Consider the following 72,089-nt stretch of genomic DNA (forward strand, 5'->3'; position numbering starts at 1 on the left):
CATTTATGAAAAATCATTCAACCACCAACACACTCCTCTTTATCATAAAGCATACTCAAGGGTTCTCATAATACTTCAAACGGCGCGTAGAAACGACCTACGGTTCAAAAGATACAACAAAACGAAGTTTGGAAAACAAAATTTCGCAAAGACCGCTTGAGCTCCGCTCAGCGGACCCAGACAGGGAATTATCAGACAAAAATACAGAACCTCCTCTCAGCGGACCTTCACAGAGATTTTTCTGCAAAAGGACCTCCGCTCAGCGGACCCCCTCCGCTCAGCGGACCTGCGTAAACCTAGAAAAATCAGTTATGCTACAGACCTGCAAAACCCCATCCAATCCTCTCAAAACCTCAAATAAGTTTCCCTACACATCCTACACAACCCATACATGCCATATATTCACTCTATCAATCAATGATCCATGGCTCACTCACTAAATGTCAATAACCTAACAATTTCTTCATGAGCAAGAAAACATCGAGAAATGAAAACAAACATGATCCATGGGAGTATCTATCATCATAGTACACATACACACCACAAAATCAAGTTTATAACTTTAAAGCTCACAAAACACCCAATTTACCATTGTTGATCAAGCTTAGAAAAGAGCAAGAACAAGAACAAAACACACAAAACTATAAGAACCATACAATCAAGATAAACTAGATTCATCCCCCTTACCTTGGTTAGATTCTTGGCTCTAGCTTGGTTTGGATTCCTACACTTCTCTTCTTCTCTTTGTTTTTTCTCTTCTTTCTCTTCTCTTCACAAGTTCTCTTTCTTTCTTTCCCAAAATATCTCAAAATATCTCTTTTTCTCTCTATATCTCTTTCTATTTCTCTACTTCTCATTATTCCCCACTCAACTTTCATAAATTCTAATTTTGGCCCAAATGTTACTAAACATTAATTCTAACCAATTAACACCCAAAACATAATAATTACACACATGGAAAGTAATAAGTAAAATATTAACATAATTAATATTTACCGACTGACTCGACTCAAAAACGGTAAAATTAGGGAAATGTAGCAAACATCACAATTAATCAGAAAAACACATTGATGGGCGTTACAACCCTCCCCCACTTAAAAGATTTTCGTCCTCGAAAATAAAGATTACCTGCTACAAACAACTCAGGATAGGAGTCTCGCATCTTGCTCTCCAACTCCCAGGTCAAACTCTCACCTGTCGCACTTAACCATACGACTTACACCAAGATGATCTCCTTGCCTCGCAGAGTCTTAGTCTCACGATCCTCAATACGCAACGGCATCGTCTCAACCGTTAGGTTCTCACGCACTTGCACATCATCCATCTGAATCACATGGGACGGATCCGCAATGTATCTCCTCAACTTAGACACATGGAATACATCGTGCAGATTAGCAAGACTTGGCGGTAACGCCACCCGATACGCAACTTTTCCAACTCGCTCCGATATCTGATAAGGACCAATAAAACGCGGAGTAAGCTTCCTCGATTTCAAAGCTCGTCCAACACCATTCATAGGTGTAACTCTTAAGAATACATGATCACCGGCTTGGAATTCCAAATCTTTCCTTCGCTTGTCATGATAACTCTTTTGCCTACTCTGTGAACTTCTCATTTTCTCACGAATAAATTTCACCTTCTCTGTAGTCTCTCTTACTATTTCAGGTCCGAGTACCACACTCTCGCCCGATTCAAACCAACACAATGGAGTTCTACACTTACGACCATATAGCGCTTCAAAAGGTGCCATTCCGATACTAGAATGAAAACTGTTGTTGTAAGTGAATTCTATCAACGGAAGATAAGTATCCCACGAACCTCCCTTCTCTAGAACACATGCCCTCAACAAGTCTTCTAATGATTGAATAGTCCTTTCGCTCTGACCGTCTGTCTGAGGATGATAAGCCGAACTCAACCTCAACTTAGAACCTAGAGCCTCTTGCAAACCTTTCCAAAAATCTGATGTGAACCTTGGATCTCTATCCGACACAATACTCAACGGTATACCATGTAGTTTCACAATCACCTTGATATAAATCTCAGCCAACTTCGCAACTGGAAAAGTGATGTTAATAGGAATAAAGTGAGCAGACTTTGTCAACCTATCAACAATCACCCAAACCGCATCGAAACCTCTCACAGTATTTGGTAAACTCGTCACAAAGTCCATATAAATACTATCCCATTTCCACTCTGGAATATCCAACGGTTGCAACAACCCTGCAGGACGCTGATGCTCCACTTTCGACTTCTGACATACCAAACACGCATACACAAACTGAGCCACATCCCTTTTCAAACCAGACCACCAAAAGATCTTCTTCAAATCTTGATACATCTTATTGGCTCCCGGATGAATACTCAAACTGCTTCTGTGACCTTCCTCTAAAATCATCTTTTTCAGCTCGGAATCATCAGGTACACAAATTCGACCACGGAATCTCAAAACACCCTGACCATCCACTCTGAAGTCGCCATCATCACTTTGATTTGCCACCATAAACAAATCAACAAGTTTCACATCCATTTTCTGTCTCTCGCTAACGGTCGACAGAAAATCATTCGTCACTTTCAACATACCCATCTTCACATTACCTGGCGTCAATTCACATACTAAACTAAGATCACGGAACTGCTCCAAAAGTTCCCACTCCTCCGCCATCATAGCGGTCATATGCAAAGATTTTCGACTCAAAGCATCGGCAACCACATTAGCTTTACCAGGATGGTAATTCAAGCTAAAGTCATAGTCCTTCAAGAATTCCAACCACCTACGTTGTCTCATGTTCAACTCTTTCTGATCAAATAAGTATTTCAAACTCTTATGATCACTAAAGACCTCGAACCTTGCACCGTAGAGATAATGCCTCCAAATCTTTAATGCAAAAACCACCGCAGCTAACTCTAAATCATGAGTGGGATAATTCTTCTCATGAATCCTTAACTGCCTCGAAGCGTAAGCCACCACCTTACCTTCCTGCATCAAAACACCACCTAACCCCATATGCGATGCATCACAATACACCACAAACGGTTCCTCAGGATCAGGTAAAACCAAAACCGGAGCTGAAGTCAACCTTCTCTTCAACTCTTCAAAATTCCTTTCACAAACTATGTCCCAAATAAACGCCTTACCCTTGCAAGTAAGCTGAGTTAACGAAAGTGCCAACTTCGAAAAGCCTTCTATGAATCTTCGGTAATAACCCGCCAAACCTAAGAAGCTTCTGATCTCAGTAACCGATCTCGGAACCTCCCATTGTAGCACTGCATCTACCTTGGATGGATCCACTGCAATCCCGTTACCTGAAATCACATGACCAAGAAAACTCACCTCTGATAACCAGAATTCGCACTTGGATAACTTAGCATACAACTGCTTCTCCCTCAAAACCTGTAGCACAACACGCAAATGCTCCTCATGCTCTTCCGGAGACTTAGAATAAATCAAGATGTCATCTATGAAGACCACAACAAACTTATCCAACTGATCATGGAATATGCGATTCATATACTCCATAAACACACCAGGTGCATTAGAAACTCCGAACGGCATCACCAAAAACTCATAATGCCCGTACCGAGTCCTAAACGCAGTCTTCTGAATATCTTCCTCCTTCACCCGAATCTGATGGTAACCAGATCTTGAATCAATCTTTCTAAACACACTGGCTCCCACCAACTGATCCATCAAGTCGTCAATCCTAGGAAGCGGATACTTATTCTTAATTGTCACCTTGTTCAACTGGCGATAATCAATACACAACCTCATGCTTCCATCCTTCTTCTTTACCAACAAAACTGGAGCTCCCCATGGTGAAACACTAGGCCTCACAAAATGTTTTGCTAGCAACTCTTCCAATTGTTTCTTTAATTCCACTAACTCTGATGCCGACATTCTATATGGAGCCATAGAAACAGGCCTCGTACCAGGAACTAGATCTATGGAAAACTCCACCTCTCTCTTTGGCGGCACATCAGAAAAGTCTTCAGGAAACACTTCGGGAAATTCTCGCACTACTGGAAAATCCCCAACTGCAGCTCGACTCTCCACAGTCAACGATGCAAACACACCAAACAATTGTGCCCCATCTTCTAACAGTCGATTCAACTCCTTGGTAGATAAGACATCAAATTCCACATCCTTCTCAAGAAATGGAAACCTCACCAACTTATGATAACAATCGATATTGACACGATTATTCATCAACCAATCCATTCCCAGAACCACGTCTAACTCGTTCATCGACAAACAAATCAAATCAACAGTAAAGTCCTTACCGAAGATTGATACCGGACAATTCTTACAAACTAAAGAAGTAGTCACCGACCCCATTGCTGGTAAATCGATAACCATCTCATCACCCAGGTCAGATAAAACAAGACCTAATCTTTTAACACAACCATCGGCTATAAAACAATGCGAAGCACCCGTATCAATAATAGCAATTAAAGAAATACCATTAATAAAACAAGTACCTCTGATCAGTCGATCACCCTTGTCCGTCTGAGTTCCAGTCAAAGCAAACACCTTCCCACCAGCTTGAACTTTCTTCTTCGGACATTGACCGCTCATATGTCCCTCTTCACCACAACTAAAACACACTATTCCCTTGAACATACAGTCGGATGACAAATGTCCTGCCCTCCCACACTTGAAACATTTCCTCATGTCACCATTGCAGACATTACTTTTGTGGCCAGGTTTACCACACTTAAAACATACAATCTTAGCAGGAGCATCTCTCCCACTAAACCTTGGTCCATAACTCATCTTTTGCTTACCCTTCCCTCCATCATACGGCGTCCCACGATTCTGCGGACCTTTGTTCCTCTTTTCATTAATCACCTTATGATGAGCATTATTATCCTCATCATAAATCCTACAGCTGTCCACCAAATCTGGAAACACCCGAATCTTCTGATACCCTACCGCCTTCTTGATATCAGAACGTAACCCATTCTGGAACTTAATGCACTTAGAAAATTCTGCTCCCTCACCAACAAAGTGCGGGTAGAATTTCACAAGTTCATTAAACTTTGCCGCATATTCAGACACAGACATGCTGCCTTGAACCAAAGCCAGAAACTCAGTCTCTTTCTTTCCACGGACATCCTCCGGATAATACTTCCTCAAAAACTCCCTCTTGAACACCGTCCAGGAAATCTCTTCACTGGTTGCTTCTAACCTTGCCAAAGTCTCCAGCCACCAATCATCAGCCTCCACAGCTAACTGATGAGTGCCATACCTGACTTTCTGCTCTTGCGTGCAATCCATCACACGAAAGATCCTCTCCATCTCCTTCATCCAAGTCAAGGCTCCCTCGGGGTCATGCGTTCCCTTAAACACAGGAGGATTCTCCCTCTGGAAAGTCGCTAAACTCCGAGACCTTGCATTCTCATCCGTATGCATAGCTTCAGCCATAGCTTGCAATGCAGCAGCAATAGCAGCGTCATTACGTCCAGCCATCTCTAAACTTCACAATAACACCAAGAGAAGTAAGCCCAAAAAAAAAATAACACAAGAATTGTTAGACCAAACGACACGACACTTGGTCGGACAAGACCGACCGCTCTGATACCACTAATGTAACACCCCAATTCTACCCAGGCATATAGGTACAAATATCAGAGTATAAAAATTAAATTCATAAAAACAATTAGGGCGTTACACTTAAGTAACCACATAACCAAACATAACATACTCGCAAAAGATGCGTAACACAAATAATCAAAGAGGACGGATACACATAAACACCTGAATGATTTCATACTTATATATATGCATCGGTAAACAAAATATCCACAACATTCCTCCAAAATACACCGTATGAGAAGGTATCCAAAATACATAATATGAATGCATCTAAAGGATCAAATATACATCAAAAGGATCCTATAAGCATTATCTACAAAATAAGTGTTCAATCCCCCTAGGTGTTACGTATCACGAGCGGACGACACCAAAACGGACGACTACAAAGAGAGCACCTACACTTGCGGATCACCTGCACATTACCCACGAGTAGGTAACATTAAGGCAGAAGGGTGAGAATATAATTCATAATGAAAGCATGATCAATATAGTAATGCCCACAAATATCATTAAGAATCATATAACAAGATAATCCAATAAGTCAACCACAGTCAATATATAAGTAATGCGGTACATGAATGATAACATAAATTATAAAGACTGACGATGATGAATGAGACTCGACTATGCGTATGCATGTGGTACCAAATCCGGAGTAAAACTCCTCCTTGTCATTATGACAAATACACCTGCCAAGCATTATGCTGGGACTTTATTCCACTCAGGAAGCCCGCAGGCTGTCGTCATCGAGCATTTAGCTCTCACTGATTACCTCTTGCCACTCAGGCTAATATACCGTTACCGAGCATTAAGCCCCTACTGGTAACCAATGCCCGCAGGCCATCTGTTAACAGCATTCCGCCATTAACGTATTGAAATGTTATGATGTGCATACAAACGACTCGATTACATAACAACAACAACAATAATATAACTCGGTCACATATCCACATCACACCGGTTATATTAATCGACACGGATACATCATCAAAATTGCCACCCAGGCGTTCATATTCACACAGCACACATATATCGTCAAAACATACTTGATTAGCAAATATCATTTCACAAAATACATTTATGAAAAATATTCAACCACCAACACACTCCTCTTTATCATAAAGCATACTCAAGGGTTCTCATAATACTTCAAACGGCGCGTAGAAACGACCTACGGTTCAAAAGATACAACAAAACGAAGTTTGGAAAACAAAATTTCGCACAGTCCGCTTGAGCTCCGCTCAGCAGACCCAGACAGGGAATTATCAGACAAAAATACAGAACCTCCGCTCAGCGGACCTTCACAGAGATTTTTCTGCAAAAGGACCTCCGCTCAGCGGACCTGCGTAAACCTAGAAAAATCAGTTCTGCTACAGACCTGCAAAACCCCATCCAATCCTCTCAAAACCTCAAATAAGCTTCCCTACACATCCTACACAACCCATACATGCCATATATTCACTCTATCAATCAATGATCCATGGCTCACTCACTAAATGTCAATAACCTAACAATTTCTTCATGAGCAAGAAAACATGGAGAAATGAAAACAAACATGATCCATGGGAATATCTATCATCATAGTACACATACACACCACAAAATCAAGTTTATAACTTCAAAGCTCACAAAACACCCAACTTACCATTGTTGATCAAGCTTAGAAAAGAGCAATAACAAGAACAAAACACACAAAACTATAAGAACCATACAATCAAGATAAACTAGATTCATCCCCCTTACCTTGGTTAGATTCTTGGCTCTAGCTTGGTTTGGATTCCTACACTTCTCTTCTTCTCTTTGTTTTTTCTCTTCTTTCTCTTCTCTTCACAAGTTCTCTTTCTTTCTTTCCCAAAATATCTCAAAATATCTCTTTTTCTCTCTATATCTCTTTCTATTTCTCTACTTCTCATTATCCCCCACTCAACTTTCATAAATTCTAATTTTGGCCCAAATGTTACTAAACATTAATTCTAACCAATTAACACCCAAAACATAATAATTACACACATGGAAAGTAATAAGTAAAATATTAACATAATTAATATTTACCGACTGACTCGACTCAAAAACGGTAAAATTAGGAAAATGTAGCAAACATCACAATTAATCAGAAAAACACATTTATGGGCGTTACAGAGATCGTTAGTGAAAATATGTACCAACTGTGTGGATGAATTTACAGTGTAGAATCTGATTTTAACAAATTAAAAATAGAAGAGGAGCCTCATATGGTTGATCATGAGCCAAACATTTGAAAAACATTTGAAAAAGGGTGGCCTCAGGTGTCATCATTGGCCAAAATTGTTATGAAGAAAAAGTGTAGAGATTTAGAAAAAGGTTTGGAAAAGTGTATGGGAGATTATGAAATTATGGGGGAAGAATGAAAATTGTTGTTTAGGGTTGGAAAATTGTTAGATAACTGTTGATGAAAAAAGAGAGTGGTAAGCCTCTTATTTATAGACTAGAATTAGGTTAGAACCACTCCTAAAAAGGAAATGATCCAACCCCAAAGGCCCATGGACCTTCCTTGATGACCAAGACTAAGAACCTGGACGTACTTGTGTCCAGGTTCGTCCAGGTGCAAAAAAGATTAAAAAATAGTTAAAAAACTGATAAAATGCACCCACCAGGATTCGTACCCGTGACCTTCTATATGCAAGCATTTCCTTCTTACCAATTGTGCTATGTTAATTATTTGAAATAAAAAACCAATTGAAAGTGTATGAAGCATCAGCCAACATTTTTCTATTTACTAAAATATAAGCAATTTAGGAGTAAACTACTATATTTTAAAATAGACTTTAAATCGAATATTTATAAAATTCAGGATGTTAGTGTAAATGAACCCAAGATTTTTATAAAACCCAATTTTTAAAATAGTTTTGATTTTTTGAAAAGTGTGGGCAAATTTTGGGGTATGACAGCTGCCCCTGTTCAATCTTCTTAAACCCGAGGATGTAGATTGGCTTGTTTGCCTATCATAATCTGAAGGTGGAAGAGGATTGAACACTAGAATACCCAAAAATTTGCCCTTCTGATGCAGGGACTAGTGCTATTGATGGTTTGAATGGGCTTAGAGATGCCATTAGTTGGATTGACAGGATGCTGTCGAAGGTGGGCTTAAAGATGCCACTGGTGTTTTGATGGTATGAAAGTTAGAGTGTAGTCATACTTTATACTGCATCTGAAGATGATGACAATATCATAATGAACCGTTCGTTGGGCTCTATCTGAATTATTTCTGAATTGAATCGTTGTCAGGGATGGGCTTAAAGATGCCATCCTGGGTAGATACTTAGGATGATTCGTACGTCATACCGGATCCAGTGTATTGGTGAGTGTCAGAATACATCTTCGTGTCGATTGTATTTGCCTTGTTTTTTGACTAAATCTGCACCGTCTGAGGTGGCAGAATTATATCTGAAAGTCGACCGTATCCGCACCGTCCGAGGTGGCTGGATTATGTCTAGAAGTTGATCGTCTTCACACCGTCCGAGGTGGCTAGATTAGATCTGAGAATCAACCGTATCCGCACCGTCCGAGGTGGCTGGATTACGCCTGGAGGTTGATCGTCTTCGCACCGTCTAAGGTGGTTGAATTAGATCTGAATGTTGACCGTATCCGCACCGTCCGAGGTGGCTGGATTATGTCTGGAAGTTGATCGTCTTCGCACCATCCGAGGTGGCTGAATTAGATCTGAGAGTCGACTGTATCCGCACCGTCCGAGGTGGCTGGATTACGTCTAGAGGTTGATGGTCTTTGCATCGTCTGAGGTTGCTGAATTAGATCTGAGAGTCGACCGTATCTGCACCGTCCGAGGTGGCTGGATTACGTCTGGAGGTTGATCGTCTACGCACCGTCCGAGGTGGCTGAATTAGATCTGAATGTTGACTGTGTCCGCACTGTCCGAGGTGGCTGGATTACGTCTAGAGTTTGATCGTCTTCACACCGTCCAAGGTGGCTGAATTAGATCTGAATGTTGATCGTGTCCGCACCGTCCGAGGTGGCAGAATTAGATCTGAATGTCGATCATGTCCGCACCGTTCGAGGTGGCTGGATTACGTTTGGAGGTTGATCGTCTTCGCACCGTCCGAGGTGGCTGAATTAGATCTGAATGTTGACCATGTCCGCACCGTCCGAGGTAGCAGAATTAGATCTGAATGTTGACCGTGTCTGCACCGTCCGAGGTGGCAGATTTAGTTCTAACTCAATTGTCGTGACTCTATTGTCGATGTATGAATGGGCTTAAAGATGCCATTCAGGTGTTTGACAAGATGTTTGTCTAAAGCCGATGCTTTTCAGAATGAATCATGTGCATTGATTATATCTGAAGGAGAGATTCATCAAAATGAGGTAATGTCTTACATGAGACTAACTGGAGAGGTTCCTGCAAAGGGTAGAAAACTGGTTTAAAGAAGGTTGTGATAAGAGAGGTCTTAAAGAAAACTACCTGAATAGGTTCAAATAAAGGAGAGAAGACTGATGTAAAGAAGATTAGGCTTTAAACAAAGCTCGGGAAGAATTTTCTTAGAGAAGATTAACTGAGAAGCTCCCTTGAAAGGGTAAGAGATGTCCTTGAAAGGATTGGATAAATATTTAAAGAAAATTACCTAAAGAGGCTGAGGTATGTCTTAAACAAGAACACCTAGAAAGACTCCTAGAAAGGATATGATACGTCTTAAACAAGACAAACCTAGCAAGGCTCCTAGAAAGGATATGAAACGTCTTAGAGAAGACTACCTGGAAAGGCTCCTATAAAGGACATGAAACGTCTTAGAGAAGACTACCTAAAAAGGATATAAAATGTCTTAAACAAGACTGACCTAGAAAGGCTCCTAAAAAGGATATGATGTGTCTTAAACAAGACAAACCTAGAAAGTTTCCTAGAAAGGGTGTGATACATCTTAAACAAGGCTGACCTAAAAAGGCTCCTAGAAAGGATAAGAAACGTCTCAGAAAAGACTACCTAGAAAGGTTCCTAGAAAGGATGGGAAGTTCTTTGGTTGTTTATGAACTAATCTCTGAAGAATAACTCGGAGTTAAGCATCAAGATTGTATATGTGTCTGGAATGAGTGTCAAAATTAAATCATTGATAAGATCATCTTTGCACCATATTAGGATGATAATGTTCTTTTGATTTGGAAATGACCTAAAAAGGCAAAAATTAGTTTTATGCACTGTCATGATGCATGTATTGTGTAATGAGGTTCTCGAAATAAACGAGAATGTTGTATGTTATGTATGTAATGTGAATAAGGTTCTCGAAATAAACGAGAATGTTGTATGTTATGTATGTATTGTGAATGATGCATGGATGGACTATATAGTCGAAGCATATTGGTAACTTTGTATAGCAATTCCTGGTTGAGAAAATAAATCTCTGTATGCTGCTGGAGATGATGACATGGGGTTGAGAATTCCTGTCTTTCGTTCGAGGATATCCATCTGGGGATTTTGATCTTCACTTGGGGATGAGAGTAACTTGAGTGATCTGATCCTGATGTATCCTGGGGACAAGAGAGAAGAATAATCTTCTGATGTACTATCTGATTGAGTTCAGGTGTGAGTGTCAACTTTTAAGGATAGTAAGTTTGGTCATACCCCGTTGGAGAAGAAAAATTGTGTTGGAGAACCGGCAGTGTCAGAGATGTAAACTTCGTTGGGAAACCAAGCCTCTGTTGGAAAGAGATTATTTGAAGATGACTTCTAAAGGATTGCTATGTGGGGATATATTGTGAAAACTGCTTTGTAGGGAAGATTCCTTGAGGTTCCAAATTTTTTTTCAATGCCCCAATGTCCTTAAGTACTTGTTGTTGGAAAACATGTTTTTAACCATACGTGGTCCTTCGCCTGTGGGAGTTTACCTGCCCCTGGAGTCAGTGACCTGGTATACTTTATGCTATAATTAGAGCTTCGAAGGGGAGACTAGTAGCTAAACAGCTCTTGCTGAGATTGGTGACTGATGCAACATGCCCCCAGTGGTGGCCTGCCTCTCTGACTGTTTAGTGCCTTTGAGAGATTCTCTGAATCTTGACTTGATTGCACCAGATGAATGATATAATAACATGTCATACCCCTTGTATATACGAGCTTTTGACTGACTGAGTCGGGCGTACGAGACGTCTCTACAGCTTTATCTGTTGGGGGACTTTCTGAGATTCGTGCTATCATAAGCAACATGCCCCTGTATCATGAACTTAGGAATCATGCCCCTGATTGATCAGGGTTGGAGGTAATTTCAACTATGCTTGAATGAATGTTCTTGGTTGCTCAGCAGTTTTGAGAGATCCTTTGAATCTTGACCTGATTGCCCCAGATATCTGAGCGCTCACTCCATGGAGTATTTTGACTGCTTTTGTGCCCCTGAGGGTGATTAGAATTTGAGATACTCTTGCTCGAACTCAACAGAGTTCTGAAGACAACTTGCCCCTTGAGAGGATTAATTGTTCATCTATAGTTCATGATGGAGGCTTTCCTGGTGTCAAGTACTTGTTCATATGCAAGAATGTTTATTATGAGAAATATAATTGTAATGCAAAGTTCATGTTTGTCTTGAAGTTTGAAGAAGAAAATTTTGAAAGGATGTCGAAACATCGGTGTTTGTGAAAGGTGGTGTGATACCAACTCAAGCTTTTAGCAAAACTCCTAGGAGTCAGTTTACCGTATTCTCGTTATAGTATGCTTTCAAACTAACCCTGCTTCAATTAGGACTTTTGAGGGTTGTAACGTGGCTGGGTTCATGGTTTTTAGAAAAAATGGATTTTTTGGCTCAAAATTTTATTGGTGCCCACCCCCTTCGTGATGTTCTCCATCCTAAGTTTAGTTAACTCGAGGCGACCATTCATCCTTCAAGAGGAGTTTGAGATGATTGAGGAATCAATAAGGTGTTTGGACATGACAATCACTTACCCTTCATTCGTGGTGTCAGATCACACGATCTTGAATTTATAGTTATGCGACTTTGCCCTTTTGTTGAGGATCTTATTTGTTTCCCTAACTTTTGCTTGGACATATTCTTTTGAATTCCGAGTTTGAAGTCTAGCGGGATGCCCTAATTTTTGTCTAACTCACTTGTTTTCAAGTTTGTTGACTTAGCGGGCTTTATTTTCTCTTCTTTTTTTTTCGATTCATTTTTTTTTCTTTTTTTTGTACAAGTCGTATGATCTCGAGATGTCTTCGATTCGTTGGAGAGATAGTGATTGCCTCATTTCTTGGTTGATGAGGTATAACTATTGTGGTATTGAATTTCCTCAACCTTTTTAAGGATAACCATTTTTGTATCCTTAGATGTGTGCTCCTGATGAATTCCGAATGCTCAACCAGGTTAACTAAACACTACCCTGCCCCGGGGTTAAATATGAGGGTTTTTCATAAAAGAAAACTCCTACTTCAAGGCCAAAGGGGTTGACAAGGGATTAACTTCCTTATATCTCCAGTGTTTGGGGATTTGAAATGATGCCTGTACATAATCACCAGGGTTTTACTCGAAAGCACACAATTTGAGATTATGAGTATTATGTGTTCGTCATTCTCCCTTCGGAGTTATCATGCTTTATCTCCGAGAGTTTGGTATCACAAGCAAAGAAAACATGTTAGAGCGAGAGCGAATGAATTTTTTAAAGACAAACATATCCAATGCATCATTATTATAGTTCAAAAATAAACAAGTATGACATATAAGCATTATTGAATCAAAACAAGAAAGACTACGCATGAACATGCATGATGATATAGAGATTGTCAAAGTTGAGGAGATTTTCTCCATATGGACTTATTGATTCAGAAGATCCGTTGAGTCGAAGGAGAACTTCAAATCTTGCTTGCAGATGTGAATATGATAACCTTTGCATCTATTAAGTCTTGAATCTTGTCTCTGAATGGCTGACAATCATCAATTGAATGGCCAAGTGCCCCAGGGTGGAAAGAAAACCGAGCGTTAGTGTCTGAACTTGCATGACACTTTAGATTACTTCTAGGAGAAAGATTCTAACGAAGTCACACAAGAGTTGTAAGTATCCAGCTTTAGGGATTTGAGGAAGAAGATGAGAAAATCGTTGTCTAGTTTGCAACATTAGAAATGGATTTGGTTTCAGCTTTTACTGAAGACCTTTGACTTTCATCTTCGAACTTCCTTCTATAAGAATCAAGCTCACCGTGTGTAGTGGGTCATAGCCTCTGATTCAGGATACGGTACTTTTGAGTTTGAAGGCATATGGCTAAAGGAAAATAAATCCTCTTGCCCCTTGATAGGAACTGTACCTTTGAGTTTGAAGGCATCTGGCTAGAGGAAAATAAATCCTCTTGCCCCTTGACAGAAGTTTATTATACTTTCGAGTTTGAAAAGCATCTGGCTAGAGGAAAATAAATCCCCTTGCCCCTTGATAGAAATTTAGGCTCTTGAAAGTCCTTACATAACAGCACTTGGGAATTATGCGCCATAAATCCCTAAGATCCTTGAAAAAGGTTAGTCAACATGTTATGTAAAATCATAAGGTAGTATGGACAAGCAACTTCTACAAAAAAAAACTGCAAGGAAATCAAGTGGTTAGATAACAATCAAGTCACACAAGTGTCCTTAAGTTTAGAGGTTTGTATGAAGTTTGACCAGGTAACTACCTTTCCCCAATAGGTACTTCTAAAGATAAGGATGAAATTAGTAACCAGGTTCTAAAAAGTTACTCAGATTGGTCAGTCCTTCTAAAGCACCCTCGAACATGATACATGCATACCATGCAATGATACTTTGAGAAAGAACCTATCTGAGTTGTAGTATCGGGTAGCGACTATGCCCTCAACATACATCAAGAGTAGTCCTCCCACTACGTTCCTAAAGGTCAAGATGGGTTAATGGGTAACTAAAGGTCCTTAAGCTCCGACTCACCCAAGGGTATCTGCACAAACCTCCCTCATACAAGAGAAGCATGCAAACAACCATGGAGGCCTAACTTATGCGTGAACTTCATATTGACCAATCCCAAGCATGCACAAGGGAGGTCGCCATGACTATGCCACTTCCTATCTTATGGTGCACTCAAATCCCGGTATAGGATTCATCTTTCGTTAAAAACCCAAGCAACCTTGAAAATTAAAGCAAACAAAACAAGCATTGGTGATCTAAGCCCTAAGGTAAACCCCTCTTTAAAGACTCCCCATCAGAGTCGCTAGTTCTGTAACTCGGTGGGAGAACTGACTTTTTTATTTCGCAAGCAATGTTGCGGTGAGCAAGAGTCGCCACCTACTTTTATTTTATCCAATATCTTGGAAGGGCAAAAAGAACAGAAAAGATACCTTTTAAGAAAAACGGGCTCGGGGGTAGATTATGAAAAGGGAATGTGTAAGCACCCTTTTCATCCGTAGTTGTCTACGGGCTCTTAATTTGCTTAGCTCATGTTTGTTTGTTTGTTTTGAAAAGAAGTGTAAGGACTTTAGCTTAAAAGAGTAGCCTTAGTATTTGAAAAGAGAGGTGTGAAAAGCTTTTTAATTGAGCAAAGCATATTAAGAACACTACCATAAGTTAGTCTTTTTCTATGCCTTTTACTCTTTCAAGAGAGATAGGGCTATACTTACCATTTGGGGTAGGTAGTCCTATTGATTGGATGTGCGGGACAATCGAAGGGTCATCGGAGGCCGTTGAAGGCAACTAGTAGAGGTACCTTTAGCAAATTTGAAGGGACAATCATCATTTTGTAGGCAACCATTCGAGGGACTATATCATATATTTGTAGGCAACATCGAGGGTCATCGAGGGACTTATGATCTTTGCGATGATTTTTAATCGTTGGGACTTTTTCTAATAGGTACCTCTATATTCGAGGGACACGACCTAATATTCGAAGGCAACCAAGAGGGGTGTACCCTAGAGGTGAGTGTGTGCAACAAACACGTGTGTTGTTTCAGAATATTTTATCTTTTAGTTAGTGATCTACGATTGAGATTTATGTCTTTTCACACCCTAATTTACTATCACACACAAATAAGTATTGCAGGAAAATAAAAGAGCAGAAAAGTAAAGGGTCCTAGCTATTACAGGGCTTCGGGGAGGGGGATTACAATAAAATCGGGGATGTGCGAAAAGAATAAATCCTAAGTTTAAAGCTATTACAACAAAATCTTGCAACCTATACATTGATTACTAAAAATCTTAAATGTAAAGCGGTAAAATAGCATACATGCGACAATCACAGATAATTAGAGAGGGAGAAGAAGAATCGAGAGTAGTTTGAGGTAAATAAAAAATATGTTAGTGATTAACTACAACCTGATTACTACGTTAGTTATTAAATTAACCTAATTATAATTATGTACAAATTAAATCATCTTAAATCTAATTAAATTTTTTAAGTGTCCAATTGATTTTAATTAAAAAATAAAATCTAATTAAATCCTACTTAAGTTAAATAAAAAAATGGTTAAAATAAAAACAGGATGTGTCAATAAGGAGTTTGTTGGGCCGTTAATTTGGCCCAAAGATCCATTTGGAGTTCAGGAGGAGGTGTACAAGCCAGAGATAGGGTGCATAGTGTAAAACGGATTGGGCCAAACACTCAAGCCCTAAATCAAAAGTCAGAAAACCCTAAAGAGAGGGGTCCACGAGAATTGCTCAGGTTCTCCAAATCACATCCTTCGTTTCTCCTCCATTTTCTCTGCAGCCTCTTCATCTTTGTCCTCTAAACAACACAAAAAATTAATCAGAAACAAAAGCAACAAGATAGGGAGGAGCATACCGGAACGGGATCCGTGGTGGCTCCGGTGTGCAGTGGCTTCTGATGTACGACGGATTTGAGGCAGCGGCGGTCCGTGAACTGAAGGTGGTATGAGGCTGTGTCTCTGCCGTGTCGAATCGAAGCGGTGGCTTGCGGATCCGTCATCGATTTGCGGTGGAGATTCCTTTCACTTCTTGTTTCTTTGATAACTTGTAGGAAAAATGATTTTGTGAGTTAAGTTTTGAATTGTTTCTGTTGTGAATTAAAATACTATGTTAGAGGTGCATAAATATGGTGATGAATTTTATTGTGATGTTTGATATTTGGTGGAGCTGTGGGAGTTGCATGATGATGTTGTTATGTGGTGGATCGTCACTGATGCAAGACTTTGCGGTAACTCTGTTATTGACTTTGCGGTAACTCTGCTGTTGTCAGTTTGGGATGTATCACGATTCAGCCGGAATACGTCTGATACGACTGCACAAGAGAGTTCGGTCCGCCGGCCTTGAGTGCTGCGTCGAACGGTGTGGATCGCCGGCTTCGGTGATGAAATGAAATTGCAAACGAATTGGTCCAGTGATGTGTGATGATGCGCTATTGGCTTGTTGAATCAGTTCGGTGTTTGCGGCTGTTGTCGAAGATGGTAGCTCTCGTCCGCGGATCCCGATATGCTTCACTGTTGTTTGTTGTATTCTCGCTTTTCTTTCTCTGCAAAATATAAACAAACAATTTTGTACAGGATTGTGATTAAATCGTTTTGAATTTATGGTTGAATTTGTATAGTGGTGACAACCTAAAAATTGTGTGTTTACAAGGACGTGAAGAGGTTTTGGTTTTTGATAATAGTGAAATTATATGTTTTTTTATAGGCTTGTCTTTAAAACAGAAGTGAAATATGGTTGTTACTGTAACATAATATTGACAAAAGTCAAAAGTAATCAGCAAGAAATAAATAGTGTATGAAATATATGCTGAATATTGGTACGTGTTCGTGATGAGTACGTAAAAAGAATTATAGTGTGAATTGACTCAATGAGCAAAGAGTTTGACTCTTGAAAAAAAGTTCTACATATAAAAAAATGTATAGGTTGTATCTACCGTATAAATTGGATGGAGATCGTTACTGAAAATATGTACCAACTGTGTGGATGAATTTACAGTGTAGAATCTGATTTTAACAAATTAAAAATAAAAGAGGAGCCTCATATGGTTGATCATGAGCCAAACATTTGAAAAACATTTGAAAAAGGGTGGCCTCAGGTGTCATCATTGGCCAAAATTGTTATGAAGAAAAAGCGTAGAGATTTAGAAAAAGGTTTGGAAAAGTGTATGGGGGATTATGAAATTGTGGGGGAAGAATGAAAATTGTTGTTTAGGGTTGGAAAATTTTTAGATAACTGTTGATGAAAAAAGAGAGTGGTAAGCCTCTTATTTATAGACTAGAATTAGGTTAAAACCACTCCTAAAAAGGAAATGATCCAACCCCAAAGGTCCATGGACCTTCCAAAAAATTGATAAAATGCACCCAGCACGATTCGTACCCGTGACCTTCTATATGCATGCATTTCCTTCTTACCAATTGTGCTGTGTTAATTATTTCAAATAAAAAACCAATTGAAAGTGTATGAAGCATCAGCCAGCATTTTTCTATTTACTAAAATATAAGCAATTTAAGAGTAAACTACTATATTTTAAAATACACTTTAAATCGAATATTTATAAAATTCAGGATGTCAGTGTAAATGAACCCAAGATTTTTATAAAACCCAATTTTTAAAATAGTTTTGATTTTTTGAAAAGTGTGGGCAAATTTTGGGGTATGACAACACCTTTGACTCGTACCCTTTAATTTTGAATCCTGGTGGTTGACAGACATAAACTTCGTTTATCAAAGGTCCATTCAGAAATGCTGACTTTATATCCAACTGATGTATCTTCCACCCTCTATATCTTACAGTTGACACATAAATTTTGATTGTCTCCAACCTTGCAAGAGGTGCATAAGCTTCGTTAAAATCAATGCCATGTTTTTATAGAAAACCTCTTACCACTAGTTTTGCCTTGTGCTTGGCAATTTTGCGGTTTGGCTTTCGTTTCAGCTTGTAAACCCACTTCACATCAATTGGCCTCTTCATTTCCTTTTTGACAAACTCCCAGGTCTTGTTCTTCTCAATTGCCACGAGTTCTTCTTTCATGGCTTCCAACCAATTCGAATCATTCATGGCTTGATCCAAATTGGTTGGTTCTATTTTAGCCATCATTATCGCTTCTTCTATAAAGTCACCATCTTCATTGATTGCTTGATCTAGGAATATCTCATATCTATCTAGCCTTGTCGACTCAGTTCTAGCTCTAATCAATCTTCTGACATTGTGCTAAGGTGGTTCTTCATCTCCATTGGTTATGATTTCAGTTTGTTGGACTACTTCAAACAAAGTTGTGACTGTATATGACTCCCATCAAACTTACCCGTGACTCCAATCATACCCTTTGCTTTCATCCACTAGAATATCTCTACTGATCACTGTTTTATGTTTGTTTAGTGAATACAACTTGTAAGCACTAGAATCTCTTTGGTGTATATTTAGCTTTCAACATGCTCTTAGTCATGTTCAATAAACTTCTATTTCTCCTCTCATCTATAGCATTATGCTAAGGTATATAAGGTGCAATGACCTCGTGCTTTATACATTCTTCATTGCAAAATTTTGTAAATTCTCTATAGAGGTGTATTCACCACCACCATCAGTTCTCAGTTTCTTTAGTTGTCTCCTCAATTTTTCAGTATCCCCGACAACCTTGGTCTTCTTGGAAGTCGGGGTGTGTCGCTCCTTACGAGGGGAGTATGCTCTCGTTTCTTTGTGGCCGCCGACATCTTCCTTTCTAGTCGAGGGCCCCAACTCGTGGTTAGGGGGATAAGCTCTAAAATTCCTGACTCCCATGCCTCCGCGGGGGAGTTGGGGATCGCGCCTCTTCTTGCCGAGGAGAAAGCATGTAAGATCTGGACCGGCTTGTTCTCTGAGGAGGCGTCGGGGACCGTGCCTCTTCTCGCTGGGAGAATGCAGATATGATCTGGACCGGAGGTGTCTCCATGGGGATGTGCGTGACGAGTGTCCCTTTTCCAGCTTGGCAGTGCGCTGATTCTGCTGATGCAAAGGGATGTCCACGTGGGTGGACAGGTTGTCATCTTGATGGTGTAGAACGTGCACCAAGACTTATGTCGAGGAGGAAGTAGTTCGTTCGTCCCTCTAATCGCCTAGTTTGTTGATAGGAACAACGTTGTTTTCGATCAGTTCGTTGAGGTCAAAGGGATCGCCATTGGCGTTGCCGTTGCTGGCCATGATGATCGGTAAGTTGATTGGAATTGCTTTGGTCTTGTGCTAGGAGAAGACGAGGAGGAAAATGTTCCCACATACGACGCCTTTGATCGTACTTGATCAGAATGGATCGTCGTGGCCTACAACTTGCTAGACTTCTGAGAATAGGGGGTGCCCCTGCAAGATACTCCGATGTCAAAGTAAGAGATAGAGCAAAACGGAGCGAAAGCACAAGAGAGTAAGAGTGGAAATACTAAATGCCTGAGCCTCTAGTAAAAGAGGGTATTTATAGCCCCCAGCTTTGGGTCAATGTCTTCATATTGGGCTGGATGTGCAAGCTCAAAATGGAGACTGCCAAGGTTTACGTGTGTAGTGGAGACCAGCACGTGGTCTCCAACTTGGGAAGTGGAAGACGCGGTCTTTTCAGGGTAGGATGACTCTGTAATATTCAGATAGACGTTGGTGACAAATCCTACGAGGAGGTGCTGCCGTTGACGCGTGCGAGGATGATACCTACTCCTGGGGTACGAGGAAGTTCCCTCGCATGGCAGCAACTGCTCGGATTGGCTTATTGATCTTGTCTATCATGCGAGTTGGGTTAGGCCCTGCCCGACAATAGGTTAAGCGCGGGTTCATCCGAGCAGATGTCTTGTTGGGCCTTTCACCAAGTAGCATTGGATTGGGCCTTGGACTGTGTTTGGTGCCGAGTGCCGATCATTTCAGAAAAGTTATAATGATAAATAGTAAAATAGATGTGTTGTTTAAGATTTGAGGGATGAAAAAAAATAATTTTGAAGGATGAAGGTTTGAGGGGGATGAAAGTGAAAATGGAAAAAAAAAGAATGAAAGATGAATAAGAAAATGGGAAATCTAAAGCGGTAAAATTTATTTATGCAGAAATCTACAACAAAACACCCCACACAGGCTAAACGAACATATTTAGCTTTGGGCAATCCTTCACAAAGACCAAAGCTAAACTGTCATGGCATAAGCATCATTAAAGCCACTGTCACGCTAGCAGTGATGTGATAAAATGGCAGAAGAATCTCAAAAGGTGTGATGGGTATCCCTTGCAAAATTAATAGTAAATATTAGGGGTGGACAAAATAACACCACCCGCTTGAAACCGTCCGATCCGTTAGCAAATGTGAAATTCGGTTCGGTTTTGTTCGGACCGTGGGTTGGTTCGGAATGCAACATAGGTTGTCATGGGTTTTTTGGACGGGTTTGGGCAGTGAATTTAGGTCCGTCGGAAACCGAACCGAACCGGTCTAACAATACATTTTATTTTTATTTTTTATAATATTCCTATATTGATTAGGGTTTGAGTCATGAGCCAAAGTATATATTGTTACATTCTTCTTCTTCCCAAGCCAAAGCCGCCTCCACTCTCAGCCTCTCTTCTCTTCTCCTTCTTCACACAGTTTTCTCTTCTTCATTCTTCACTCTCCACTTTCATCTCGCTCACATACTCATACTCTACATATGTATTTGAATCTGTGTAATAATCATCCACCAAACTCAAACCCTACCCCTATATCACAGAAAGGAGATACACCATGACTTTGCCCTTTGCAGTTTCCCTCTCCACCATTTTTCGTCACTCTTTCACAATCTTTTACCCTCTCACACTTACCATTTTAATTTGAAACCCAAACCCTAACCCTGAAATTTTGTAAAAGTTCATTTAAAGGTAATATTTTTAAAATAAAAAACCTTCGTTTCTCTTTGATTATGGTTTTTTGTTCACAATTTGTTTGATTTTTAAAGGATTCATTATTATTATAGGATTCTTTGTTCACGATTTGTTTGATTTTTATGCAGTAGCTAATACAATGAATCTCATATGACAGGGCTTGCTTATCACTTGAATACTCAAAAAGGTTAGTACTTTGTGTATTTGTTCAACATCTAGAGTTTTTGTTTGACTACTTGGTTTGTGATTACGGTTATATCTTCTTATTTTCTTTTAATTTTTCTCTCTCTTGTTTTTGCAGGTGTTAATATAATTTGTAGGAAAAGTTGTTTAATTTTGTGAAAGTTTATTTTCTTTTAAACTTTTTGAAAGTTTTATCATTTCCTTACATAGAACCATTGAATTTGTTTTTTTGTGGTAGCTTTATTTAAACATCTCTATATGTTATCTCATGTGTTTCTTTAAACTTGTGTTTTGAATATTATCTTCTAATATTATATTAATTCCCTTTATTAGAATCTTTGATTATTTTGTAGGTTGAGCAGGAAACTTATGAAGGTTTATGTTATTAGTTTCTTATTTATTTTTATATGTTTGTGTTTCTTATTCTTTCTTATTTTTTATTATCTGATGGATTACTTGTATTGAAGAACAATTTTTGTTTCTAGTAACAGGGCCTTAACTTGTGGAATCATTCCAAACATAATTTTACATTAGAGTATTTTACATATCTGTTCTGGTAAATTTCATTCTCCACTTCTTTATTAATACTTCTTTTTGGCTTATTTTCATAATTATATTTCTTCATATGATTTGAACTAAGCAAAATCAACATTTTTAGTTTTATGTTAAACCTATAAAAATATTGTGTTGATAAAAATTATTTACTTTTAAACCCATGAGTATATTTTTTGTGTTGATAATGATTTTTAAACCCACAAGTATAATTTTTTTTTTGGGTAATGCTAACATGTGCCTTAAGGACACATGTTAAGACCTAAATAAAGAAACTTTATCTTGGAACTTGTGTATTGAATTAATTATAAATATATAATTAATTTTATTTTTTATTTTATTCAAGACAAATTTTTTAAATATAGGTTTCTTAACATGTGCCCTTAGGGCACATGTTAGCATTACCCTTTTTTTTTGTATTGATAAAAATTTACTTTTATTTATGTGAGTTTTGACGTATGGGAGTTAAATCAAATATTGATCTTAGAAAATTGTTTTTAATTTTAGTATAATATTTTTGAATTTATGAGTTTTAATTTTAGTTTACTTTTAGTATAACTAAATTAATTAATGTTTTGTTATTGTAAATTTATGAGTTTTAATTTTAGTATATTTTTAGTATAATTTTAATTATTGTTTTTCTATTGTGGTCTTTTGATGACTCTGAAAATTGTTGGATTTTGAAATGCTTATTTGTTGACTATCTCTGATTGTTGAAATCAATGCTTATTTGTTCAAATGAATATAGAAGCAGAAACTGAAGGTTTTGGAACTAGAAGATGGAGCTTGTCTTAAAGGGAAAGAGGAAAGAATTTGATGCTGGACTTATGTTGATTGTGTTATTATGTAGCTTGTGAAGCTTATTTGTAAAATTGTAATGAACTTGATGGTACAGAATTTTAACTTACTGAGTGTGATGCTTGAACTTGATGCTGTAGAATTGGTTCAGTTTTAAATTCTGTGAAATCAGGTCTTAAAGTACAGTGAATTTGAATTTAATCAGTATGTCAAGTCTGAATTCAAATGTTTATGGCAATTTTTTTAAAGTAAGTTATTGTAAAGATAAGGCTCATATTCATCTTAAAATTTAACAATAGATATGGGAAAAAAATAAGGCCCAATTTAACAATTTAGATAGATTTTTAATCTGAATAAAAAAAATTAGAAAAAAAACTATTGGATTTTGTTATTTGGGCTAGATTTTGAATTGGGCCAACAAGAATTGATATCCGAAATAACCCGGCCCAGTTACCCGATCCGGATGAAACCGAACCCGAACATAACCAATACAAGGTAGTATCGAAATGGAACACACTTTGTCACCCGAGAGTTGGGCCGGATTGATGTTTTGGGCCCGAATCCAGTCCTACCCGACCGCATGTCCAGCCCTAGTAAATATAGGTTATTGGATTGTCCCTTACAACTGCACGCTTTTTTTTTTTTTTTTCGATAGTGCAAATGCACGCTTTTAATGACACCATTTTCTCTTTGTATGACCTCAATTTCAAAATTTAAAAGCATCCCTCCATATAATATGCGAGGAACATCTCATGCATTTTAGCTTTTTTAGATTTTTTTATTTTTGTTTCCTGAGTTGCGAGGAATTTCTTGTACTATATATTCGTGAATCAAAATTAAAACTAGAATTCTTATTTTAAGTTAAAAAAAATAAGAATTATTTTAAAATCAAACTAAATGATATGAATTATTTTCAGGAATCAAACAATCCCTTCAATGCATCATTAGAAATAATATCTACAAATTAAATGTTTAATTAAAAATCATAATAATTGGTTATTCATTACTTCTTTTTTTTTTTTCCATTGTTTTTTTAGTATTTAACATTCATAATTAATTTAAAATATAATTAACTTTAAATATGATATTTTGAAATTAATTTTCAACAAATTAAAATTTAATAAAGAGTCATCGACAAACCAAATCAAACACAATAATTTTTAAATATATTTCACTTACAAATTTATGAGATATAAATTAACTAAAATATAGATGTTACTTATAGGTTATTACTATCGAGTGCCTCAAAGAAACTCTTTAAAGATCCAAATAAAAAAAATATTCTTTGCAAAAATTAATTTTTTTTTTAAATTTCAATACATTGCATACAAATATTTGTAAAAAAAAAAAATCATTTTTATTTTTTAAAAAAATCAATTCTTTTAATGTTTGGTGCATTGAATACAAATATTTTCAAAATTTTCATTTTTAAACTCTTAGAATGAAAGAAAACGCATAAATTAATATTTAAAATAAAATAAAACCTAAAATGGAAATTTTAAAATATACAAATTAAAATATAATTAATTATTATTTATATGGAAAATGTAAAAAGTTACCATTGATTAAAAAATCTTCTCATAAAAATTTATGTGTGACAAAATTTCATTAATACATCTCATTTGAGGTAAATTACACCTAATTTTACAAGTTTCCAAGGGTATCCAAGAATTTCCCATAATATAAAATATCATCCTGTTAACACGTAAATGTGTTTATGCATTTTCATTCAAAAATCAAAACCTTACGTAAACCAACACATCCATTTCTCTTAACACAAGCTTCTCTCATTCATGGCGGCTATAGAAGAGTTACCTTCTTCCATTCCTCAGCCTTCTTCCAAGGTATATATTTTATTTCCATTGTTACTTTCAAATCTCAATTAACCTAATTATGTATAAACAAATTCTGATTCTGTTGTCCAGGAAAAAGTGTTTCCATCCATAGATGATATGATGGAAAAGGGTTTCGGAAGATTTGGTTGGTTCGAATTCATGATGTGCATTCTTGTTTCATTTGCATCATTCTTTGATGCACAACAATCGTTCATAACTATATACACCGACGAATACCCGACATGGCATTGCACGAATTCGACATTATGTAACTCAGATTCTAATATCTGTAACATCCCTAAATCTTCATGGTCATGGGATGGACCATCACACAAAACAGTGATATCACAATGGAGTCTTGAATGTGCTAGTAGCTTCGTTACTGGTTTACCGCAATCTTCGTTCTTCATTGGTTGTCTTTTCGGTTCGTTTCTTCTCTCAACTTTAGCTGATACTTCACTTGGAAGAAAGAATACACTAGTTATGTCTTGTTTATCGATGTCTATAGTTTCAATTCTCATAGTTTTCTCTACCAATATTTGGATTTATTCGGCTTTTAAATTCGTGATTGGATTTTTTAGTTCGTCGATCGGAACTTGTGTTTTGGTTTTGCTCGCGGAGAAAGTTAGTACTGAACGGAGGTTCACCGTTGGTATTATCGAGTATTTCTGCTTCACATTAGGGTATATGTCACTGTCAGGTATAGGTTATGTCAATAGATTTAATTCGTGGAGATCGGTTTACATCTGGACGTCGGTTCCTGCTATTTGTTACTCGGGTCTCGCTTATATCTTTGTTACAGAGTCTCCAAGGTGGCTTCTAATGCAGGGAAGACATGAAGAAGCTATGGCGATGCTTACAGATGTTTCTTCATTAGAGAATGGTAATGATATGACAGTAGTTTTAGTAGAAGCTCCGGTGAATAAACAAAAGGCTTCATTTTTCCAACTCTACTCATCGATAGCGGAGTTGTTTGGGAGTGGTTGGGCTTTAAAGAGAATGGTGGCGACAATGGTGCTTGGTATTGGAATTGGAATGGTGTATTATGGTATGCCATTAGCAGTTGGGAACTTAGGATTCGACATTTACTTGGCTGTTGTATTCAATGCCTTGATGGAAATACCGGCTTATGTGGCTACCTATTTCTTGGAGAATTGCCGAAGAAAACCGTCAGTTCTTGTATTCTCAATAGCTAGTGGTGTATGTTGTATAATGTGTGTTGTTGTTGGATCAGGAATACCAGAAATTCGAGTTGGATTAGCGATGGCATCGGTTTTCAGTGCGTGCACAGCTTTTAATGTGTTTCTTATTTACATTTTAGAGCTATTTCCAACAAGTGTGAGGAACACTACATCATCATTGGTGGGACAAGCTACTGTTTTTGGTAATGTTTTCACGCCGTTTTTGATATCTGCTGGGAGGAAAAACGACATTTTCTCTTATGGCGTGTTTGGAGTAGTTATCATGTTGTCGTGTTTTGCGTTGCTTGGTTTGCCAGAGACAAGAGGATTAGCTCTTTGTGATACCATGGATCAACAAGAGAAGAAAGACGATATGTCAATATAAATTGGTAACATTGTCTGTTTAGGATGTTCTTATGTTTTTGATTAGTTGATAAGTAACAGAAAAGATGTTTCTTTGACATTTATAAATGAAACATCTTATAGTAATGAAGCTTATGTTCTGATAATTTTAAAGCTTATGTGAAAGATGATTATATTATTTTCCCCCTAATGTTCAATATTGACGAGTTTGACAGAAATACAATGGACCACCATGATTTTTTTTGGCAAAAGATAACAGTTAACTTTGAGCTTCAACAATCTCACAAAGTAATTGCACAAGCACACCAAAAACATGTCAGCTATCAGCATATTTTGCTACTTGTAGAATTATTACTACTTTGAGATAATGATAGGCAAAGATATCACTCTATCTATCACTATAGGAGTAATGATGAGCCATCCCAACTTGACACCATTCACTTTACTGTGACAATTATATACAGAAGTACCAAATAAAATTACTCAAACAATCATGTTTCTATCGAGTTTTGTGATGGCTTGGAACAATCTAGAAGCCATCGGACTCAAATCTACCGTTCCTTCAAGGTGTGAAGCAGCAGCTGAAAATTGAAATCATACATGCTGCACGTAATGGTTTCAACTCAGGAAGTAATGCAAGCAGTTTATTTGTTCAATTTGCTAGCTTGATTGATCATTTGATCAAGTTATGCTTCCATGCTGGTCACTTTGAATTTCACCTAAAAAAAAGAGTTTTTCTCATGTTCAGATTATTCCTTTTTCTAAATATGAAACTTTTTTTGAAACTGGAAATACATCATATAAATTTTGATTTCTTAAAAGACTTTACATTTTGTTTAGATATTCAGTACTTTACCTATTTGTGCTAAACTCCCACTTGCTTTTTGTTTTGGAATTTTGCAGGCAATTGATCAAAACTGGTATTCGGCAAGACCAAGTTGTGTTAAAATCATTGATTCTTTGTAACTCAGGATTAAATATCTGCTCAAGGGGTTATACTATAATCAGTATAATGATCAAAATGAATTCGCTATGCTGTTGTATATGCATGTGCACTTGATTTAATCTCACTCATTCTCGTTACAATTTCCATCAAGTCGAAAATCATATTGTCGGAGCTCCATGTGGTGTCATAGCATTGATGGCTTCAGCATGCGGGGGGAAGCCAACAAACTTCTTGCTATGATTTGTCAGGTGTGTGTAGCATTACAAACTACAACAATTTGTGTGGTTTGGCAGAAATTTTATTTTTTGCACAGGCCCGGTCCAAGGGCCAAGCTATCCAAGTTAGGGCTTTAGGCCTCAAAAGTTTGGGTTTAAAAAAGGCCTCAATTTTTTAAATTTAGTTATAAAAATATATAATAACACTTGAGTTATATATATTATTGTAGTTGAGTTGGTAAAATATAGGTCTTTTTTCTTTTTGGTCTTGAGTAAGCTATCTAGTTCCAGCTTGTAATTTAATGGAATTCTGTTATCTAATTGCTTGATAATTATATTTAGGGTGTGTGTGGTTTGCTTTTTTATGGTTAAAAAGATACTATTAAGCTAATGATAAAAATTAAAGCTTTAGATGTAAAGTTAAAAGTCGGTTTGCCTGCAGTTTTATTCTTGCTTTAAAAGCTATTTGCTAGCATGATTTTATAAATTGATAGGAGACTTAATAGAATAATTCATTATTAGTTTTATTAGTATTTTGATGTATTAGATGTTATTATATTTTCTAGAATATTCCTAATAGTTTTTGGGCTTTTAATAGTTTTTGGGCTTTTACTTATTTATCCATTAGGAGCATTATATATGTAGTGTTTTTGACACATTTTAGAGTATCAAGAGTATCAATGAAATCAAAAGTTATCTTTTTATCTCTATTTTTTTTAGCTTATTTTAATGTCTTTCTCTTTTAATTGTTGAACCCTAAATTGATAGTCTTGGTAGGATTAGCTTCCTATCATAAATGCTATGTTTTTATTATAGTGTACAAGTTACAAGAGCAAATGAGTCTTTTTGGACCTGGAACACTGACACCTATCGACACTACACTAACAATTGTAGGATATTAGATGATTAGAGTTTATGCTTTTGATTATCTTCAATAATTCTCATAACACACATGAACATCGCATAAATTACAAAAACATCACATATCATTATCAAAACATCAAATACAATACTTCATAAGAACTCTCATATTCACGCTAAAGTATTTAAATAACTAATTATATAATTAATCTAGATTTTCGGGGTGTTACACTTGTCTCCATACATGTGTTTTGAACAAATATCCATAACCTAGTTTATACCCATATGGATACCAATTAATGTTTGTTTTCGTATTCGTAACCTATGGATACATAATTACCCACACCTATAACTGTTACTCGCATTTCTAATAAAAATAAACAGATCAATTATAAAATATTATATTATTCTAAGTTCTTAACAACATTAAAAAAATTAAAGATTTTATGGTTAAAGTATAAAATAAATAAATACATAAATTAAAATGTGTAACAGTTTAATAACGATATTTTAAATAAAAAAAATAGATAGACATGCATTTTTATACAATAATACAAAAGATCATAAATAAATATGCATTGTGCAGGTAGGGGTGGCAAAACGAGCCACCCGCCCGACCCCGTCTTAAGCCTGCCAAAAAACGAGCGGGGCGGACAAGTCCGTCAAGTGAAATGGGCATAAAAATCACGCCCTCCCCGCCAAGATAACGGGTTGGCGGGCGGCAAACTTGCCCGCCTATTTTTTATTTAATTTTTTTTCATTTTTAATAGATTAATAGACTTTTTTTTACCTTTTAATTAAATTTTTCACTTATTTTTTAAAACAATTTTCTATAAAAGCATATTTTTTAACAAATTTTACATAAAAGAATATTACATATATTTACAAATAAATGTATGAAATAAACTATTAAGAATTAAAATGACTAGAATTAACTAAAAAAGGGCAAACTTATGGCAAGACAGGTTGAACGAATAAGCGAGGAGGGTTTTGACAGGCGGCAGGCTTTGGCGGGGCGAGCTTTGGCGGACGGCGGATTTTAACGGGGCGGGCTTTAAAAAAGAGAAATGTGATGATGGTGCTTGAAGGAGAGAGATGGAAATAAGCAAGAATGAGAGTGAATGTCGTTATTAAAAAGTTAGTAAGAAGTAAGGGTGAAAATAAGCTACTACGCTATAAATGTTTCAAAACCATTCCCCTAAGCTTTCGAACAAACATAAAAAGCTACAAAAGCAACTTAAAATTTTGTTAAGAAATAAAAAAGTCATAACAAAAATGTGAACGTTCAAAAGATAAAAAATATTTTCAAGATACAGAAGCAGATTCCTCAGCTTATACAAAAGCTTATTCAGAACCTTATACAAAAGCAGATTCATAAGCTGCAAATTAAAGAAACAAGAATGTGATTGTAGGGCAGAAATATTGAAAAAGGACATTGATTCAAAATGGTAGATAGTTGTGGAAGCTTGAAGAAGGGGAGAGAGAGAGAGAGAGAGAGAGAGAGAGAGAGAGAGAGAGAGAGAGAGAGAGAGAGAGGGGAGAGAGAGAGAGAGAGAGAGAGAGAGAGAGAGAGAGTTGTGGTAGGGCGTTAAAGATGAGAGAGACGAGGACCTTATTTTTTATGTAAAAGTGAGTGTGTGTTTACTCTGATAATTGGAGGATCCATTAGATATTAGTGTATTTTGAATTTGAGAAGAGAAAATAGTTGCCACTTGTCTAAAAGGAGAAATTTGATTGGTTTGGTATAATTGAATTAGTCAATTACAATAAAGGGCATAATATAGTGTAATTAATTTTTGTTAAGAAGGATATATTAGGTAGGTCAATAGCATCCTCTATGCTTAGATAGATACTTGATTCAAATGTTAATTTTATCGGATTTAGTTTGATTGCTTTTAGTTTCTTAGGGCATAGTTAGCAGGTTTTAATTTTGTTACACTTTGTTTAACTATAGCTTATTGTCAGCCGTGGTGCTTTATCCAATAATAGAAACTCAAATTTGCATAGGTCGACCGATTCTTGTTATATATATATATATATATATATATATATATATATATATATATATATATATCTATATATATTAATAGAATTAAAATTAAAAATTGAACCATAGAATCAACATGTCATATTTGTTGATTTAGCGGATCGATTGGTTTTTTTTTTTTAGAGAAAAGGAAATTCTTAGATTAAAGCAGGAGCCAAAATGGCATTACACAAACGAGTATCCTCCAAGGGAGGGATAACTCCAGACCGTGTTTTGGTACCAAGTATTTTCCCTTCTTGCACCATGTGATGTGCATCAGTATTACAGTTCCTACTCAAGAAAGATAGAACAACATTGTTAAAACTACGTAACAATTTTCTACAGTCGTCCATAATCAATTCAAGGCCAGTAGAATAGGAGATTCCATTGATACAGTCCACGACAACTAAGGCATCTGATTGAAAGATTATATTATCAAGCTTATGATCCAATGCTAGTTGCACAACCCATAGCATCCCCATCAATTCAGCCGTAGTTGCATCCATAAAGCTGGAGATTCATTGACAAGACGCTGGGATGATTTCCCCAGTGGTAGACTTAATCACGCAGCCAAGCAAGACGACTCCACCTTCAAATCACCCTGCATCAGACTAAACAATCCAAGAGGAATTTGTAAAGGTTTCGTTAGACACCTCTGAATGTCTGCTTTGTCTTGTTTTCCAGATAGCATTTCATTCCACCACCGAGTCCATAACGCTGTGGGCAACAAATTGTGGGTTTGGTTCAGCATTCTTGGAAACGAGATTGTTTCTAGCTTGCCAAATTCGCCATAAACTAGTGCACACCACCTAGGCCATCCACGGATCAATTGATTTTTACTTATGCACATTTGTATAAAAATTCTCTAAAACTAAAAAAAAAATCTCTTTATAAATTTATTGTCTCTGAATTTAGGTAAATGAAATAGGAGTCTTTGAGATACGACTCGAGTGTCGCTTCCCTAAACTACATTTTTATTAAGTTGTTTTTGACTCATATACAACAAAGAATCAAATTGGCGTCGTTTCCGGGTACTTTATAACAATATTAGCCAATTTTAAAATCCTATTTTCAGAATTCTACTAGTAACCGCACGGGTAAATTTATTTAATATTGTATGAAATTAATTAGATACATATAAATTTTTAATAAATGATTTAATTACAAATGAAAAATATTATATAAATTTAATTATATTAAATAATTATATAAAAAAAGAATCTGGAAGATGAAGATAAAAAAAATGAAATTTTAACATTTAAAAATAAAAATTAGATACTTTGTTGATAATGACCCGTGAAATTTTTTTTTATTTTATCCGATATAAAATATATTTAAATACAAATGTAAAATGAACAATAATCATATGAATTTAATTGTATTAAATAATCTTTAAAAAAATCGTGAAATGAAGAAAAGAAAAAAAATTTAAAAATAAGAATATTATCTCTCTAATAAAAACAATGATTGATTAAATAAAATAAGTATTATGTTGATAGTGACCCGTGATATTACAATATTTTTAATTTTATTAAAATTAAAAAATAAATTTTTTTTTAGAGTTAATACATAAATAGAGAAAAAAAATTAAAATGAAAGTAAGAAAGTGTGGGAAGAAAATTTGAGAGAAATTTGAAATTTTAATTAAGAAAGAGAAAGTGTGTAACGATCGATTAAAATAAATTAAATATTGTATTGATAGTGACCCGTGAGATAAATAAATATTTAATTTTATTAAAGTTAAAAAAAATAAATTATTAATAATTTTTGTGATTAAATGAAAAAAAAATAAAATGAAAGTAAGAAAGTGTGGGAAAATGAAATTTGAAAATTTAAGTAAGAGAGAGAATAAGTGTGTTGGGGAGAAAAAGTTGGTTATTGAAAAGTTAAAAAGTTGGACCAATGAGAGGCTGACAATTGGCGCTTAGTTATTGAAAGGTTGAAAAAATGATATGTGATTTTGTTAGTTACCGAATTACCCTTTTTTGTTTGTAAAGAAAATTTTAACTAAGGGCATAATAGTCAGATTGGTCAATCTTTTATTAATTGTTTGTATAGTAAACTAGCAATTCTATTTTAGTTTGTTTTGTATTTTTTATTTTTATTTTCAAGCTTGTAGTAAGTATTTCAGCCTCTCACGTAGGTGATCTACTGAACTACTGTTTCAGATTCCTGCAATTTTTTCTCTCCATAAAATCATAAATAAATCAAGGAACATGTTTGATAGGAGAGTTGGCAATTTCTCTCATATTTCAGAATACACACTTCATGAGGAACAGTTGCGTCCAATTCTATTACACAAATTTTCCTATCTCCTTGCTCCATTGGTTGCATGACTTCCATTTTCCTTCTCTTGGAATTGTCCAAATTACGTCCAATTCTATTACACAATGAGCAAAACTTGGATAAATTCTCATATTCAAATTCTAGAAAAAATGCATATCCTTGTCTTTCAATGTAGTGAAACTTTGTGGTTAAATCTAAAGTGACCAAAGGGGCTATCAAAGCATGCCTTGCCCATTGCAGAGTCTGTGTGAAGTGGTGTTCCAATATTGCTAGCCAAATATAATCTTTAGCATCATGTATTCATGAGACAATTATTTTTTCCTACAAGAATAATTTTTTAGTTTTAGAAAAAAATATGTTGTTTCCAAAAACAAAATATTTTTTCCATAAATTAATTTTTTATTTATTTTGGAAAGTATTGTTTTAAATTTTCAAAAAAAATGTTTTCAATTTCTTTTTTCATTTTCCGAAAAATTTATCTTTTTTATTTTCTTAATAAATCTTTTTTTAATTGTTAATAATCTTATTCAAAATAATTATTTAATCATTTAATTTTTAGAATTAACTTATTGATTGAAAAAAGATAGAGTATCACAGTTTAATATATATATATATATATATATATATATATATATATATATATATATATATATATATATATATATATATATATATATATATATATATATATATATTTATATTTATATAAATAATTGAGTTAAAAGATAGTGTATTGACAGTGTAAAATAATTTTATATTGTCATTCAATAGAAAGTCATTAATTTACCTTGTCATTAAACTTTTTAAAAAAATTAAAGAATAGTTTAATTTGATACATGGTGGTCATTGCTTGACACTGAAAAAAATATTTTACACTGTCAATGCATCACCTTTTTTTTAAATAATTTATTATTAAATTAAATACATTAATTTTTGAATGAATTAGAAAAACAAAGATAAAGCTAACTTGTGTCTTAGGAGTATAAATTAAAAAACTTATTTATAAAAATATTATATTGAAATAAACAATAAAAAAGTTAAATATATATTTTTTTATTAAAATCAATGCATAATTTTTAAAATATAATTTTTTATTTAATTATTAATTTGTGTCCGTAAGACATAAATTAGCATTATCCATGTCTTTGCTAAATAGAATTGGAAGGGGAAATATATTTAATATCTAATAGTAGGTGTATAAAGGAATCTTTGTTCAACTTATATATTAAATTATGTATTTTTATTGGACGACATATTTTATCATGTAAATTGCATAATCATTTCACTCTGAGATATAGTAATCAATGAAACGTTCATACCCGTCCATAAAAGACGTCATCTGAATAAATATTTTATTCATATTCATTCATTTCTTACACTAATGAAAGCATTTACATAAACCACCAAATTCACTTTTCATAACACATAAACTTCTTTCATCCTTTGTTTCTCATTCTCATTTTTTTCATCATCCACACATGGCAGCTATAGAAGAGTTACCTTCTTCCATTCCTCAACCTTCTTCCAAGGTATATATTTTATTTTTCATTTTTTATATTTATTAATCAGTTAGTTGCATTTTTTATTACTTTTTTTTTCTTTGCTAGTTTTTGTTTGACTATAATTAATATAGATGAACTAGTATTCAATTGAAACTACTGGATTAGGATTTTGATTTTAGTTTTAATTTTAATAGCTATGACAGTGGAAGATTTTGGTACAGTTTTAACAAATTATGATTCTGTTGTGTAGGAAAAAGTGTTTCCATCAATAGATGATATGATGGAAAAGGGTTTAGGAAGATTTGGTTGGTTAGAAGTTATGCAGTGCATTCTTGTTTCATTTGCATCATTCTTTGATGCACAACAATCATTCCTAACGATTTATACTGAAGAATACCCGACATGGCATTGCACGAATTCGACATTATGTAACTCAGATTCTAATATCTGTAATATCCCTAAATCTTCATGGTCATGGGATGGACCGTCACACAAAACAGTGATATCACAATGGAGTCTTGAATGTGCCAGTAGCTTCGTTACTGGTTTACCGCAATCTTCGTTCTTCATTGGTTGCCTTTTCGGCTCGATTCTTCTTGCAACTTTAGCGGATACGTCACTTGGAAGAAAGAACACGCTTGTTATGTCTTGTTTATCAATGTCTATATTTTCAATTCTCATAGTTTTCTCTACCAATATTTGGATTTACTCTGCTTTTAAATTCGTGATTGGCTTTCTGCGTTCCTCAATCGGAACTTGTGTTTTAGTTTTGCTCACTGAGAAAGTAAGTACAGAATGGAGGTTCACCGTTGGTATTTTCGAATTCGTCTGCTTTTTATTAGGGTATATGTCTCTGCCTGGCGTAGCTTATGTCAATAGATTTAATTCGTGGAGATTGGTTTACGTCTGGACGTCGGTTCCTGCTATTTGTTACTCGGTTCTCGCTTATATCTTTGTTACCGAGTCTCCAAGGTGGCTTCTAATGCAAGGAAGACATCAAGAAGCTATGGCAATGCTTACAGGAGTTTCTTCATTAGAGAGTGGGAATGATTTGACAGTAGCTTTAATAGAAGCTCCGGTGAATAAACAAAAGGCTTCAATTTTCCAACTCTACTCGTCGATAGCCGAGTTGTTTGGGATAGGTTGGGCTTTAAAGAGAGTTGTGGCGGTAATGGTGCTTGGTATTGGAATTGGAATGGTGTATTTTGGTATGCCATTAGCAGTTGGGAACTTAGGATTCGACATTTACTTGGCCGCTGTGATCAATGCCTTGATGGAAATACCGGCTTGTGTGGCTACCTATTTCTTAGAGAACTGCAAAAGAAAACCATCAATTCTTGTATTTTCTGTAGCGAGTGGCGTATGCTGTATAATGTGTGTAGTTGTTGGATCGGGAATACAAGAAATTAGAGTCGGATTAGCAATGACATCGTTTTTCTGTGCTTGCACAGCTTTTAATGTGTTTCTCATTTACATTCTTGAGCTATTTCCAACAAGTGTGAGGAACACCACAACATCATTGGTGAGACAAGCTGTTGTTTTCGGTAACATTTTCACCCCCTTTTTGATATCTATTGGGAGGAAAAATGACATTTACTCTTACGGCGTGTTTGGAGTAGTTATCATGCTGTCGTGTTTTACGTTGCTTGGTTTGCCAGAGACGAGAGGATTAGCTTTTAGCGATACCATGGATCAACAAGAGAAGAAAGACGATATGTCGGGATGAACTGTCTGTCTACTATGTTTTTAGTTTTTGAAGGGAGTACTTCCATAATGGTGATCTAATCTAATGCATAAAATTGATGAAAGCTGTTTGTAGTAGAGTTTAGTGTGTATGATATGTTTCTGTTTTAGTCCCTCAAGCTTGAGGTCTCTCTATGATGATGAGTTTGACAGTTACACTTTGAGCTTCAACAATCGATCACAGTAAATGCATATGCACCAAACAAACACACATAAGAAACATGACAGTACATGTTGAACCTTGTCATCGCTCAGCACATGTTGCAAGTTGTTGTCATGACTCAGCACATGTTGCAAATTGTAGAAGTAATTCATTTGACTAACATAATAATAGACCAAGGTATCACTATCTATCTATAATAATGAGTCATCCCAAATTGACACTATTCTCATTAACGGGGAAGCCTACCAAAATTTATTGAATAAAAACAGAAATGAAATGTCATATTCAGTAATAATTTGGTCTTTGTGTACAAGTTGTTTGTCTTTTTCTTGTTTTCCTACCACTTCTCTGCATAAATAATTTAGGCGTGGGATCCATCATTTTTTATTTGGGCTAGGATCTTTATAAAATGGATGAAATCCTATGTAAATTACAATTCATATCGAGGAAAATTCTTAGGTGGACACATACCTAAGAAATTGTTTTACACACAACCAATCACAAAATTTTAATTAATTAAAAAAATAAATACTGATTTTTTTCTCTCCTTCATAATCTCAACCACCCCATGAATCCAATTAAAAACAAATTTAAAATTAAAATAAATTTAAAAAAGACTCTTTCTTATTGGTTGTGCCTAAGAATGTGGATTTAGGGTCGTGTCCATGCAAGAATTGCTCTCATATCGATTAATCATTATTGAAAAATCATAATATCGATAATAAAGATATCAATTATTATAAAATATTTTATTTGAATTTTGATATCATAATTTTCATAATAAATTTCTAATAAACGCAATAATTTATATCCAGATCCATCAAATGACGATTTTGGTTCCATTCTTGATTTTTTTAATAGGAATTCTTCTCTCTTCTCTTCTCTTCTCTTCCTTCTTCCTTGTGTGTAGAGTTGGCAATTCGGACTATCCGACCCGCTTTGGGTCGGCCCGTGAGACTCAGGCTTTTGGCGGGCAATGCTTAAAAGCCCCGAATTTAAATGGGATACATTAAATTGTCCAAGTCTGACCCTTCACGGGTTTCGATTAATCGGGCCGGTTCAGATTATATTTAATATTTATTTTTAAAATTAAAAAATTGATATACCATATAATAAAAACTAAAATATATATGAATATTGAGTATTAAAAATAATATTTTTTTTAACTACATACATAATATCTAAAATAAACGATCACATAAATATATCATTTCAATCAAATAATTAAAATTCAAGTGTAAAGAATTATTCACCCTATTTCATTTAAGAATTAAACTTCAATAAAATTAATTTGTACATAATAATTTATTAATTATAAAATGTAGAAAAGAATTAATATTATATGTTAGGCTAAATTACCTCTAGGGTTCTTTAAATGATTTAATTATAACAAGTTAGTCCTTTATTTTTTTTCACTACATGTTGGTCTTTTATGTTAACTAACGTTTGCAACGTTAACCCTATTTTCACAAAATTCATTTAAAAAAAGTTGGCACAAACAGCACTGACGTGTCACTTAACCTTGCTGACATGAAATTTGTTACATTAACTTATTTAGTTAGAAATTAATTAATACAATTTTTTAAAAAAAAATTGGATGGACCTTGGGCCCCATAGTCTTGCACTATCTCCCCAACTCGCAATTAGATACCAATGTTTGTTTGTGTCAATATATAAACACTAAAATCAAGTGTAAAAAAACGATGTGAGACATCAACAAGAAGGAAACAACACAACACAACAACAAACAACAGCAACAAGAAGGCATAACTAGATTGGTGTTAATATTTAAACGTTATACATGTTGATATTTAAAATTAATCAAATGGATATTGTATCTTTATAAACTAATTCTTTAACTTAGATTAGTGTGAGTGTATTTAAAAAAAACGACATTAAGTATGTTTAAAAAAATTAAATTAAATAAGCGGGTTACCCGCAACACGGTCGGGCTAGCCCATGACATGCTCAGGCTTTTTACAGGCCGGGCTTAAAAGCCCGGATAATAAACAGACTCAAATATTTGTGTTCAAGTCCAAAAATTTTTACGGGCTTTCGTGTCGACCTAGATGGTACGGCCCGTTTTGCTGGCTATACTTGTGTGTATATTCAATGATGAAGATACTATTTTATTTGGTTTCTTATGAAATAGAAAGAATGAGAAAAAATTGTTTTTCCAAAGTGCCTATTCTATAAGTATTTTATCACAACTCATTTTTAAGAGTCATGTCTCAATAGTTGTAAAGAGAGAGAAGATGAATTTAAATTTTATTTTCAATTTCAAAATAAAAATTCCACTAGCTTAATTATTCATCAACCCAAATAATCATCACATTAAGTTTTTTTTTTTAAAGTCAAACTTTTAATTACATGTGTCATATTTAATGAATTAATAAATTAATCAACATAATATCTTGTTTTTTAATAGGGTTAAAGTATGTTTTTGGTCCCTATAAAATTATAAAATTTTGTTTCTGGCCCCTATTAAAAAAATTACATGTTTTGGTCCCCACAAAATTATTATGCACATAGTTTTAGTCCCTACTGTTAAACTGATGTGTATTTTTGAATAATTATTTTACCGACATATTTAGAATGTTATTAAAAGTTCCTCGAAAAAAAAAAGGAACTTAAAATTTCCTTGAAGTTTACTCAGATAGGAACCACCCTTGCGTCTCGCATGAGGGTTACGACCAAATTATGGCTCGAGAGATTTAACTTAAAAGTCTTGCCAAAGGGTCTCGACCAAAGTCTTGTATATTAGTTGTTATTATAGGTGTTTGCGGTGCGGTTTGAGTCGTTTGGACGCTAAAAGTTATCCAAATCGCATGAGAAAAAAATATGTTATTCGGTTCGATTCGGTTGACTTTTAGAAAATAAACCAAACCAATCTAATGTGTTGATTCGATTTTTTATAAGATTTTTATTGAGCCATACATACATATATAAAGAACAACATAACTTTTTGTTTAGTCATTTATACATTATCAAATAACAAATTACAATGTCAATGAGTACAAATTTCAACACCATTTCAATATCGAATAACAAAAGAACTCAAATAATAATATAACAATGTGTATTATAATGTACACATCATTTAGATCAAAAATTCGGCTACCCGTCACACGAGACAACCGAGAAACACTTTAATCCTAAACTAGACCTTAAAAATATATCACTTTCTCCCAAAACAGCAAGAAAACACCTCCTATACTAGAAAACTCAGTCACAACAATGCCAAACTCTTACATTAAAATCATGATATTCAAGTATCCTCTATTAGAGATTCTTACAAATCATAAATCATAATTGAAGAGGTTAAGGGCCAGTTTGTTTCAGCTTTAAAAAAATGGATTTTTTCTTTGTATTTTTGAAAATACATTTTCTAAAACCGTTTTTCAAAATATTACAAGTTTTTTTATATTCGTTTTTTCTAAAATGAAACGCTTAATTTGACATCCTATAACATAAACATACATAATTGAAGACCAAAACTTAGTCAAAATCATAATTTTTTCAAAAAGTTGTATTTCAAAAATGATTTTTATGAAAATCTATTTGAAATAGCTTCAAAATTAAGTGATTTTTTAAAATTTTGATATCCAAATTTTTTTGTCATAAATAGATGAAATACCTAAAATCACATTTTAAGAATAACTATTCAAACAAAATTTTCATTTGAAGCTTTTATAAAAAATTTCTTTGTAAAAAATTTTTTCACAAAATTTAGTAACACTATAAAAATCATTTTTAAAAAAAGCCTAAACAAACGGGCCCTAATGCTTAAAAACAAATGAAAAGATTTAAAAGAAAAAAACAAAATTTAAAATACTTACCATTTCCTTTTTCAAGCACATATACTAATTATTAGATTCAATATAAAAAAGTTCATTTATTTATGAGATTGAAGTCATTTCAAAAAATGTATCAAATATATTAAAATAATATAATTTAGTTCGGTTTACAAAACACAAACCGCAAATCGAACTAAACTGAACCGTGCAACTTGATTAAAATATGACTCAAGCACATCCAAAACTAATGTGTTTTTTTTCGGTTTTCGATTCGATTCAATTTGGTTAGCTGTTTTTATTAAACCAAATCGATTTTGGATTCCCCTACTTGTTACTGTTAAGTTTTACCAAAATTCATGGTGGTCCATTGTAATTCTGACAAACTCATCATCATATACAGACCTTGAGGGACTAAAACAGAAACATAACATACACACTAAACTCTATTAGAAACAGCTTTTATCAATTTTATGCATTCTTCATTCGACCAAACATTGATCGATTTTATGCATTCTTCATTTGATCAAACTTTGAGTGAATCAATATTGAGTGAAGAAGAATCAATATTGAAGCATTGAAAATTCATACAAGTTGCAACATGTGCTGGCAAGTTTTTTGTATGCTTGTGCAATTACTTTGTGAGAGTACTGTTATATTTTGCCAAAATAAATCATGGTGGTCCATTGTAATTCTGTCTGAGACCTTGAGGTACTAAAACAGAAACTCTCATCAATTTTATGCATTAATCACCCCTAACAGTTAACAGTGGTGAGAATCAATATTGAACATGAGCTTGACAGTACATAATTAGCTTCAAAAATATAAATGCAAGATCATTATTATGGAAGTATTCCCTTCAAAAATCAAATCTGAAGATGTAATACAATGGATGTGAAAACTAAAAACATAGTAGACAGACAACATTACCAACTTATACCGACATATCATCTTTTATCTCTTGTTGATCCATGGTATCGCAAAGAGCTAATCCTCTTGTCTCCGGCAAAATAAGCAACGTAAAACACGACAACATGATAACTACTCCAAACACGCCGTAAGAGAAAATGTCGTTTTTCCTCCCAGCAGATATCAAAAAGGGAGTGAAAATGTTACCAAAAACAATAGACTGTCTCACCAATGACGTTGTAGTGTTCCTCACAGTTGTTGGAAATAGCTCAATAATGTAAACGAGAAACACATTATAAGCTATGCAAGCACAGAAAAACGATACCATGGCTAATCCGACTCTAATTTCTTGTATTCCCGATCCAACAACGACACACATTATACAGCTTATGCCACTAGCTACTGAGAATACAAGAATTGACCGTTTTCTTCGGAGATTCCCCAAGAAATACGTAGCCACGCAAGCCATTATTTGCATTAAGGCATTGAACACAACCGCCAAGTAAATGTCGAATCCTAAGTTCCCAACTGCTAATGACATACCAAAATACACCATTCCAATTCCAATACCAAGCACCATTATTATGACCATTCTCTTTAAAGCCCAACCTCTCCCAAACAACTCGGCTATCGATGAGTAGAGTTGGAAAAACGAAGCCTTTTGTTTACTCACCGGAGCTTCTATTAAAGCTAATGTCAAATCATTACCATTCTCTAATGAAGAAACTCCGGTAAGCATTGCCATAGCTTCTTGATGTCTTCCTTGCATTAGAAGCCACCTTGGAGACTCGGTAACAAAGATATAAGCAATAACCAAGTAACAAATAGCAGGAACCGACGTCCAGATATAAACCGATCTCCATGAATTAAATCTATTGACATAAGCTATAGCAGGTAGTGACATATACCCAAATGTAAAGCAGAGATATATGACAATACCAACAGTGAACCTCCACTCAGTACTAACTTTCTCAGGGACCAAAACTAGAACACAAGTTCCGATTGACGAACGCAAAAAGCCAATCACGAATTTAAAAGCAGAGTAGATCCAAATATTGGTAGAGAAAACTGATATTAGGCCCAATAGAAATTAAAGCTAAGCCTATGTGGATGAAAGACTATGTGACAAAATAAGTCTAGTTATTATAATTTAATTGTAATTTTCGTTTTGGGCTAGGCCCATTTTTGGGGACAGCCTTTTAGGTCTAAACAACCCTAGAGTATTTAAAGGGTTGTCTTCCTCTTGGAGAGGCTAAGAAAATTTTCACAAACTATTTCTTTATTGTTGCTGCAAATCTTTGTTTAATGTTTGTTTTGGTTACCCTTAGATTTTAGATTTATTAGTTGCTGAATTCCCTCTTTATCAAATTGGTGCTTTCATCTTGAATTCATGGCTCCTCCAAAACCACCCAACCCCAAAGAGATTGTGGAGGAAGCTGTACAAACAGCCCACCTCCATCTTGACAATGCTATGCAAGAGACTCGACAACAAATGGATGAACGATTTCTTAAGGCTCATTGCGAAATGGAGGACCTTCATACTAGATTGGACAAGGAGAAACAAATTTCAGACTCTAGGTATGAAAATATGATGAGTTTGCTTACAAAGTTAGCTTCACAAAGTGAAAAACCACCCACTAACACTACCCCAGCCGCTACTGTTCACGGATCTGCCACACACAGCAGTACTGTTCACGGATCCACAAACCCTACCGCTACTGTTCATGGAAAATCAACCCTTTCCCCTTCTGCTGTATCTGCCGCTACTGTTCACAGCGGGTATCTCTCATCTGCAAACTCAGGTACAACCCAAATCCCTCTTTTCACTACTGCTACTCTTACCCCTCACTCATCCCCACACACACGTTTCACCCAACCTCTTTCTTTTACTCACACCCCGCCCCCACACAGCCAAACCCCCGTTCCCTCATTATCCTTCCAAACAGCTTTTTCTCCCTACCAAAGAATGTTTACAACATCCCAATACATGGATCCACCTTTCTATACAGCACCCCCAGTTTACACTACCATACCCCCTTTCTCTATTGCTCAAACTCCCCAACCTCTTTACCCCCAACAGCCCATTAATTCCACACTTCCAACTTTCCGCACCCCCAAATTAGAACTTCCAATGTTTGACGGATCTCAACCGTTGGAATGGTTGTTCCAAGCGGAACAATTCTTTACTTTTTACAATGTACCGGCTGAAAACCGCTTAGCTATGATGTTTTTTTACATGAAGGGTGAAGCCCTAGCTTGGTTTAAGTGGATGCATAAAAGTAATGAATTAGTGGATTGGACATCTTTTACAAAGGCATTAGAGTTACGTTTTGGGCCTTCCACGTATGCTAATCACCAAGCAGAATTATTTAAACTTAAACAATCTCATTCTGTTGTTGAGTACCAGGCCCAATTTGAGAAGTTGGGAAATCTGGTGGTGGGCCTTTCTAAGGAAGCAATCCTGAATTGTTTTCTTTCAGGATTAATACCGGAAATTCAGAATGAACTTGCTATTCTCAAGCCCACTTCTATATCTCAAGCTATCGGGCTTGCGAAACTTGTGGAATCCAAATTAAGAGATGCAAGGCCCAAGTTTCATAAAACCTTTTCCCATCCCACCCGACCCACCCCCACTGCTACCATTAACCCGAATCCCACCCTCCCCACAAAACCACAAATTCCGGCCCAACCCACCAAACTTCCCATTCGAAAATTATCCAATAGTCAACTACAGGAACGTCGTGCTCAAGGATTGTGTTTCAACTGCGATGAAAAATTTATTCCGGGGCATAAATGCTCCACAGGCAAGTTCCTAATTTTGGTTGAAGATGAGGATACACAAATATTGGAATCTGTTGATCAGTGTGAAGAAGAGGAAACTCCTGGTGAACAGCAGGAAACTTACTTCCAACTCTCACCCCAGGCTGCTAATGGATATTTTTCTCCCAAAACTCTGAAATTCAAAGGTTCCATAAATGGACTTGATGTTGCGGTTTTGATTGACACGGGTAGTACACACAATATTCTACAACCACGGATTGCCCATCATCTCAAAATTCCAACCCACTCTATTCCTAATTTTTCAGTCATGGTTGGCAACGGCTCCAAATTAGAATGTAAGGGTATCTGTCCAAAAGTTCCAATCAAACTCCAAAATACTTCTTTTTCCATACCATTTCACTTATTTCCAATCGAAGGGGCAGATGTAGTACTAGGAATGGAATGGCTACGAACTCTAGGACCTATTGTTGCTGATTTTTCTATTCCTAAGATTTCTTTTACCTACCACAAGAATGAAATCACAATCACCGGTGACACAAAATCTATCATCACACCCTCAACTTTCAACAATTTCTGCCACCTCATCCAAACAGATTCTGTTGCTTCCATCCACCTTCTAATTTGTCAACCATCCAAGGATCCTTCCCCACACTCCCACACAGACCCACAATCAACCCTTGACACCTTACCAAGCTCAATTCCTCATCAAATTTCGTCCCTTTTAAAAACCTATTCCAAAATTTTTCAAACACCTCAAGGCCTTCCTCCAGCCCGCGCCCATGACCATCGTATTCCTTTACTACCTAACACTCCACCAATCAACGTTAAACCATACCGTTACCCACACTCACAAAAAGACGCCATGACTACAATTATCAAAGATATGTTACATGAGGGGATCATTAAACCAAGTAATAGCCCTTATTCCTCTCCGGTTCTTTTGGTTAGAAAAAAAGATGGTTCTTGGAGATTTTGTGTAGACTACCGAGCCCTTAATGCAGTTACTGTTCGTGACCGTTTCCCTATACCAACTATCGATGAACTTTTTGATGAATTGGGTTCAGCAACTATTTTTTCTAAGATTGATTTGCGATCCGGTTACCACCAGATCCGGGTGACACCACAAGACACTCATAAGACTGCGTTCAGGACGTTTGACGGACACTACGAGTTCTTAGTGATGCCATTTGGCTTAACTAACGCTCCTAGTTCTTTTCAATCGGCTATGAACGATTTGCTGCGACCATATCTGAGACGGTTTGTGTTAGTTTTCTTTGATGATATACTTATTTATAGTTCTTCATTATCAGATCATGCCCATCATTTAAAATTGATTTTAGACTTGCTTTTATCTAACCAATTTTATGCCAAACTTTCAAAATGTGTTTTTGCGGTTCCTAATGTTGATTATCTAGGTCATATTATATCAAGTGATGGTGTAACCCCAGATCCAGCAAAGATTCAAGCTATTCTAGATTGGCCTAGACCACGTTCACTCACGGCACTCAGGGGTTTTTTAGGCCTCACCGGCTTCTATCGACGTTTTGTTCGTCACTACGCCTCTCTCGCCGCTCCTCTCACCGATTTATTACACTTCAAAAAGTTACAATGGAGTACAGATGCAGATACAGCTTTCGAAACATTAAAAAGAAAAATGACAGTTACTCCTGTCCTTGTTCTTCCTGACTTCTCCAAACCCTTTGTGCTGGAAACAGACGCTTCAGGTGTTGCAATTGGTGCGGTTCTTTCACAAGGTGGTCACCCAATAGCTTTCTTCAGCAAGAAACTCTGTAATCGTCTTCAAGCAGCATCAGTGTATGTTCGGGAGATGTTCGCCATCACCGAAGCTGTCAAAAAGTGGAGACAATATTTAATTGGCAGACACTTTCATATATTCACAGATCAGAAAAGCCTAAGAAACTTATTGGTCCAAACGATCCAAACACCAGAACAACAAAAATGGGCCGCTAAACTACAAGGCTTTGAATTTGACATACACTACAAACCTGGGAAGACGAATCAAGTTGCGGATGCTTTAAGCAGAATCCCCTCTGACGAAGAATCCCTCTTGCTCTCTATCTCCTCACCAGTTCCAGTCCTCCTCAAACAGTTAAAAGATTACTATAGATCAGACCCAGATGGAAGGTTTTTGATGAACAAGATTCAAACAGACACAACAGGAAACACAGACTTTCAAGACAAAGATGGTTTAGTTTATTTCAAAGACAGAATTTTCTTACCTGAACAAAGCTCCTTGCGAAAACAAATCATCACCGAATACCATTGTTCACCAGAAGGCGGCCACTCCGGACTGCAACCGACTCTTGCTCGCTTGTCCTCTTCGTTCTTGTGGCCAGGTGCTTACACAGATGTAAAAAACTTTGTCCAAGCGTGTACAACCTGCCAACAAAACAAATATATGACAACACGAAAGCAAGGACTCCTTCAACCTCTTCCTACACCTACTGAAGTTTGGAATGATTTGAGTATGGATTTCATTACCCACTTACCGAATTCGAAGGGCCACACTACAATCTGGGTGGTATGTGATAGATTATCGAAGTTTTCCCACTTCATCGCGCTCCCTTCCAAGTTCTCTGCAAAAGATCTCGCCATCCGTTTCTCTGTGGAAATCTGCCGCTTACATGGGGTTCCCAAATCCATAGTCTCAGATCGCGATCCATTATTTCTCAGTGCCTTCTGGAAAGAGTTGTTTCGTGTCCAAGGTACCACTTTAAAGTACAGCTCCGCCTATCATCCTGAAACGGACGGTCAAACAGAAGTCATTAACAGGTGTCTTGAAACGTATTTAAGATGTTATACAAGTGATAATCCAAAGAAGTGGTTCCAGTACTTACATTTGGCTGAGTTCTGGTACAACTCGACTTATCATTCAGCTCTGCAAATGTCACCATTTGAAGCGCTTTATGGCCGCTCCCCTCCTGCTTTCCCGAACTACACGTCTGGATCTACCACCATCCCGACGATCGATGAGTCCTTGCGAAAGAGAGAAGAGTTAAACCAAGCCTTACAACGAAATCTGTTAAAAGCAAAAAAGAAGATGGAACTCCAAAGTAACAAAAACCGAAGGGATTGTACCTTTGCGGAAGGCGATTTGGTATGGCTCAAACTGAAACCCTATCGTCAACTCTCGGTAGTCCGACGAGCCTCGCAGAAACTAGCAAAACGGTATTTTGGCCCTTTTCAGATCTTGCAACGTATCGGTAATACAGCTTATAGGCTCGCGCTCCCACCTTCGTCGCGGATCCATCCTGTTATTCATGTGTCTCAGCTTCGCGCCTTTCACGGAACACCACCATCCCAACTGCTATCTCCGATCCCGGCGGACGTAGAACCAACTGAGGATCCAGAACCTGTAGAAAACACAGAGGATTTTTCAGATTCAGAGATTTCAACTAAGAACACCACAACAGTACCTTCAACCCTTACCGTTAACATGCACAAACCGGTGGTGAAACAGAGCGAAACTACAAAAACTAACGGCGGTGAGGCATCAAATAAGAAGTGCACAACGTGGGTTAGTACTACGACATGCGAGGAAGGGAAGAGTGCGGTTTCAAAAGGAGAAGAGGATGAAATGCTTCAACGCAGAGAGAGAGAGGTTTGTGAAGTTTCTGCACAAGTGAAACACTTACACTCTAATGTTTTGCCTTTGAAGACTTTGGCCTCTACATCAAGTACATCACGTGAAGGTTCTGCACGCTCCCACACGCTATCACAATCTCGTCCATTCATTTCTTTGGATTCCTTACCAACTACTTCTTCACCCTTGGATGCAATAGCCGTTGGCACACTTTCCAACACCCCCCATGTGACTTCGCGGAGCTCGAGGCGTGATCTGTCCGCCACTCACACTTTGCCTTTTTCAAATGGAAAACCAAACCCTACTTCTCCTATGCTGGAATCACATGGGCCGCTCCAGTGGGCCTCTACTAATTCTGCAGCACAAGCTTTCATTAAACCCAACCTTGAGGACAAGGTTGCTAGTGGACCGGATGGTAGTGATATTAGGCCCAATAGAATTAAAGCTAAGCCTATGTGGATGAAAGACTATGTGACAAAATAAGTCTAGTTATTATAATTTAATTGTAATTTTCGTTTTGGGCTAGGCCCATTTTTGGGGACAGCCTTTTAGGTCTAAACAACCCTAGAGTATTTAAAGGGTTGTCTTCCTCTTGGAGAGGCTAAGAAAATTTTCACAAACTATTTCTTTATTGTTGCTGCAAATCTTTGTTTAATGTTTGTTTTGGTTACCCTTAGATTTTAGATTTATTAGTTGCTGAATTCCCTCTTTATCAAAAACTATGAGAGTTGAAACTATAGACATTGATAAACCAGACAAAACAAGCGTGTTCTTTCTTCCAAGTGAAGTATCCGCTAAAGTTGCAAGAAGAATTGAACCTAAAAGGCAGCCAATAAAGAACATAGACTGCGGTAAACCAGTAACGAAGCTACTGGCACATTCAAGATTCCAATGAGATATCACTGTTTTGTGTGACGGTCCATCCCATGACCACGAAGATTTAGGGATGTTACAGATATTAGAATCCGAGTTACACATTGTTGAATTCGTGCAATGCCAAGTCGGGTAATCGTCGGTGTAGATGGCTATGAACGATTGCTGTGCATCAAAGAACATTGCAAATGAAACAAGAATGCATTGAACAAATCCTAACCAACCAAATCTTCCTAAACCCTTTTCCATCATATCAGCCGTTGAAAGAAACACTTTTTCCTGCTCAACAGAATAAAAAATGCAACTAATTAGTAACTGATTAGTAAAAAATAGTAACATGGAAAGAAAAGTTGTATACCTTGGAAGAAGGCTGAGGAATGGAAGAAGGTAACTCTTCAATAGCCGCCATGAGTGAATGAGAATGAGAAAGAGAGAATGAAAGAAGTTTATGTGTTATGAGAATGTTAGCAGCATAGGATCATGAATATATAAACTTTCTTTGGGCGCGGAACACATGATCCAATTTTATATAGTTTCCTATGGGATTTCATTCACTTAACTTAATAACAACGTGCACAAATCATGGTTGATTTCAACTATATTAATCATATTCAAACAGACACTAGCAAAGAAAAACAAAATTTATATATATTGTCACGTTCTAACAAAATGTAATGCAACTAGCCAATCAAGGCATCTTCTATCTTTGTAGTTCTATCTTTCTTGAGGTTTTGGTAATATCATTGATAAATACATGGCTTGTTGGATGTCCCTTAATCTATCCATTTATCCAACGCACACCTCTGAAAAAAGACGTGTTCATGTCTGTATCGGTATCGGACACTTGCACCAACAATTATACGTTTAATTTATTTATTTTTAAAATTATTACTAGTATCGTCGTATCAGTGTCGGAGTCTTTAAATTATTACTAGTATCGTCGTATCAGTGTCGGAGTCAAATTCGGGATGTCTATGCTTTCAGAGATCCTACTTAATCAAGACTTATTAGGATTTAATAATTGGACAAAATGGTATGCAAATATATGACTATAGTAAGAGTCGTCCGTTGACAACTTGACACCCCTTCTATTAACCATTACTATATGCAAGCATGTGGGAGAGGGAAAGATGAGCATTATCCACTTAAACGTGTAATTAAGCAAACTAATTTTACGTTATAACAAATCTTCAACTATAAAACTAGCAATTAATTATCTCTCACAAAACTTAAACTATCTTTAAGTAACAACTAAGCAACGAGTAACCTCGTATCAAAAAGCCGCCCCCTTCTTTCTTAAATCCTAGTTTTTTTTTTTCAGTTACTAAGGTCAATTTTTTATTCAAAATCATTGGTTAAATTCTTTTTTCTTTCCTTTTTATTCAAATAAATGATTTCACAAATATTTTTAATTTTTTTCTTCATGATTTCGTGTTTTTTTGGATATTGTGCTTTTTTTTTTAAAATATTTGATCTTCTGTTTTTTTATAATAGAAAAATCTATTGTTAAAATTTATTTTTAAAAAAAATTAAAAAGTTAGAAAGATTAATGTTATTTTCAATTAAGTCATCATAATAAAATAGAAATTAAATTAATAAATTAAATTATTATATTTAAAAAAAATTGAACAACCTGATTTAAGTTAGCGTAACATAATGTAGTATTTATAAAGTTTCAGACAAAAGAAATGTCTTTAATGACTACCTTGAGCATTTTATGTACTGATATTAGGTGAATATACATGTTATCTTTCCAATACACATAGTTTTGCCCTTGAATATAGGAGCTCTATTATATGTACCCTTCAGATCGTCCTTACCCATATTCTTAACTTTTGAAGTTGCATGACATGGTCAAAAGACAAGCTATTGATGCCAAATATTGGGTTGAATATGGGTGTAAAATGGTCTAAAAGGGGTTTGAATAAACCTTTCCCAAAAAACCAATTTCAAAAAAACGTTTTCTTCATAGGGGTTTCAGAAAGCTTGATAGCGGATTTTACAAAAGACGCGTTTGATTTTTTTTACCTAAAACCAATTCAAATTTTATTTATTTGGCCTGGATTTGAGGTTGTATTGGGCTTTTATACAGTTTGGGTTTTATTGAACCAATATTTCGTTATTGGTTTGGATTGCATGTTTGGCTAGGATATGGGCTACACCTTTGTTCACTCTATTAATGAAATTAAATCTAGTTCTCCTAAGACTATTGATAATCTCACTCATCATTCCCCAAGTGTTTATAATACCTTCTTCCGCGTTGAGGTTCTCTGTTGGGGTTTTGCAATCTATTTCAAATTCCACCTCTTTAAATTAGCAATCGATAGCAAGCTCAACCCCATACTTTATAGCCATCATCTCAGCCAATCTGGGATCATCTGGCCCTTCAATAACCTCGGTGCTAGCTTCCATGGTTTTTCCTTTCTCATTTCTAAAAAACGACTCTAAGGCCCTAGAAATCTATTGTAGCAAGGCTTGTGTTTACATTTCATAACCTTTTTTCAGAGGTCCTTACTTAGTTTGGGCTCCAAGCTTTTTCTCAGGTACCGTCACTAGAACCTAGAAACCATCATTAAAACTATCTAAAAGATGAAGATTCATGACAAAACCTAGAAATTTTCACTAAAACCCAGAAACCGTCACTAAAATTATTTAAGAAGTTTAAGATTCAATGCAAAACCCAGAGTCTGTCACTAAAAGCATCTTCGAATATGAAGATTCATTTCCATAAATCCATAATATGTCACTAAAGCTTACAAACCATCACTAAAAGTATTTCAAAAGATGAAAATTCCAAAAATCCATAATCTATCACTAAAGCTTAGAAATCGTCACTAAAAGTATCTGATTCATGTCCAAAACCCATTATTCGTCACGAAATCCCATAATCTATCATTAAAAGTATCGAAGAAGATGAAGATTCATGTAAAAAAACCCAGAATTCGTCACTATAGCCCATAAACCTTCACTAAAAGTATCATAGAAGATGAAGATTCATGTAAAAATCCATAATCCCTCACTATAGCCCATAAACCATCATTGAAAGTATCTTAGAAGATGAAGATTCATGTCAAAAACCCAGAATCCATCACTATAGCCGAAAATCGTCACTAAAAGTATTTTAGAAGATGAAGATTCATGTCAAAAGCCCAAAATCCATCACCGAAACTATCTTCTTTTAATTAAAGATTCCCACTATAAAAGATCTTCCTTTAATTAAAGATTCTCACCATAAAAATATATTCCTTTAATTAAATATTTTTTATGGTGAGAATCTTTAATTAAAATACTTTTTATGGTCATGAATCTTCTAACCAATTATCATTCATATTAGAATACTAATTTAAAACCATGGTTATAAATTAATCATTTTAAGAGTTGTCATTTTAAGATTTATGGTTACTAAGATTCATGGTTATGTTGAATGCTAATTATAATTGCTAATTATAACTATCAAGTACAATCCAAGATGCATTATATAATTTTTAAGCTCTTATAAAATAATCTGTCAAATTGGAAAATCTGTTGTGACTTGAATGTCAATGGTAAAAGTGTGACAGTTAAAAGAAATTAATAAGATTAAGACAAATCTAACTTAAGTAATAGTTATTTGTTGTCCGTAGGTAAAATCTTTTTTCAGTCATCAAAATTTTCCACATTGCATTCCACGTCCAGCTTCCGTTAAAGAAAGTTAATGGAAGGGACTAAAAGTATGAATAAAAAACTTTAGAAGATCCATTATTTATAAGAAAATTTTAAAATTAAAATTAAATTTTAAGTTATGTATAGAGACTAAAAACATATTTAATCTTAAAAAATATATCATAAATAAAAATTCATTAATGTAAAGAGTAAAACGATCTCATTTCTATATGTTTTTTTTTAACAAGAACAAAATTATCTCATATCATTAATCAATCGAAGGTCAATACACGAGATTATTCTTTGTATTTATTGTATATTTCATGCGGTGTGAACAGGCATACACCCTGGTGTGATTATTTAATAGTATTAAAATTATACTCCATCTGTTTTTTATTATAAGTCGTTTTGAAAAAAAAATATATTTAAATATAAGTTGTTTTACAATTCCAATGAATAATTAATGTTATTTTTTCTATTATATCCTTAAATATTTATTATTCTCTCTCTTTTCAATTATATAAATTTATCTTCTACATGTCATTAATAAAAGATAATTTTGTAAAAACCTTCATAATTTCTCATTTTCATACAACAATTATTATTTTTTTTAATCTGTGTGAAAAGTCTAAAACGATTTATAATAAAAAACGGAGGGAGTAATATTTTGGGGGTGTGTTCTTGGAAATGGATCTATTTCCGTATTATTTGCAGATTTGCATGGATTTGGCTCAAAAGTAGCACCACTCTACGCGTTCATTGCCTTATACACCTTAAAAAAGTTTGACTATTAATTAAAAAAAAATTGAAAGTTAATTTAAAAAGAATATTTCATCCAAATAAAAACGAGTAGGGATAGCAACGGGTCGGATCAGATCTGAGTTTCACACTAATGTTATTTGGGTGACAAAATAACACCTACGCTCACATTCGTTGGATTCGAATTTTTTCACCCAAATCCGAATCCGCAGCAAAATACATAAAAATATATTTTTCCTACAACTTTCCACAATATTATATATATATATATATATATATATATATATATATATATATATATATATATATATATATATATATATATATATATATATATATATATATATATATATATATATATATATATATATATATATATATATATATATATATATATATATATATATATATATATATATATATATATATATATATATATATATATATATATAAAGCGGGTGTAACTTTGGGTTTCGGGTGCGGATTTCACACTATCCAAACCCGCATCCGAAATATCGAGTGATATCCGAACCCCAACTCAGTCAACTCAAATTTACATCCGTTGACTCGGATTCGGATGCAAGTAAACTCTGTGAATTCGGGTCTGCATACGATGACTCTGTTTGGTAAGACATATTTTCGAGCTTATAGCTTATGTCTTATGTCTTATAAGCTCATATGATAATTTAGACCCGTTTGGTAACGGTCTTTTCATCACGAGCTTATAGCTTATTTTACTAGCTTATAGCTTATTTTCCAGACGCTATTTTAAATAGCGTTTTAGCTTATGTCTTATAGCTTATTACTTTTTCTTCCTTTTTTATCCTTATTATTTCAATTAAAATCCATTTTTAACCCTTATAATTTATTTTAATTTAAAATAAAATAATTATATATTAAATATCTTTTATGTCATTTTACATTTATAAGTTAATTAAACCGCTAATTTTACCAAACACTTCAATAAGCTTATAAGCTATCAATCTCAATCATCCGCTATAAGCTATAAGTCATCATTCATCAGTCATAAGCTATAATCTATCAGCTAGCTTATTAGTCAACCACTATTTTTACCAAACAGACCCTATCTCTGTGCTTACCATCCCTAAAGACGAGTTGATAAAGATTGATATATTTACTTTAATATCAATTTTTATTAAAGGATTAGAAGTAGTCGTTTAAATATGTAAAGTACCATAAAAGTATTTAAAAAATTGCCATGTTTTCTGATGACTTGAGACACACTGCAAAAGTGTTTGTTTTCCATTGCACTATATAGAACATGCAACGAGGACAGAGACCCATAATGTCCGTGACTCGATCATGATTTGCAAAATGAGTCTACACTTAGATGACGCAGTGGAAGTGTTTTATAAATGCCTACAAGAGAACGATGAATAAGGATGCCAATGGGTAAGACTTATGTAATAGTCACTATCCTCATATTCGCGTGGATATCAACGTTTGTACCCGTACTCGTACTCTATAAATACCTAAGTACTCATACTCATTCTCATTTCAATTATAATTTATCATGTTATTTTAAATATTTTCAACAATATTAAAAATATTTTAAGGATATTATTGTTGAGTTAATAAACAAACAAACATTTATATTAAAATGAGTGCAAGTTTAATAGAGATGTGTTTAATAAAATTGATAAATTAACATGTGTATATAATAATAAAAATAAAAATATATAATTATATATTGTGCAGGTATGGGGCGGGGTGGGTACTAAGGTACCCGTACTTCTGCCCATACCAATTTATTTTAGTGGGTAATTACTTGAACTCATACTCGTACCAATTTTTGTAGGTTTTTTACCCTATCTGTTGTGGGTATTATTTAGGGTACCCATTGGAGATGGGTAAAACTGCCACCCTTAACAATGAATAATCAATCGGTTTGAGTCAACATTGAATTTAAAATTTAGATTTGACATAAATTACGATTTTATTTTAAAGACTCAATTTTGATTGATAAAATTCTGATTTTATTGATCGATTTTTATAAAATTCAAAAATTCATTTTTTAAATTTTAAAAAAAATTACCAAAATTTTAGACTGACCAAAATAAAAACTATATTTTTATTATTAAAAAATATTATTATTATTATTATTATTATGTATAATATTTTTAATATCATTTGACGTTAATTTGATCATTATTATTATTTTAAACAACAAATTAAATATCATTCAAATTTTCATATTGAATGTCATTTGTGAGTAAACAATGTTATTTTTAAATTATAAAGTTGATAATAAGTTGATAGTTCTATTTTTATAATGGAGTGGCTCTATAATATTAAAAAAAAAAAAATTGAATTCAGTCGAATTTGATTTCGGATGGATTCAAAATAATTATTCAAAATATGATCGAATTAACTCTATACTACACAAATTAGATCAATATGACATCCAACTCTACTGTTTGCAAAAAAAAAAAAAATCAGACGGTTAACATTCGTTAATCTCTAATACTTTCTACACATATGATTTTCAAATTTTATATTGTTTTTCCCCTTCAATATTATAGTACTGAAAGAGTGTAATAGATGATAACTAATAAATACGATTTCCAAATTTTATATTGTTTTTTTCCTTCAATATTATATTATTGAAACTGAAAGAGTGTAATAGATGATAACTAATAAATACGACCTTAGTAGAACATGATTTGTTCTATTATATTCTTGTAATAATGTATCCGATTGAACTTGATTTAATTTGTTTCAAGCTTAGTGGTGGAAATCATATCTTAATTGAAAAGAGGTTCTGGTCATAATCAGTAGGTTTGGTTGTTGCCAATTTGGATCGGAGAAACCGCTTGTAACATCCTATTTTTATTAGATTTTATTTAATTATGAATATTTGATATTTGATAATTGTTTGTGTTTATTTAATTATTGTTTGAGTAATAATTATTTGATTGTGTGGTAATGTATTACTTAGCTAATTAATAAATGGTAGAATTTTATTAGAATTAGCTATTGGGCTTAGTGGGAATTAGAAATAAGAATAGTGGATGGGTTAAGCCCAATGAGATAATGAGAGTTAGAAGAGAATTTATGAGTTAACCTAAATTAGATAGAAAGATAGAAAGAAAAGTAGAGAAGAGAAAAGAGGCAAAAGAATAGAAGAGAGAAGAGAAGAGGATTGTAGATTTCTTGAAGTTAGAAGGAGAAATTCAAGAGGTAGGGGTTTGAATCCAAGTTCTTATAGACTATATGATTGGGTAATGTGTGTTTGTGTAATCTTTCATCTCTTCATCTCATAGTTTTGGAAAATGTTAGGGTTATGATAAAACAATGAGATTTTATGATTTGTTCATGTTTAAAGTGTTGTATGAATGACCCATGGTTAGAAACATGATTAGGAACATCATATGTGTGCCAATTTTGCTTTTAATTGATGTATGGATTTGGTTTGGGTTAATGGATGTTGTATGAGGGGAATGGGAAAGAAAATGGTGATTTTCTGAGTTTTACGCAGCATAGATCGACCTACACAGAGGTTTGCGTCGACCTGTGCAGCCTAAAAGGCAAAAATCTGGGTTTTTTTATGAATGCGTCGACCTATTGGGTCAGCGTGCGCATACCCGAGGGTGGCAGGAGTTCAATGCGTCGACCTATGCTTTTCTTTGCGTCGACCTGCAGATTCTATTTTTGGCAGATTTTTGTAAAGGCCATAGCTTTTGATCCGTAACTCCATTTTATGCGCCGTTCGAAGCGTTAGAAAGCTATTGTGATATTCTATATGATAGTATAGGATTTCATTGCACTTGATTGATTAATTGTGACGTTATTATATGGAATGACATGTAATTGTCTTATGTGTGTTATGTTTGTATGTGATGTATAACAATTGTTGGAACACTTTGTGTAGATGTATGCACGATGCATGTGATTGGATATGTGATGGTTGTTATGCCTTGTTGCAATTGTTAATTGTGTTTATGAATGTTGTGTACAATTGGCGGATAATTCATAGAGTTGGATTATGGGGATATGCGGTAAGTTAAGATTCATGAGATAATCTTAATTACATAAATTGTGGGTATTTGTACATACATTCATAGCATGGTCGGCTTTATGGTGGAAGCGGTGAAACTTGGGTTCACATGGTAAGAGACGTTGATCCTTGAATGGAAATAAGCGTAGAAGACATGATCCTTAATTGGAGATAGGCGTATTGGCTTTGATCTTGTCCGGATCGGGAGCGTGGCTTGGATTCTAAACATTGAATCGGAAAGCGGTGAAACATTGGATTCACATTGGGTACCACATGCATTGAGTCACATTTGTTGCATTTCGAGTCACATTGTGTGTTATGTGATTGTCTTGTATACATGTGATTTATTTTGGAGTGATGATTGGTATATGATATGTGAATTGCTTAATTGAGAAGTGTGATGAATAGTAAAATGTATGCTTGTTTTATGTTTACATTTCCCATTATTATGTTTTCTATAAGAAGTTGAATTCTCACCCTTCTGTTTGAATGTTATCCTTCGTTGGTAACGTGCAGGTTCCGACGAGTAGTAGCTTGTCCGACGATTTAGCCGAGGAGCTCCTGAGTTTGTTATTAGATTAGGTAGCGAGTCATATGCTCTAATCATGTAACACTTGGGGGGATTTTATTTAGACTTATGCTTATGTTTGGATATTGCTATTCCCTATGTTTTGTTGGATATTCGGATGTATTTGTTGAGATCTCGAATATGTTGTTTAAGGCTATGTGGCCAAGATTGTGGATTTAAATGTTAATTCGAATTTGGTAGATGAATATAGTATGAGATATATTCATTGAAATTTTAATAGCAATTCAATTGTTTTCTGCAAGCGTTTATGCATAATGTATGAAAGCATGAGATATACACGTGTGTTACAAATATGATCTTTGCATACTAAGAATGTTGGATGTTTTGTTTTAGGTTTTCATTGTGATGAAAATAACATGTGACTCCCTTTTTCCTTATGCATGATTACTCTGTGTGATTGAATGATATATTTGGGGTTAGAAAAGGCGTGTTACATTAGTGGTATTAGAGCATGGTCGACCAGTTGGTCAAAGTCGTTAATGTCTTTATTTCCGTTGTATTAGATTTGTGTATCTGACACGATCGATACTGTTTTGTCTACTTTGGTTGTTGGTTGTCGTAGGACGATGGTTGCTGGAAGGAACGATGATGCCATTGCTGATGCATTGAGGATGTTGGCTGGATCTCTTGGTCAAATTCCTCAAGCTAATGTTGGAAATTGCAATGGTGATGATGATGAGTATCGTGCTTTGGGGAAGTTCCAGAGGAACAATCCTCCTACCTTTGAAGGAGAGCATGAGCCGGATAAAGCTCAAGCTTAGTTGAAGGCGATTGAGAAGATTTTTCGGGTCATGAATTGCACCGATGCTCAGAGAGTGCAGTTTGGTACTCACATGCTGGAAAAGGAAGCTGAAGATTGGTGGGGCAATATTGCTCAGAGATTTGATGAGGAGGGTACTCAAGTTACTTGGGATCTTTTCCGCGATGCGTTTTTGGAAAACTATTTTCCGGAAGATTGTCGTGGAAAGAAAGAAGTGGAATTCCTTGAGTTGAAGCAAGGAAATGGCACTGTTGCTGTATATGTGTTAGTTACCAATTTGTGTAAATATCTTAGGTAATTTTTGGTAACTCTCAAGTCTTTTTGTGGTTAATAGTAGTATTTTATTGTCATTTGGTATATATTTATTCTTATATTTATATTATTGTTGAATAGTTCTTATCTTTGCAATCTATGTTGGATTTTGTAGTTTTTATAGATAATTGGAAGCTTGGACCATGGAACAAGCACTTTGAAGATGTTCCAAGACCAAAGCCAAGGATTGCTGAAAAGAGGTAGCGCGCTAAGCGAGGTTGAGCCCGCTAAGCGCGCTTTTGAAGAAAAGAAGGAAGTTCTGGCAGAGAGTTCCGCGCTAAGCGAGGTCTGGAGCCCGCTTAGCGCGGTTGGGCGGTTTAAGCAATTATTGATAGCGCGCTTAGCTGGCTGCACCGCGCTAAGCGCGGTCTGCGAAACTTTGTTTATTTGTTTATGGGCCAGATCACTTTTGAATGTATGTAGAGATATTTTAGAGAGAACCAAGAGCATAATACACTGTAGCAAACATAGAGTTGAAGATTGGAAGCCTTGATCGTCGATTAAATCGCCTTTGATGCTTGTTGATCTTCATCCTTTCCTTCTTATGCAAGCTACCATTCTCATGGATAGCTAAATCCCTTTTGTATCAAGATAAGATGTAATCTTCCTAGCCTTTTGTATGTTTTTCTTGTGAATATATGTGTATGAACAAGTGATGATCAATATAGATGGTTTAGTTTGTTTATTAAAGCTTTTCTTTGGTATAAATGTTTGAGACATCAATGTTTGTATCTAGACCTAACTCATCATCTTTCAAACTATAAGTTGCAGACATGGATTTAGAGTTTGATGTTTACTAAGTATCGGTTTTAAAACGTTATTTGTATTGTTTAAACGGTGGAGAAATCGTCGGTTAAACAATACGGTAAATCTAACTATATCGTTGCGGACACGGACGATATAGGTGTCGATACGTAATTATATTGATCGTTAGCAAGTTCATAAGCATCTATTTATAAGGAAACATACAAATTTAGGTCGATGAAATCGAATCTTGATACATTTTCTTTAACTTAGAACTTTCATTAATTTACTCTTTGCTACTAAAGTGATTGAATGATCTTTTGCAAACCTAAAACAAAAGTAACATTAACTCAAGACAAAATAGGCTATAGAACGGCGGTGATATCGCAATAATCCCTGTGGATACGATATAAACGGAAAGTACACCACAATACTCTTTCGACAAAATGGCGCCGTTGCCGGGGATTGTTGTTTAGATATTGCAAGCATTGCAATAGTTTGTTTTGTATTGAGTCTTATAATTAATATCTTGTTTCTAAATTTATTTTCCTTGTGTTTGTTAATTTGCTTGGTTAGTTTTTCAGATTACAGTTTATGCGAGGACGTGTACCTGCAGATCAACTCCTTTTTGATCCTGAGATTGAGAGGACTGCTCGTAGAGAGAATAGCAAAACTCGTAGGAGGAGACAACTAGCTAGGGAAAGAAGACAACAACAAGAGGCATCTTCTTCTTCAACTCCGGTTGAAAACTTAGTTGAGGGAGAAATGGCAGGAGAGATCCCTAATGTTCCAACTCGAGGGCCTTGTGTTAATAGCCCTCGACTCAATGCACAATTTGCTCGTGATCAGGCCAATGGAAGAAACTCCGAGATGAAGACGGGGTTACTTCAATTATTATACCAAAATCCGTTCACAGGGGCAGATCACGAGGATCCATTTACTCATCTAACAAAGTTCTACGAGATCGCCGGAACAATTGGTGCTCCGGAAGACCAAGAAGAACAGGTGTTCAGGAGACTTTTTCCTCATTCCTTAATTGGAAAAGCTAAGGAATGGTACCTTGATCAACCAAATAATGTCATGACAAATTGGAACGAGTTAGAAGAGAAGTTCTTGGATCGGTTCTTTCCTCACAATAGGTTCATGGAAGCGAAAACTTCTATTGCGGTGTTCTCTCAAGGTTCGAATGAATCTCTCAATGAAGCATGGGAGAGGTTCAAGTCCATGGTTAGAAAGTGCAAAGGTCATGGGTGTTAGAACAAGATTTGTTCTGATTAATTATCTTAGTTTTGATGATAACAATAATATGAATTTTGCTTAAGATAATATGGTACTCTAATCCAATGCAATTTTCTTTTCAGGAAATATATAAAGAGTACGCATAATTCAGCGCTCAGAAGCTTTGTCTCAAAGGGTTCAGCATGCAACATCAGAACATGGTCTGGCAAGACATCAGAAGATGGTCGAAGCAGAATCAGAACATGGGTCTATGGAAGCATCAGAAGAACAAGAGAACAGAAGCACTGAAGTTCTGATGGTATCACGCTCAGAAGCACTTCAAGGTCAGAAGATCAGAAGATGCTTTGCACCAAGCTGTTTGACTCTGATGATATTCAAACGTTGTATTCACAAGCATCAGATCAGAAGAAAGTACAAGTGGCAAGCTACGCTGACTGACAAAAGGAACGTTAAAAGCTACTAAAGGCTACGTCAGTAGACACAGCGTGAACAAGGCTCGAGGTAGTTGACAAAAGCGTATAACATTAAATGCGATGCTGTACGGAACACGCAAAGCATTAAATGCATTCAACGGTCATCTTCTCAAACGCCTATAAATATGAAGTTCTGATGAGAAGCAAGGTTAACGATTCTGCACCAAAACAACTCATATCAAACTTGCTGAAACGCTGTTCAAATCTAAACTCAGAATCTTCATCTTCATCAAAGCTCACTACATTGCTGTTGTAATATTTTAGTGAGATTAAGCTTAAACGATTAAGAGAAATATCACAGTTTGTGATTATCGCTTTTAAGAAGCAATTGTAAACTCTTAGAATTAATTACATTAAGTTGTAAGGAACTAGAGTGATCGTGTGGATCAGAATACTCTAGGAAGTCTTAGGAGTGAACTAAGCAGGTTGTAACTAGAGTGATCGTGTGGATCAGTAGACTCTAGAAAAGTCTTAGAGGGTATCTAAGCAGTGTTCCTGGAGTGATCAGTGTGTGATCAGTAGACTCTGGAAGACTTAGTTGCTGACTAAGTGGAGAACCATTATAATCCGTGCGATTAGTGGATTAAATCCTCAGTTGAGGTAAATCATCTCTGCGGGGGTGGACTGGAGTAGTTTAGTTAACAACGAACCAGGATAAAAATAACTGTGCAATTTATTTTTATCTGTCAAGTTTTTAAAGCTACACTTATTCAAACCCCCCCTTTCTAAGTGTTTTTCTATCCTTCAATTGGCATCAGAGCGCCGGTTCTAAGGTGCAAGCACTTAACCGTGTTTAGAAAAGATTCAGGAAGAGAAAAACGCTTCAGTAAAAGATGGTTGATGAAAGTGAAAAGTCTACACCTGCATCTACATCTGGCTCTGCTGAGCAATACAACGGTAACAATGGTTATACTAGACCGCCGGTATTTGATGGTGAAAACTTTGAATACTGGAAAGATAAACTGGAAAGTTACTTTCTTGGTCTAGATGGTGATCTATGGGATCTTCTGGTGGATGGTTACAAACATCCAGTAAATGCCAGAGGCGTAAAGCTGACGAGGCAAGAAATGAATGATGATCAGAAAAAGCTTTTCAGGAATCATCATAAATGCAGAACTGTTTTGCTGAATGCTATCTCTCATGCTGAATATGAGAAGATATCTAACAGGGAAACGGCTTATGACATATATGAGTCCTTGAAAATGACTCATGAAGGAAATGCTCAAGTCAAGGAGACTAAAGCTCTAGCTTTAATCCAGAAGTATGAAGCCTTCAAGATGGAGGATGATGAAGACATTGAAAAGATGTTTTCAAGATTTCAAACTCTTACTGCTGGATTGAGAGTTCTTGACAAGGGATACACCAAGGCTGATCACGTAAAGAAGATCATCAGAAGCTTACCCAGAAGATGGGGTCCTATGGTAACTGCATTCAAGATTGCAAAGAATCTGAATGAAGTTTCTCTGGAAGAGCTCATCAGTGCCTTGAGAAGTCATGAAATAGAGCTGGACGCAAATGAGTCTCAAAAGAAAGGTAAGTCTATTGCATTAAAATCAAATATCAAGAAATGCACTAACGCTTTTCAGGCTAGAGAAGAAGATCCTGAAGAATCAGAATCTGAAGAAGAAGATGAACTATCTTTGATCTCCAGAAGGCTAAATCAACTCTGGAAGACCAAGCAAAGGAAGTTCAGAGGCTTCAGAAGTTCAAAGAAATTTGAACGTGGAGAATCTTCTGATGACAGAAGATTTGACAAGAAGAAGGTCATGTGCTATGAATGCAATGAGCCTGGACACTTCAAGAATGAATGTCCAAATCTTCAGAAGGAAAATCCCAAGAAGAAGTTTCATAAGAAGAAAGGTCTTATGGCAACCTGGGATGAGTCAGAAGATGATTCAGACTCTGAAGATGAGCAGGCCAACTGTGCGCTGATGGCGACAGAAGATGACGGATCAGAATCTACATCAGAATCAGATTCTGAAGAGGTATTTTCTGAACTTACTAGAGATGAGTTAGTTTCCGGTCTAACTGAACTTCTGGAACTCAAGTCTCAGATCAGTCTCAAATACAAGAAGCTGAAAAAGCTATTTGAATTTGAAACAAAGAAGCTTGAGTTGGAGAATTCTGAATTAAAAGAAAAACTTTTAAAATTATCCAATAATGTTGGATCTCCTTCTGATTCAGAACAATCCACTCCTAGTCTAAACCATATTCTGAAAGAATATGATTTAAGTTTCAGGAAGTTCTTATCTAGAAGTATTGGCAGAAGTCAGCTAGCTTCTATGATATATGCTGTGTCTGGAAACAAAAGAGTTGGCATTGGTTTTGAGGGTGAAACCCCATACAAACTTGAACCTGTTGATGAAATGAAACTCACATACAAGCCATTGTATGATCAGTTCAAGTATGGCCACTCCCATGATATTAGGCACACTTCACATGCTCAAAGTTTTCACTTAACACACACCAAAAAGCATGTGACACAACCTAGGAAATATCATGAAACTCACATTAAAAATTATCATGTTGTTCCTCCTATTGCTTACAATGTTAAACCCAAGTTCAATCAGAACTTGAGAAAATCTAACAAGAAAGGACCCAAAAAGATGTGGGTACCTAAGGATAAGATTATTCCTATTGCAGATATCCTTGACTGCAAAAAGGACAAAGCACAACATGTCATGGTACCTGGACTCTGGATGCTCACGACACATGACAGGAAGAAGGTCTATGTTCCAAGACCTGGTGCTTAAATCTGGAGGAGAAGTCAAGTTTGGAGGAGATCAGAAGGGCAAGATAATTGGCTCTGGAACTATAAAGTCTGGTAACTCTCCTTCCATTTCTAATGTACTTCTTGTAGAAGGATTAACACATAACCTCTTATCTATCAGTCAATTGAGTGACAATGGTTATGATATAATCTTTAATCAAGAGTCTTGCAAGGCTGTAAATCAGAAGGATGGCTCAATCCTATTTACAGGCAAGAGGAAGAACAACATTTATAAGACAGATCTGCAAGATCTTTTGAGTCAGAAGGTGACTTGTCTTATGTCTGTTTCTGAAGAGCAGTGGGTCTGGCACAGAAGATTAGGTCATGCTAGTTTGAGAAAGATTTCTCAGATTAACAAACTGAATCTGGTCAGAGGACTCCCTAATCTGAAATTCAAATCAGATGCTCTTTGTGAAGCATGTCAGAAGGGCAAGTTCTCCAAACCTGCATTCAAGTCCAAGAATGTTGTTTCTACCTCAAGGCCATTAGAACTCTTGCACATTGATCTGTTTGGCCCAGTCAAAACAGCATCTGTCAGAGGAAAGAAATATGGATTAGTCATCGTAGATGATTATAGCCGCTGGACATGGGTAAAATTCTTGAAACACAAGGATGAGACTCATTCAGTGTTCTTTGATTTCTGCATTCAGATTCAATCTGAAAAAGAATGTAAAATCATAAAGGTCAGAAGTGATCATGGTGGTGAATTTGAGAACAGATCCTTTGAAGAACTCTTCAAAGAAAATGGTATTGCCCATGATTTCTCTTGTCCTAGAACTCCACAGCAAAATGGGGTTGTAGAACGAAAGAATAGGACTCTGCAAGAAATGGCCAGAACCATGATCAATGAAACCAATATGGCTAAGCATTTCTGGGCAGAAGCAATAAACACTGCATGCTATATTCAGAATAGAATCTCTATCAGACCTATTCTAAATAAGACTCCCTATGAATTGTGGAAGAATAGAAAGCCCAACATTTCATATTTCCATCCTTTTGGATGTGTATGTTTTATTCTGAACACTAAAGATCATCTTGGTAAGTTTGATTCCAAAGCTCAAAAATGTTTCCTTCTTGGATATTCTGAACGCTCAAAAGGCTACAGAGTATACAATACTGAAACATTGATTGTAGAAGAATCAATCAATATCAGGTTTGATGATAAGCTTGGTTCTGAAAAACCAAAGCAGTTTGATAATTTTGCAGATTGTGATATTGATATATCAGAAGTTGTTGAGCCAAGAAGCAACGCATCAGAAGCAGAGCTTCTCAGAAGAAAAGAATCTGAAGATCAAGTATCAGCTTCTCTGGAGGATCTAAGCATTTCTGAAGAACCATCTGTCAGAAGATCATCCAGACTCATCTCTGGTCATTCAGAAGATGTCATTCTTGGAAAGAAGGATGATCCAATCAGAACAAGAGCATTCCTTAAGAACAATGCAGACTGTCAATTAGGTCTTGTATCTTTGATCGAGCCAACCTCTGTTGATCATGCTCTAGAAGATCCAGACTGGATAATTGCTATGCAAGAAGAACTGAATCAGTTTACAAGGAATGATGTTTGGGATCTTGTTCCTAGACCAGATGGATTCAATATAATCGGCACTAAATGGGTCTTCAGAAACAAGCTCAGTGAGAAAGGTGAAGTGGTAAGGAACAAAGCCAGACTGGTGGCTCAGGGTTACAGTCAGCAAGAAGGGATTGATTATACAGAAACCTTTGCACCAGTGGCCAGGTTAGAATCTATTCGTCTATTAATTTCATTTGCCACTCAACATAACATCACTCTTTATCAGATGGATGTTAAGAGTGCCTTCTTAAATGGTTATATAGATGAAGAAGTTTATGTCCATCAACCTCCTGGTTTTGAAGACTCTATGTCTCCTAATCATGTTTTTAAACTCAAGAAATCATTGTATGGATTGAAACAGGCTCCCAGAGCTTGGTATGAACGCTTAAGTTCTTTCCTTCTGGATAATGGTTTCACTAGAGGAAAAGTGGACACTACTCTCTTTTGTAAAACCTTTAAAAGGGATATTTTAATTTGTCAAATATATGTAGATGATATTATTTTTGGAACATCTAATGCTACACTTGGAAAGGAGTTTGCTGAGTCTATGCAGGCTGAGTTTGAAATGAGCATGATGGGAGAACTCAAGTATTTCCTTGGAATACAAATAAATCAAACATCAGAAGGAACGTATGTTCACCAAACCAAATATGTGAAGGAACTTCTGAAGAAGTTTAATCTTCTAGACTGCAAAGAAGCCAAAACTCCTATGCATCCAACATGCATCCTAGGTAAGGATGAGGTAAGTAAGAAGGTAGATCAGAAGTTATACAGAGGTATGATTGGATCTCTTCTATATCTGACTGCTTCTAGACCTGACATTCTGTTCAGTGTTTGTTTGTGTGCTAGATTCCAATCAAATCCTAGAGAATCTCATTTAACTGCTGTTAAGAGAATTCTAAGGTATCTGAAAGGTACTACTAATGTTGGTTTAGTTTACAGAAAATCTAAAGAATACAACTTAGTAGGATTCTGCGATGCTGACTATGCTGGAGACAGAATTGAAAGAAAAAGTACTTCATGAAGTTGCCAATTTCTTGGAAGTCATTTGATCTCTTGGTATAGCAAGAAGCAAGCAACTATTGCTCTATCAACAACAGAAGCAGAATATGTCGCTGCTGCTGGTTGTAGTACACAGATGCTCTGGATGAAGAGTCAGTTAGAAGATTATCAGATATTTGAGAGTAACATTCCTATATTCTGTGATAATACTTCTGCTATATGTTTATCTAAGAATCCTATTCTTCATTCAAAAGCTAAACATATTGAGATTAAACATCATTTCATAAGGGACTATGTTCAGAAGGGTGTTATATCTTTAAACTTTGTTGATAGAGACCATCAATGGGCTGATATCTTTACAAAACCCCTGGCTGAAGATAGGTTTAAGTTCATTCTGAAGAACATCAGTATGGATTTATGCCCAGAATGAGAAGATGAGAAGTTCTTATGTATGAGTATCTTCTGAAATGAAAATGGATTATTTTTTTTATCAGAAGTTCTGATTGAAATCTTTTAGAAATTATGATTCGGTTATTACTAACGTTTCATTGTCTAAGTTGATTCAGAACCTCTTTTAAAGCAAAACAGCTGTAACGTTTTATCTCGGGATGGTAAACCTGTCGTTACTATTCATGGATAAACGTGCGTGCAGTTGAAGGGACGCCGACCATAGGTAACTGTGCTAGTCACCTCATTCGTCTTTATTATCTCTCCTCATGTCACGTAACATTAAATGCTATTCATCATTCGTTTCATTTTATTTTCTTTTAAATACTCTTCAAACGCTTCTCCTTCCCTCATTTTTTTACTCTATCTGTGTTCTCTTTCTCTATCTCTTTGCATTCCTCATCAAGGTTTTCTCTCTCTCTCTCTTCCGTTTTCGTCTCTTGCTCAAACTCATTTTTTTAAAAAAAAACCTAGCTCAAACCTAGCGTTCACCCTAAGCCTGTTGAAGATCTATGACTCAAAGGCGACAGATCTCTGCATACCTCGGGATGGCTCTCCTAATACCTCTCAAGTCAGACCTCTTCTTTGATGTTGTTATCAACTTTCACCCAAAGACAGAAGACTTTCTTGAGTTATGGGAGGAGGTTAAGAATGATATTCTTAACTTCTATGTTAAGGGAAAGCCCCGTTTGCAACATTAGCTCTCTGTCTGTGAACTGTCCCTCTCTTCCTCTTTGGTCATTTGGATCTCTCCTACAGTGGAGGTTCTAGTCTGGAAGACAAGAGTCCACAGGGATTCTTGATGGGTTGACACAGAGCGTGTCCTGCTAGGGTGCTGTTTTTAATTTTTGTAGTCATTTCCTCTTGGGATGACTTTTTATGTATTTGCTAGGAATGTTTCTCATCTTGTTAAACATAGGAACCTTTTGTAATATCTTTTGATTATCAATAAAAAGTTTTCTTTGATTTACATTCCAGTAATTTTATTTGTCGTTTTATACATCTGAATCTTTTGAAATATTCTTTTTGATGTTATGACAAAAAAGGGGGAGAAGATAAATGATAAATGATTTGATTAATCTATCAGTTGCTGGGTAAAGCTCCCACACATTCACTAACAAGAACTGCAAGTTCTATATGGTTTAAGTGTTTTGCAGGTATAAAGAAGTGAAGAGAATCTTCAAAGCAAACACAAGAAGCAAAACCATGGAAACTGAAGCAAGCCGAGTGCTGTCAAGCTTCAGAAATCAGAAGCAAGAAAGAAGAATGAATCAGAAGCACTGAAAATAGAATTTGATCCATATTTGTCTATTTGCTTTGACAAAATTCTATTTGCTCTGATACATTATTTTAGCCTATATGGCTCTGATACATATAATGTGTTCAAATATACATTTTATGTTCTAACTCGTTCATGCTGACTTTTCTCGTTTAGTTTTTGTTCTGTAACATTTCAGGATGTAGAGATGCTCTGATGATGCTCTGGTACATTCAACAATGTTCTGATACAAATCTAGCATGAAGTGATGTTGGTAGAAATTCAAGCTCTGAAGCTATCCGAGGGAAGCAGAAATTCAAAGCTGTGAATGTTCTAAAGATCCAGAAAACTCAAGTTCTGAAGCTGTCCTAAATGGAAGCAGAAATCAGAAGCTGTGAATGTTCAGAAGATCAAAGAAATTCAAGTTCTGAAGCTGTCCTGAATGGAAGCAGAAATCAGAAGCTGTGAATGTTCAGAAGATCAAAGAAATTCAAGTTCTGAAGCTGTCCTAGATGGAAGCAGGAATCAGAAGCTGTGAGTGTTCTAGGGATCTAAGGAAATTCTAGTTCTGAAGCTGTCCTATGGAAGCAGAAGTCAGAAGCTATGAATTCTCTAAAGACAGAAGCTTATATGATCGTCTCTACCGAAATAATCAGGGAAGTCTTTTATTAAAGTTCTTCGAGTATTTATTTCAGGGGGAGATTATTTATCTCAGGGGGAGATTGTTAATCTCAGGGGGAGACATATTCATATGCTTATGCTATAGCTGTGTAATTTGTCTTTTGCCGTCTGTTCTTTCTGATCGCAAATTCATATCATTTATATATGTTTTTGTCATCATCAAAAAGGGGGAGATTGTTAGAACAAGATTTGTTCTGATCAATTATCTTAGTTTTGATGATAACAATAATATGAATTTTGCTTAAGATAATATGGTACTCTAATCCAATGCAATTTCCTTTTCAGGAAATATATAAAGAGTACGCATAATTCAGCGCTCAGAAGCTTTGTCTCAAAGGGTTCAGCATGCAACATCAGAACATGGTCTGGCAAGACATCAGAAGATGGTCGAAGCAGAATCAGAACATGGGTCTATGGAAGCATCAGAAGAACAAGAGAACAGAAGCACTGAAGTTCTGATGGTATCACGCTCAGAAGCACTTCAAGGTCAGAAGATCAGAAGATGCTTTGCACCAAGCTGTTTGACTCTGATGATATTCAAACGTTGTATTCACAAGCATCAGATCAGAAGAAAGTACAAGTGGCAAGCTACGCTGACTGACAAAAGGAACGTTAAAAGCTACTAAAGGCTACGTCAGTAGACACAGCGTGAACAAGGCTCGAGGTAGTTGACAAAAGCGTATAACATTAAATGCGATGCTGTACGGAACACGCAAAGCATTAAATGCATTCAACGGTCATCTTCTCAAACGCCTATAAATATGAAGTTCTGATGAGAAGCAAGGTTAACGATTCTGCACCAAAACAACTCATATCAAACTTGCTGAAACGCTGTTCAAATCTAAACTCAGAATCTTCATCTTCATCAAAGCTCACTACATTGCTGTTGTAATATTTTAGTGAGATTAAGCTTAAACGATTAAGAGAAATATCACAGTTTGTGATTATCGCTTTTAAGAAGCAATTGTAAACGAATTAATTACATTAAGTTGTAAGGAACTAGAGTGATCGTGTGGATCAGAATACTCTAGGAAGTCTTAGGAGTGAACTAAGCAGGTTGTAACTAGAGTGATCGTGTGGATCAGTAGACTCTAGAAAAGTCTTAGAGGGTATCTAAGCAGTGTTCCTGGAGTGATCAGTGTGTGATCAGTAGACTCTGGAAGACTTAGTTGCTGACTAAGTGGAGAACCATTGTAATCCGTGCGATTAGTGGATTAAATCCTCAGTTGAGGTAAATCATCTCTGCGGGGGTGGACTGGAGTAGTTTAGTTAACAACGAACCAGGATAAAAATAACTGTGCAATTTATTTTTATCTGTCAAGTTTTTAAAGCTACACTTATTCAAACCCCCCCTTTCTAAGTGTTTTTCTATCCTTCAATTGGCATCAGAGCGCCGGTTCTAAGGTGCAAGCACTTAACCGTGTTTAGAAAAGATTCAGGAAGAGAAAAACGCTTCAGTAAAAGATGGTTGATGAAAGTGAAAAGTCTACACCTGCATCTACATCTGGCTCTGCTGAGCAATACAACGGTAACAATGGTTATACTAGACCGCCGGTATTTGATGGTGAAAACTTTGAATACTGGAAAGATAAACTGGAAAGTTACTTTCTTGGTCTAGATGGTGATCTATGGGATCTTCTGGTGGATGGTTACAAACATCCAGTAAATGCCAGAGGCGTAAAGCTGACGAGGCAAGAAATGAATGATGATCAGAAAAAGCTTTTCAGGAATCATCATAAATGCAGAACTGTTTTGCTGAATGCTATCTCTCATGCTGAATATGAGAAGATATCTAACAGGGAAACGGCTTATGACATATATGAGTCCTTGAAAATGACTCATGAAGGAAATGCTCAAGTCAAGGAGACTAAAGCTCTAGCTTTAATCCAGAAGTATGAAGCCTTCAAGATGGAGGATGATGAAGACATTGAAAAGATGTTTTCAAGATTTCAAACTCTTACTGCTGGATTGAGAGTTCTTGACAAGGGATACACCAAGGCTGATCACGTAAAGAAGATCATCAGAAGCTTACCCAGAAGATGGGGTCCTATGGTAACTGCATTCAAGATTGCAAAGAATCTGAATGAAGTTTCTCTGGAAGAGCTCATCAGTGCCTTGAGAAGTCATGAAATAGAGCTGGACGCAAATGAGTCTCAAAAGAAAGGTAAGTCTATTGCATTAAAATCAAATATCAAGAAATGCACTAACGCTTTTCAGGCTAGAGAAGAAGATCCTGAAGAATCAGAATCTGAAGAAGAAGATGAACTATCTTTGATCTCCAGAAGGCTAAATCAACTCTGGAAGACCAAGCAAAGGAAGTTCAGAGGCTTCAGAAGTTCAAAGAAATTTGAACGTGGAGAATCTTCTGATGACAGAAGATTTGACAAGAAGAAGGTCATGTGCTATGAATGCAATGAGCCTGGACACTTCAAGAATGAATGTCCAAATCTTCAGAAGGAAAATCCCAAGAAGAAGTTTCATAAGAAGAAAGGTCTTATGGCAACCTGGGATGAGTCAGAAGATGATTCAGACTCTGAAGATGAGCAGGCCAACTGTGCGCTGATGGCGACAGAAGATGACGGATCAGAATCTACATCAGAATCAGATTCTGAAGAGGTATTTTCTGAACTTACTAGAGATGAGTTAGTTTCCGGTCTAACTGAACTTCTGGAACTCAAGTCTCAGATCAGTCTCAAATACAAGAAGCTGAAAAAGCTATTTGAATTTGAAACAAAGAAGCTTGAGTTGGAGAATTCTGAATTAAAAGAAAAACTTTTAAAATTATCCAATAATGTTGGATCTCCTTCTGATTCAGAACAATCCACTCCTAGTCTAAACCATATTCTGAAAGAATATGATTTAAGTTTCAGGAAGTTCTTATCTAGAAGTATTGGCAGAAGTCAGCTAGCTTCTATGATATATGCTGTGTCTGGAAACAAAAGAGTTGGCATTGGTTTTGAGGGTGAAACCCCATACAAACTTGAACCTGTTGATGAAATGAAACTCACATACAAGCCATTGTATGATCAGTTCAAGTATGGCCACTCCCATGATATTAGGCACACTTCACATGCTCAAAGTTTTCACTTAACACACACCAAAAAGCATGTGACACAACCTAGGAAATATCATGAAACTCACATTACAAATTATCATGCTGTTCCTCCTATTGCTTACAATGTTAAACCCAAGTTCAATCAGAACTTGAGAAAATCTAACAAGAAAGGACCCAAAAAGATGTGGGTACCTAAGGATAAGATTATTCCTATTGCAGATATCCTTGACTGCAAAAAGGACAAAGCACAACATGTCATGGTACCTGGACTCTGGATGCTCACGACACATGACAGGAAGAAGGTCTATGTTCCAAGACCTGGTGCTTAAATCTGGAGGAGAAGTCAAGTTTGGAGGAAATCAGAAGGGCAAGATAATTGGCTCTGGAACTATAAAGTCTGGTAACTCTCCTTCCATTTCTAATGTACTTCTTGTAGAAGGATTAACACATAACCTCTTATCTATCAGTCAATTGAGTGACAATGGTTATGATATAATCTTTAATCAAGAGTCTTGCAAGGCTGTAAATCAGAAGGATGGCTCAATCCTATTTACAGGCAAGAGGAAGAACAACATTTATAAGACAGATCTGCAAGATCTTTTGAGTTAGAAGGTGACTTGTCTTATGTCTGTTTCTGAAGAGCAGTGGGTCTGGCACAGAAGATTCGGTCATGCTAGTTTGAGAAAGATTTCTCAGATTAACAAACTGAATCTGGTCAGAGGACTCCCTAATCTGAAATTCAAATCAGATGCTCTTTGTGAAGCATGTCAGAAGGGCAAGTTCTCCAAACCTGCATTCAAGTCCAAGAATGTTGTTTCTACCTCAAGGCCATTAGAACTCTT

General features: G+C 35.7%; 3 protein-coding genes across 3 annotated transcripts; 2 read left to right on the plus strand and 1 right to left on the minus strand.

The window, feature by feature from the left end:
* Positions 1-24,639: 24,639 nt before the first annotated feature.
* Positions 24,640-26,247, plus strand: LOC131606540 (organic cation/carnitine transporter 3-like). Its single transcript, XM_058878749.1, is given in 1 exon segment — positions 24,640-26,247. A coding segment is annotated over 1 exon segment (1,608 nt).
* A 7,702-nt stretch (positions 26,248-33,949) lies between these two features.
* LOC131606541 (organic cation/carnitine transporter 3-like) lies at positions 33,950-36,280 on the plus strand. Its single transcript, XM_058878750.1, has 2 exons — positions 33,950-34,088; positions 34,312-36,280. The coding sequence occupies exons 1-2, from the start codon at positions 34,038-34,040 to the stop codon at positions 35,785-35,787; spliced, it is 1,527 nt and encodes a 508-aa protein (XP_058734733.1). The 5' UTR covers positions 33,950-34,037; the 3' UTR covers positions 35,788-36,280.
* A 4,415-nt stretch (positions 36,281-40,695) lies between these two features.
* Positions 40,696-48,337, minus strand: LOC131606542 (organic cation/carnitine transporter 3-like). Its single transcript, XM_058878751.1, has 4 exons — positions 48,287-48,337; positions 47,776-48,243; position 47,727; positions 40,696-41,738 (listed from the first exon to the last, which is right to left on the minus strand). Exons 1-4 carry the CDS (start codon positions 48,335-48,337, stop codon positions 40,696-40,698), a joined length of 1,563 nt encoding a protein of 520 aa, XP_058734734.1.
* Positions 48,338-72,089: the final 23,752 nt, after the last annotated feature.

The sequence above is a fragment of the Vicia villosa genome, linkage group LG5 (genome assembly GCF_029867415.1).
Source record: "Vicia villosa cultivar HV-30 ecotype Madison, WI linkage group LG5, Vvil1.0, whole genome shotgun sequence".
Taxonomy (NCBI): Eukaryota; Viridiplantae; Streptophyta; class Magnoliopsida; order Fabales; family Fabaceae; genus Vicia; species Vicia villosa.

Bases quoted from the DNA above. Each gene is read 5' to 3' on its own strand.
- LOC131606542 (XM_058878751.1), bottom strand. From the start codon at position 48,337: ATGGCGGCTATTGAAGAGTTACCTTCTTCCATTCCTCAGCCTTCTTCC. The intron at 48,244-48,286 runs GTATACAACTTT...TTTACTAATCAG, and splicing joins TTCCTCAGCCTTCTTCCAAG to TTACTAATTAGTTGCATTTT.
- LOC131606541 (XM_058878750.1), top strand. From the start codon at position 34,038: ATGGCAGCTATAGAAGAGTTACCTTCTTCCATTCCTCAACCTTCTTCC. The intron at 34,089-34,311 runs GTATATATTTTA...TCTGTTGTGTAG, and splicing joins TTCCTCAACCTTCTTCCAAG to GAAAAAGTGTTTCCATCAAT.